General features: G+C 41.3%; 1 protein-coding gene across 1 annotated transcript; it reads right to left on the bottom strand.

Moving 5' to 3' along the window:
- Window positions 1-57881: 57881 nt before the first annotated feature.
- On the bottom strand, window positions 57882-71800 carry GATM (glycine amidinotransferase). The gene is made up of 9 exons (XM_054388013.1): window positions 71732-71800; window positions 71196-71411; window positions 65819-66014; window positions 64421-64611; window positions 62996-63133; window positions 62483-62647; window positions 60219-60282; window positions 60001-60117; window positions 57882-57994 (listed from the first exon to the last, which is right to left on the bottom strand). Exons 1-9 carry the CDS (start codon window positions 71798-71800, stop codon window positions 57882-57884), a joined length of 1269 nt encoding a protein of 422 aa, XP_054243988.1.
- Window positions 71801-72089: the final 289 nt, after the last annotated feature.

The raw sequence follows: 72089 nt of genomic DNA, 5'->3' as shown, positions 1-72089 counted from the left end.
AACTAAATTACTTCTAATTGCACATGTAACTCTCACACTTTCCTTATGCATAAACACAAATAAATTTGTGTCTTTTAAAAAAGTGGATGTCCTCCTGCCCTCCCCAGCAACACATGCACAAGAATATGTTACCCGAGTCAAACATACTGAACTTACAAGTACAGCCAGTCACTCCTGAGCATGAGCAATGACATCTGAAATCCTCAAGCTATTAGAATGGGAAACAGTTTTCAGCTATTTTATATATATTTTTAATATATATTTTTTTTTGTTTGGTTGGTTATTTTTTTTTTGTTCCCAAATATCACATTGTTTAAGCCTTTGATTAACACAGAGCTTCAAAAAAAACAGGTATCAATTGTATCGAGAAAGAAACAACTGAACACACAGAAAAATAAATAACCATAGCTCCAGCCACAACCAAGTGTAGTCCTTGCACCACAGTTGCTTATCTATCACAACGCAGACAAGCTACACAATGGCCTTGACTAAACATTATACATCATTCAAAGTTAACATTTTTCTATTTGACCATCTTATCTTCCTGCCTGAGCAATGAAACCCACCAGTCACTAAGTAAAACATAATTCTATATCCCAAAAGTCTTTGCCAAGGTACAATGTGATCAGTCTCAAGGATTTTTAAAAGAGGAATCTAGTGGTTGTAAAATGATTGCTGAAAACACTGAGGGCCTTTCCCAGACTACTCTCTTAGTTTATCTAGGCTATAAATGCTGTTGCTGTCTAAGTTTCTTCTGAGTAATTTGTAATTCTATGATGCTAGCCTTTGCTTGGAAAGGAGCTGTAAAGTTTCAAAATACCTACTTATTAATCCTAAAAAGCAGCTATTTTACTAAAAATACTTCTCTAAAAAGAGAAGTATTTTCTAAAAGCAAGGAAGTGCTGACCCAAAAATGTACTCCAAGTGTGACACTACATCATGTGAGTGACATAAAAACAGGCTGGGGACTCCTGATCCCAGAGCACATGAGGACGGAGGATAGCACAGAGACTGAGCTTGCTTAGTTTCTGGTCTGAGGGTGTTTACCTTGCAAAAGCCAGCAAATTCGCAATCTATGGAACAACATTGTCATGAGCTTCAAACACTGAACAGCCTAATGTTTATAGAGGGCAAGACATTTTGGAAAGATCTATAAAAAAGGCAAAGGAAAATTAAAGAACAAAAAATAAAATATGCGCAATAATTAGAATTTAGGTTTATTTCCCGTAGCTGTATGTATAGCATGTATGTATAGCATGAAGTATAAAAGAAAGACTGTTGAGATTCCATCAAGAGCTGAGATTCAATAAAGAGGTTCCTTACAATATACAAACCTATCTCCAGCACAGACAAAAACACTGTACCAGTACATACTAGCACATTTTTGTGCTAAACCTAACCTGACAGACTTTTTCATGGCAATGTTACCAACTTACACAAATACTTAATTTTATTACATATTTTGGGTCATTTCTGCAGTTTGGCTGCGTAGCATACCAACAATGACCATTACCATACCAGCCACTGACACGTACTTGACTTCAAATAGGCTACGAAGCTCTGTTTGGCACTGAGTCACACAGCTGTGCTCTACCATACACACCTGCTGGAGCTCTAGCAAGACCTCAGCAAAAGTGGGTACAAACCACCCTCCAGTTTTTGGTAGTGATATATCAGGCTGAAAAAAAAGTAGCCCAAAACAGCTAATAACACCTCTAAGAAAACCAGATGTTCTATTAACTCTACAGGCTTGAAGCATCTGTTCAGCTCCAGAACATGGGTACAAAGACAGAAGCAAAAAGGGCTTCATCTCTGAGTCCAGCACATAGTTCTGGTTAAACAAAACTTCATCCCAGCCTCAATACAATCAAGATGAGAATCAGGCCCTCAGTCTATTGACACTGCTCTGAAGAAATCCAAAAGGAATAGGTGGTGGCCCAAAACCAGACTGCAGAGTGGGGAGTTACTGGATGCAGCTCAATAAGCAAGGTGGCACTTATGGACCACTTTTCAGTCACCTCTGTAATCGTCACTGACTCTGCAAGTACAAAAGAGAATGGGAAGCTCTGAAGGTTATTGAATCATACAATCACAGACAAAATTAACACAACTCTAAAAAAAAATTAAATTAGGGTAGCTGCTGGTAATGTGTCTGGAGGAAAAAGCAAGTTTCTTCCACTCAATCCTTGTCAAAAAGAAAGCTGTCATAAAACTAGCTTAAGCTTCAATATTTTGGGAAGGCATTTCAAGATCCCTAGTAAGAGAGAAAAGCTATTTCTATTTCACATCAAAGTTCAGTTCGATCACAACTATTTGTTCATGTATTCCCTTTTTACAGCACGTATCTGAACTGACATAATTACAGAACTAAATGGAGAATGTCTAATGTTTGTTATGAAATTGTGCCAGCACCTGCTGAATCATACAAAACTAGGACTCCACGCATAATGCCATTTATGATAGTCTCTATTTATATTTAAATAAATAAAATTCACATAGACAAACTGCAATTAATTTATACATTAACTAGTTATTTATGTTTTGTGCTATGAAAACCAAAACTATTTTCCCCCACTTCTTTCGGTTAAGCAACTACAATTTAAAATGTCAGTGAAGAAAACATTTTGAGCACAGAACAGCATTGCAAATTTGAAAGCTGATGGGAAAAAATTCTAATATGACAGATTAGAAATGGGTTACTGCATTTTATCTGAATTCAGAGAAAAAAAAATATCGTTTATTTGAGTTTGTGTACACATCTATAAAAATATTCCTCTAATATCAGACTGATAGATAATAATGGTATTTTAAGGGCTACTGACCTTGGTGCAAATGATTAAGAGTACACTGTGTGTACTAAATAAAGATTTTCAGATAAAGATCTGTTACTAGCTATGCTTCTTTGTAAACAAAAAAAGATTCTGCCATTTCTAGAATAGTGTTATATGCTAGTGGGTGGGAAGAAGCTAGACCTTCCTCAAAGACCTTCACCCAACCCAAGTATTTTATTTTAAAAAATACAACAAAGTACAAAGTGAGAGGAGCTGTTGTGAATTTCATCAGTGAGAGGATATATACAGTTCGTGATTTTTAAAAAAATTAAAGCAAAATGTGCAGCATTTAGCATTAGAAACATGAAAATAGCAGTCAAAGGGAGAACATAAGGCAAAAAGAAGAAAGGGGCTGCAGGAATAAACATCTCCTGTGTGTAACTGAAACAGTTAAAGAAAAACTACAAACTGCCCTGGATGCCAAAGCAACAAGGTCAAGCAGATAGAGGCAGTAAAATGACACTTCTGCTGTAGAAGTATCATATGTCACCTTTTTGCATTATCATCAAATTATCACCAGATCACACCTGATAATTCAGGTAAAATAATCATTTGTCCCATACTCAAATGAAAAAAAAAATCTAGAATAGTTTCATGAGATAATTATTAACATTAAATCAGTTCTGAACAATGCAATTAATTGAGAGTTCAGCTTTTCCTTAATAACCTTACCTTGCAGAATGCAGGGCCACACACTTACAGCTCATTTTGAAGAGCAGTGTCCTACAGCAAAAGGCACACAAACAGCAACAGAGGACAAAGGCCACTAACAATCACTTATTTGTTCTAATTCAAGGACTGTGCCCCTCTGTTTTTTCTACTGCCTGGTCTAGCCTACCAAAGCCTTGCTGACAAAAAATGCCTTTACTTAGCAAAGGTTTGCATGTTATGATTTCATACCTTGGCCAAACTATTTCCTGTTAAATCTACCTGTCAAAAGAGAAAATATTCCAAAAGAGCACCAGCCATCATGGCAGCACTCAGAGTGCTGGCAGAGTTCCCTGGAGCTGTCACTGCTACAAAGTCTTGCTGCAATGGCATCATCAGCTGCCAGAAACTGTCACAGTCCAAGAGCTCAGTAAGAAAGAAAACAGCACCAGGTGCTCACCCTGGACCAGGTTCCATTGCACTTCCACAATCCTTAGAATGGCCCATAGGTATAGCGCAAGCCTCCTAGGAAGCTTTCTCATTGTAAATGAAGCTAACATGAGCAAAACTGGTTTTGCTACTGTACTTCATACCAGTTCCTCAAATGAAACAAGATAATAATAACAAAAAAAAAATCTTCTTCCTCATCCTATCATTATAACAGAGATTTTTGTAGTATAAAATATTATTAAGAATCCAAATCCCTCACTGACATTTCCAGGTGCGGTAACATTCCTCATAGAGTCCTGTCCCTGACTTTGCCTAAATTAGAAATGTGTCTTAAGTATAACTCCACAAGTCAAGAAATACAAGAAAACTTTATATTGCGGAAGAAGTGGCCATGGTGCTGTTAGGTTGGCAGTTGGACTTGATGATCTTGGAGGTCTTTTCCACCCAGAACAACTCTACGATTCTATGAAGTTATGCCATTGTATTTCTACTCTCAGATGACATAACCTCTGTTGTCACAAGCAGGGTTTTATTAGTACCACTGTGATTAGAGAGCAGGGTTTTGCCCTAGCCATATCAGTAAGAAATCACCAACGTCAAGAATGGAAAGAGACTCTTGCAATTCTAACATATGAGGTGAGAGGAGGATGCCTCATCACCTAAGATGCTAAGACACTTGTTTCTGTAGTGTGATGAGATTTTTCAGGGTTATGGGCAGCAGAAGTTTGCAGACTTCTGTGAAACAGTATTTACTCTTTTTCCAAGGCTAAGTTGAAGAAATCCAGCAGGTCTTTTAACAGCTCTCAGAGAAACTAAATTTTCTACACTATCAGGAGAGAAACAGGGGAAAGACAAAGCACAAAACCAAACCAATTAACTCATAAAGAAACAGATAACAATGAACTATTATCTATTTTTAAGCAAGCTGAGTAACAAAGAACTACATACGTATGACCTTTTTCTTTTCTAAAATTAAAGAATTACTGTAGATCTCCAATCAGTATCATAAAGGAGCTGCAATTCATGCAACTCAGCCACAAGCACTTTTCCTCACCTCTGCACCACTGTCAGGTTGGCAGCATACATAACATGCAAAGAGGTATCTGCACTAGGCAGCGAACTATGTAGTACTGTACTACAGATCAAAGTATTTTCAGTATCTGTTAAAGGAGGCTTTAACTGGTTTTAAAAGAAGCAGGACTGCAGTAATAAATCTGATTTCTTGAAGTACAATTTGGAAGTTGAACCCTCCTGTCAGCAGGTTCACTGTATGATGTATTGTGAAGCCTTGGCTGCAAAGCAGCTGTAGCCTGCAGTTAATGAGCTGTTCACAGTAGCTGTGAAATTGTCAACTTAATTAAGCCACGTTTAATTAACATTCACCTTTGAAAATTTTTGTGTGAAGAAATAGGCTCTGGAAGTGCCCAGCTATGCACTATAGGAAAGTGTTACGTACTTTTCTGAACCAAGAAATTAAGACCTCATGGGATAAGAGATATTGCTATTTTATTAAGTTTTAAGAAAGCCCCTTGGATGTCCCAGCATGTCGGGGAGCTTCATAATTTTTCTATTTTTAGAGAGTTTTAAGAAACACAAGCAACTGAGAGCAGTCAGTGATGGTTTAAGATGGTCTGACCTCTAGAAAGACATGGATTACTCGGAGAGAAGACAACAACCCTCCTGAAAAAACCTTGTGAAAGTTCAAGCTCTGACTATGCCGTACTGAGTTCTTCAGACAGGTGCACTGACATGGCACCCATGATGAGAAGTCTGTTCCACTCAGATGAAGGCAGGCAACTTCAGAGAGCATTAGGAAGACCAAGCCACTCTATAATCCCTAAATATATTTCCGTCCTTGTTCATGGCTTTGAATGAAGCACTTCAACAGGTACTGCCATCTTTGTTATACCTTAATCAGGTTAGCATGTGTTAAAGACCCTGTCCAAGCTAGATTTAAAAACAAACAAACAAAAAGACATTAGGGTATATGAAGTATGGGATTTGTATTCTATTTAAATTAACTGCAAGCTAATTGGCAAACATCCTGTACATACGTATTTCTCTGGACAGTTCTGCTCATGCCTGTTCTGGGACAAAACTATCTGTAGCCAAAATGAGTTATAGCAATCAGTTAATATGGTATTAAGATCTTATGTTTAAGCAAAACATTACTACTGGCCTCAGCTCATTCCTCAGTACAGATGTCAAGGTTTTCCAAACCTAGCTCAGATTCTTAAGGATATATAAAGACCTCTTGCAGTACCCAGCAACAGCAGACAGAGCGCTGTTAGGCATAATCCCTTCATGCTGCCAATCCTGTCATGCATTTTCCTCTATATAAAGGTTTTGCTGGTTTACCTTAAAAATCATTAAACGGTTTTGGAACATGCTGTCGAGACCCCTCCTTTAGGAGAATCTCCTAGAAATTCTACCTGCTGGCTTAGGACCTCCTGATACTGGGAAAGATGATGAAAAAGTGCCAAGCCCTTCACTCACACCCACCTCTGAAAAACAGAGTTAAAAAGCCAACAAGGTACTTTACAGGTCCTTGTAACTCTTACAAAGCAGCACCATGAAGCTAATAGTAGTCAAGCACGGAAAGATTTCCAGGTAATATCTCACATGTATATTTACAATTACTGATTGTTACAGGGGAAACTAGACCCTAAAATAGGGGAGCATAACTCTGCTTTCAGATATGCTCAACAGAACACACTTCCTTGGTACCTTTATCCTGAAATGGAATTGCACTGGCACAGCAAATCTGAACAAGTGGATGCAACTGAGTACTTCTCTGATCAGTCAGCTGGAATGCCAGTCAGCTGGGGAAAAAACCTAAGGGGCCATTGACCAAAAGTATCAGGTTTCCTGAGGGGGGAAGATAGCTCTTCTTGGCAGGTCAGCCGTGGAGAAAGAGCAAGAGACCACACGGCCTCACTGCTAAACACACTTTAGGAAAAAGTGACTGAGGGACACAGTGTCCTTATTCTGGATGCTGGAAAAATTTAGGAGGTTTCTCAACCGTTTAGGACAAATCACTCTTCCAAAAGTAGGTAAAGATCCCTGCGGAGACAATTGAAACTGCTGCAACCTACAAGCAAAACCATTCCTCACAGTGACCTCAGAGTCAAGCACTAGACCCCACCACGTAAACTCTACGCTGGCCTCTAGTCTTGACCTCGTGATTAAATTTAGTTGTGCAATGTATCATGGAGGAACCTCCTAATCCACATAACTCCTGTGCATAGAATAAGGTGTTTAACATCACAGCTACTTCCTAGCACCACCAGCCCACACTTCCTCACACAGCCCAAAGGCTCACAGAAGAAACAAAAGAATTAGATAATTCACTAAGGAAAAATGTATCATCGCTAGGGTTAGGGGCTGTGACTGACAGCACTGCCAATGAATTCAGCCTGACTGTTCTCTCAACAGATCTCAGCTCTATGGCATTAACTAGCAAGGAACAAGACTCATCATTTCCAGAACTGAGGACATACAATAACATAACTAACTGACTGTATAAGCAGAACAATCTTTTCATGTGAAATTCTGTGGAAAGCGGACCACTTCCATGGCAAAAGAAAAAAGAAAATAAATACTAAGTACATGAAAAGTTACAGCAGAATCAATGGAAGAATGAAGCAGTGTCTGGGTTCACAGGAGTTACTCTTCCTCTCAGTGCAGATGTTAACAAAACAAAAGCTGTTTGGGTTTGCAAAACCCTCTTTGCTTGGCTTTGAAATATTTCATTCCTGTAAAATATCAACATTACCCTCAGCTTTTTTTAATCTGCCGGATACTCTGCTTATGTATGAAAAAAAAAAGAACTAACTTCTCTGGTCTTGAAGTCCTCTTCAAAAATGCAAATCCATATTTGATAACAATTCATTCCCTTTGCTTTCTTTCAAACACTTCCACCAGTTGTTCCTGGTCCATGCAACAATATTTGCAGAAACAAATAAGCCACCCACACTGAAAGTATTTCAGTGCTAAGTATGTGCTACTAACACTGGTTTGAAAACTAATCCTCCATTCAAAAATTCCATCAAAGAGTATAGATTTATTATTGCATTTGTCCATTTAGCAAACAAGCTTTAAGGAGATAAAACTAAAATACCATTATCATATTAAATGCCAGAACTGGGGAAAATGAGAAGTAAATCACTATGTTCAGACTAAAGGCAGAAGAGGAACACGAAAAACTCTTCTCATTTCTGTACCTTTAAATAGATTCCTTGCATCTTTCTCTAAAGCACTCTGCTGACTGCTGTTAGAGACAACACCCAGTGTAACATGGACACAGACTGACCTGAGAGCAGCTCCTACGTTCTTTGGTGTATGACAGCCCTGATCCTGCACGACACATAATGAAGCTGAAGCATGCAAGTGGAAGCATACAGCAAGTTGGCCAAAGAGCCACACATTAACCAGTGGCATTCTGGTTCTTCTGATTTCAGTCCAGTATCTCTAGCCTTGGCCTCATCATTGCATCATTACTTACAGAATCATCACCTGCAACCACAAAGCACCAGGCAACATCCCACCATGTTTCAGATGCAAGCGGAGAACTACACAGGTACAAGCACATAGAAAAAGTACTTCTGAATGCCTAGAAATTCACTTTTAACTTTCAGAGTCATCACTCTCGAGAACAGCAACAGACTTGCAGATTCCATTAATGACCTGAAGACATAGCAAGTCATATTCTTTACATGTCTACTGCTTGAGAACAGCCCCCACTACTATATGAAGCTGAGGAAAAAAAATACATAGGGAAAAAAAAATCCCAGTACTCCCATCATTAGGCAGTTAATAGTATCAGTTATTTGTAGCTTTTTACATTAGTTATGGGTTATGCAATCACAAAACTTGGGATCCAGCCCTAAGGGCTGATACTGTAGTTGCACTTCAGAGAAGCCTGTTCGGTTTTGCTTACAAAGATAAAATTCTGGCTGTTCTGAAAAGTGTTAAGAACTTTGCCACTAGTTTCAGTACAGCCAGAAACTTGCCCACTGGAGCTATACTGATGTCTTTCTGGAATTATATAAAATAACTTAGCCATTAATAAAAATATTATTACCACGAATTTTACTTTCAAGTCATGTATCCAACAGGCAGCTGCTGTAAGCCCCATAGTCCAAGTTCTGCTTCAGGTACATCTCTTGAGACCACAGATTCTAATGGGGTTGAAGAACTATCATTTTCAGAAGAACCTGGGCCATAGATAAATGTGTTCAGTATTCAGAAGTAATTCTTTCATTTGTTTTGAAAAATACAATCCAGCAACGCCAGCAATCCCAGTGCCATCCACACTTCAGTGTGTGGCAGCTCTAGACTCCAGTACTTGTAGACTTACATCCTATTATCTGTCTTACACCAAGATATTTATCACTGAATTTCAGCTCATGGAAAAGTGCAATTTCACCGGGCAGTTAAACTGCAGCAGTGTACAGAGCAAGACTCTTCTGTTTCAAAGAGTAGGTGTGGTTGTCCTTAACTATTTGTGGAATTTCTCACCAAACTTTTATGGGGGGAAAAAAAACCAACAAACCAACAAAAAAAAACTTAAAAACTGAAAGAAACGGCAGTCAGTATTCAAAAAAAACAAGAAATACACGTCTGCAAACTCAGTCATCATGACAAAATACTGATTTTGACCTATCTACCTATTACACATATAATGTTTGTGCATTTAAAAATTTGGAATTAAAACCATTACACATGGTTTTTACACATCTCTTCAGCATCAGAAGAGATGAAATCCTGATAATTCAGTATGAACACAGAACATCATCTATCGGATGTGCAAAAGTGCAGATATTCCTAAATACTGGAAGACTATTCTGTGTGGACTGAGGTTTTTTTATTGTGCTTTAAACACCAGCATAGCTTTTTCAAATAAGATCCTTATAAAGAAGGTTTACTTTGCTGACCAGTTACTGAGGTTATTTGTCCGATTAAATTTTATTAGAGATAACAGAACCTCAAACTGAGATAGAGAGTAATGGTAAATGTGTAACTTTAAAAATACATTGTCTTCCAGTGACAAGTAAGATGGGGCCTCATAAAGTTTCCACTGCATCCCAGTAGGGAGCTAAAGGTCATTGCTAACTCAAAGTTAAAAACAATGGGAAATAGAGGATGTAATTCTTTCATATGTCCCCAGTCATTCTGTGTTTTCTTTGTATGCATTTACTTAGGAAACTAGGAAATCTAAAAAACAATAACAAGATTTCAAGGTTAACATTTTTTCCTTAACAGGATCAGAAATCTGTTCATGTCACTAGTAAAATGTTTGATTTACAAAGGAAAATATTTCTTACTTGAGGTATATAAAATATTTGAAGTTTCCTGTGCAACTTTCAAATTAGTATGCAAAATAAGCCTGCTTTTGCAAAAGACTGAATTCTCATTTCCAATAAAGAACCAGACACACTTTTTTAAAAAAGTAATTGTTTAACAGACTCATTTATTCCCTTATCTACTAAAAAAAACTTGTAATATTTTCCTTGAAATAGCATCTGTTTAGTTCACTCAGGAAATAAAGAAATACTTACCCAAAAAGGAGATTGTCTTTACATCCAGAAAAATACGTCATCCTGATTTCTAGAGATCCAGTGCTCAAAAATTCCCTATACTGTAATAAAATAGCAAACCCCAAAGCAGTATTTATTCCTTTTCCAAGGAATGATGGGAATCCTAACTTCCATCCCTCATACAGGAATCAATCCTTTCCATTAGAAACTATTTTTTATTCCCCAAACTGATTTTAAATCTTGAATATTCCTTTTTCATTCCAAGTTCTCTTGCTTGCAGAGCCATTACCTCTCTACATACATATGCAGACTACTTTTAAACATTTAAAACACTATCAAAAACCATCTCAAATTACCTTGTTGACCATGCACTAATGCACATCAACACATGTCCATGTCAAAAAATAGGTTCTGGTCCTTGTCCTCCTGAAACAAAACCATACATGTAGGAGCTGTTTCACAGAATGCTACGCTTTTCACTGTATGTACAGGCACAGACTTACGAGCTTTTACAAGGAGGAGAAGAAAATGGTCTGGGAACTTAATTTGAGCCCAAGAGTTTAACCCATACTAAAAGAGGATTGTCTTCAAGAATGCTTAAATGACAGACTCCGATATTTAATTTCACAGTGTGAAACATTATTTATTGCACTTTGGCCAGGGATTTTAAGAAAGAATCTAAAAGTGGCTAGATGCTGAAATCTTTTTGAAAAGCAGAGGGCTTTAACAACATCACTTCCTTGGTGCCTTAGAAAACTCAAAAAATTTGACTCTAGGCAGCAAATTTGTTTAGTACGTCATGCACATTAAAGCTATCAAATTTGTATCTTGTTGTCCTGTGCAAATTTAAATTATGGTTAGATTCACAGATTGCATTGGGTTGAAGATACCTGATTGTTTTACCCAATAGACAGATCACAATGTGTACAGTGTCACAGGGCCAAGCAAATCCCTAGTGAACCTCTACTAGACATATGGGTCTGACATACAAAACACTGCAATTCACCCAGAAAACTGCACTCTGCCATGAAATCATGCTCTGTATGCAATCTCGGAAGCACTGCTAACAATGCTTTAACTCTATCCAGGGCTGGTACAGCAGTTTACAATGTAGGTATATTATAGCCATACACAACACCAACATAGAACACAATGCTAAATTGTTCTCCTATATGTGCAGGTGCTTCTGAGGTCCCCTGACAAAAATGACATCTTGCGTAAAGCTTGTACTGGAACAATTTCACCTTAGGGCAAATCTGTGCATTACTGTATTTGCTTTAGGTTTTTTCACTTTTTGCTGAGAGCTACTAAGAGCTTTAGCTGTCCATATCTCTAAATATTTATTTCCTCTTTGAGGACTCATTTTAAAGTCAGTTGGCATTCCAACTGCTCAAAAAAGTGGAGTATTTTCAGTGTATTGTCACTACTGCTTAAGAGAAGAGTTCTGGAGTCCCTTCTCAAAGTGATGGCCAAGAGGGGTGAACAAAAGTTCATGTAATAACTGAAGTAGAACAGCAATTGGTCGCTGTTGGTAGTGGCAACTGTTGGACACAACAATTTCAGTGGACGTTAAAAATAATTCTCATTCAAATAGCTCTCAGACGTTTACTTGAATGTGAAGAACAGATATTAAACCATGCATTAAGGGAAGCAAAACAATCACCAAACAGTATTTTTTTAAGTTTCAAATGACCTATGAACAACCTTCTTAATGAGACATTCTTCTGATTCACATAGATTGTAAGCATCTTCTGATCTAAAATGTTGATACGTCATGTCCAATACAAGTGGTTGCAATCATTTCATATATTTAATTTACATTTAGACTAAGGATCTTGGATGCAAAATCTTAACTGCTGGCACCTTAAATATCAAAGCAATCCTGATACCTTGCACTGGAATTTTACACACACTGGAAATGGTACAAACAGAGGGAGAGCTAGTAAGTGTATCACTTCCAGCTCTTTTGCTTGGCCTATAAGTACATTCTACAACCAGGAAATTTCTCACTGAGGATGTACCTATATTTCAGTCTGAGATATACAATTAAAAATACAAAGGGTACAACAGTAAGATAAATATCTTGAACTGTAGCAATAAAAGCCTGGTTTTAGTATTTCCTCTATTGACACATTCAGGTGGCAGAAAATGAAAAGCTTAGACGTTAACTGCCTAAAATGGTCAGGCAAGAGATGCAAAGCAACTGAAGAACAATGCAAAGGGCAGGAAGAAGTCAATGTTTTATGTCTAGCAGACGAATTTACAACTGAAAGGAGTTTCAGTAAAATTCTTAACAACAGTAAGCACTCCAAAAACTCAGGGTCTAACCTCGCTCATCTCAGTCACACAAGAAATTGCCCTCAGATGCAGTGACACACCTTGCATGAATGGGTTTGTATAACCAGAGGAGGTACCAATAACGCGTTTAAAATTGGGAAAACAGCTTCTGCTATCTTAGTAGTGCAACAATCTATATGCTGTAAGCAATTTACAATTGGGTTTTATCCAGTTTACGCTACAAGCAACAGAAAATTAAAAGGTAAAGATAAAAAAGAGATTTAAATATGAACCCAGTTCACATGTTAGTATACCATTTTGCTTCACACCACTTGAAAATTAGACTCCCATACTCTGGAGAAAAAGGTTCATGCCTTGCAACAACAGCATAAAAAAACATCAGAAAAAGTCTGGAGCCATCAAGATCGAGAAAAGTTCGTGTATCTCAGCGTGGGAAGGATCCTCTCAGTGGGAGCAAGGATCTCTGTACAGGGGGGCTGACGTCAGTGCAAGTGGGAGGGAAATGGTGATGGGAGGTTTGTAGGGAAAATGACTGAGGACAGTTTCAGTGGGAACAGGGAGGAATCAAGGGAGGGCTGATGGCCTCAGTGGAATCATGAACAGTTCGTGTGGGAGTTTCAAAGGGAGGGAGAGCTTATGTGTTCCAAAGAGAAGGAATTACCAGACAGGAAAAGAGCAGACAGCTTAACGGACTAAATAACGTGCTATTAAGTGCTGAAATGAGATCCACTTCATACAGCCTCCTATATGCAGAATTATGCAACCACAGGTTTGCAGTGACTGTAAAATTCTCATGCTGTTTCACAGGGTTTGAATGAAGAAAACTCAGTGGCTGTAGTGCCATGGATTTAAACTGCCTCTTCCACATCAGCTGATAAATCAAAAGGCTATTTCATACTTAGTCCTGCTGGCTTAGGACTACTTTTAATGTAAAATAGAGGAAGCTTGGATTTACTCTCTGATCCCCTTGCACACAAACACACATCTCTATGTTAAATATACACACAGGGAGAGTTACACAAGAGGAAAGAAAGGAAATCTCACCTACATAAAAGAATTACAAGGGCAAACTAAATGTGCAGTGTATGTGCTACGTTGCACATTAGTGCACTACAGAAGAGTGATACACACATGACACAGCATATGCATACAAATATCCAAGTAACTTACAAATAAATGCCCATGAAGTCCTTACACCATTCCAGCATTTCCTACACTTATTCTATTGATTAACAGAGGTATTAGATATTTAAGCAGATTTCTGCCTTTACCATAAATTCAACAACACAAATGTCTGAAGGAGAAAACCATAACTAATATATATGAAAAAGGCAGAGTATCACAACTTTGAAAGCACTTTCTTACAACTTTTAGAGCTAAAAAAAAATACTAAAAAATCATCTGGAAAACTTTCCTTTGCAACAGTACTGGATAAGTGTCACTTGATATTCTTAATGTAGCAATAGATATTCAAACCTCAGTCACTGTTACGGTACCCAAGTCTTACATGTCTTTCTCTGGGAAAAGTCCAGATTTTAATCTGGATACACAGAAAATTAATGGAAGGGTTTTCACAGCTAGTTTGCTTTTTAGATACTGCATTCATTTCAAGTTGCTAAAAATTACAAACTAAGGAGGAAGATACAGATGCCATGACCAAAAATAGGATTTCTTCATCTCTCATAGAACCATATACCAGAAATAGGTATTATAGTATTTTATCTCTGCACATACACACACTTTCAGGACTGCTCTACAAACCTGCTAAAGAAAAACTTGGGAGTTTCCATATTATTAAAGAACAGGCTACTTTTTCAGCTACAGTTAACAAATTGATGCAAATCACAAAATACAGCATGTTCACACCACACATCCAGAAAATGATCTTCTGCTATTTAACCAGAGAAAGATATAGTAAGACAGAAACGTATAGCCAGAATAAGTCAGGGGGCTGATTATCAATATATATGTCATTTTACAGTTAGCATAGATAATTTCTTTCAATGACACTTTCTAACTTGAAAAACGTACACTATAGCTAACAAATTGATTCAATAAAAGTTATTGCACCACCTATTATGCGTACTTTAATAAACTTAATGCTAAAGCCAGCCAAAGTGAAAATATGAGATTTACACGTGGGCCAAGGGGGAGGGAGGGTTGTTTGCTTGTTTTTAGTTTAGCTCTCACACAGAACTTTCTTGGCTTTAATCTGTGCATATACAATAAAAAGAACATGAATGTATTTCAATTAAAGCACCCTGAAACCAAGTGAAAATGCCATTCAGGCAGGTTACTGGCTATTGACACCACCATTAGCCAAAACACAAAAGGTTTATAGCATACTTAGAAGAATAGCAGAATTTCCTGGTAGCACACTAATTCATACCGTTCTTCCTCAAATCAAATATCCTTTTAACTCCAAAACAGCACAAAATCCTGCCCAATGCTCCTTTCAGCTTCAGGAATTTCAGGGTTCTGTCTCTTATCTTCAGTGTTCTCACACTTTCAAACAACTTCACTGTACTGTGAAAACTGTTCTCCAGTGACAGTATAGACCACTTTCCAGCACAATCTCTGAGATAATGCAGGCATCTAGCACATGAACAATCTGATCATACTACACACATTATGATAGAAGCAGAGAATGAAATATCATGCTGCTTTATAGCTCTGAAGATTATTATAGGATTTTGCACATGGAAATCATACGGATGTGATGTGTCCAACAGATTGTGTATTCAACTGATCGCAACCAAAATTCCATTTTCATTTCTTAAAACCCATCTTTTCATAGCAGTGTGTTTAGAACAATGACAGGGGCAGAAACTATGACTGAGTGATAAAAATCAGAATGACTGCCAAAGAGATTACAGTATGCATATGAATCAACATCAACCATATAGCATCTGGCTGAATTATCCAAACCTAGTAACAAGAAATTTTACACAATTCTTGAAATAGAACCACACAATTTAGCAAAACTAAGACTGCTTCCCATGCAAGCTTCTGAAAACAGGTTTTGGAATTGTTTTTTATCCCCATATGCAGCATAATAAAAACAAATTCACAGAATACAAACTTTACAAAATCTAACCCAAAAACATTCTTAATGTGCAATTATAATCACAATTAAAAATTCAGGTAGCAAAATAATTGTCAGGATTCTGACGACAACTTTTAAGTTCCCTCACTGTGGTTACCGTGGTTAAATATGCCATAGGCATGTCTATCGTGTGTGAGCAGGACAGTAAAGTTTAGTTTCCTGTACAGTGCCATTGCACAAAAATTGAGTTTAGTACAACAACATTCAGCTTTGTGTTCTGCCGTAGGTATTGTTAATTCCAACACATTACTTAAAGTGTCTTCTCATTTCTAGACCTTTTTTTCCAAACCGCTGTGACCTGAGATTACTAAATCTGGAGGAAAACAATTGAAGAAAATCACCCACAGTACCAAAGAAAATTGTTCTGGGTCAATACTCTAGAAACCGCTTTAATGAGCATGTAAAAATCCTAATAAAACTACGAATCATTAGAGTTTCTGCAAGTCTGCAAAACACTTGACATTTAGCCAGTTCCTGCCTGCCTCTCAAGCCTGTACCTTGTATTCACGGCATGTGTCCCTCAGCTCTTATCACCATAACCGAGAGCTGATCAGACATGTTACATAATATTCCCCGGGCTCCTACAATTATCAGGTTTTTACTTTTTTTTTCACATTTGCATTTACTTACTTTTACAAAATAGAGACAGCTCACACACACAAAGAAACAAATCGTGGAATAATCAAAACCTACAGGATTAGGAGCTAAAGTACAACCCATAAACACACAGGCCATCAATAGAAAGTAAATAGACAAGCAAGCACTCTGCACCACTGTCTCAAATAAATCACAAATTATAATTTTTTTCACTATACGTCTGACAACGCCATACAGCCTTGTGTTGTATCTTTACACAAAAGTATCCACGCTAACATACATGCAAAAACGCTCCAAAAATATCCGATTTGCAGCGACAAGATCAACAAGTTGTTCATGTAAATCAGCACCCAGAGCAAAACCCGCTGTCTCCTTTCAACTTTCTGAATGGAAGAGATGTGCAAACTGATCAGCCTAGCTAGCAGATCACTTCAGACAGCGATTTGGCTCTGCTTCCAAACAAGACAAGCACAAATAGCCATGCTGGACAACCCAGCACAAACAAACATGTACAATACAGGAGTTTGTGGCAGTGCGGCCCCCATGCAGGGCACAGTCCCACCATGAGCACGGACCCACCATGAGCACGGACCAAGAGGCCCTCCGTGTTCAGAGGCTGTGTTCCTGGCTCTAACAACTGACAAGGACGATTACAAAGCTGTCCTCCCCATCATTAGGAAAACTCGCTTTGTGTAATGAAGAGGCTTAGGTACATCTATAAAGTCGTTTCATGAGGCTAATTAGTTCATAAATTAAAGCAATAGCTCAAGCCACAAAAACCTCCCCCACAACGATTCGCTTCGGCAGAGAGACTCCTTGGGTTAAACCGCTACAGCCAACTCCTGTTCTGAGAGAAACAGTGCTTTATGTTTAGCACCCTTTTTACCTTAACACTGGATCTGCTGGTCTGGGTCTCTGCCTCCATGTTCTGGCTGTTCTCCCTCTTGTCTTTCTTAGAGGAATTAGTCCTCACCTTATAAGTGGATGTGTTGGAGGATTTAATGAATAATCCTGGGACGGGGTTGCCTTGCTGCTGTTGAGACATGGTTGTGTTGGTCTGGTGAAGGGAATTGCACTCCTCAGACTCTTTGCTACTGTGATAAACCACTCTGCTGTCAGAGATGTGGATGCTTGGAGCACAGCCCATGCTTTGTGGCCACCTGGGGAAAACTTCTATATTGTATATATATATGTGTGTGTGTGTGTGTATGTATGTATCTCACTCTTTCCTTCCCGTTGGTATTTTCCCCCTGATTAATTCTTTGTTAACAGGTTGAATCTCTTCCCTGCGTCTCCGCTACACTGTGAAGCATTGCCATCGGTCCCCTCTACACCACCAAAAAAACGTGTCTGTTCTCCTTGTCCTCCCGGAAATGGGTCCTTTTATCTCAATCTCAGCAGTGTACTGGGGATCTGGAGGGGAAGGGGGGAAATCAAGAATCGGTCGACTTCATATTTTCACAGATTATTACTAATTTTTCTAGGCCATCTGACAATCTTGGTAGGGTTTTCTTTCTTTCTGGGTTAAAAAAAAAAAAAAGAAAAATCTAAAAAAGGGGGTGGGGAGGAAGCAAAAGAGCAAAAATAACCAAAAAAAAAAACCCCAAGCCCCAAACCACACGCACACACACCCCGCCGTCTTCTCGGCTCGGCGTTCAGAGCGGCCGTGGGCACTGCACCATCTCCTCCCTCCTAGTCCGGAGCACGGCGCATTTTCCACCTGGGTTTGCACAGCGTTACCGATTAACCCGGGAACGGGCCGGGGGGGCCGCTCTCCACCTCGTCTTCCGTGCTCCCCGCCGAGCAGCGCTTGCTCCTCGCGGTCCCGCTCGGCGCTACGCTGTGCCTGGGGGGTTTGCTTTGGGGTGTGCTTTGGGGTTGATCTGAGGGGCCCAAATGAATTTAAAAATAATAACGGAGCACTATCCCGTCGCCCCAGGGAACCAGCTGCGCCCTCACGCCGCGCTGGGCATGTCCCGCGCCGCCTCGGTCGCGGGCGGCCGCCACGGGGGTGGCATTCAGGTTCCCGCGGTGGGAAAGAGTCCCCGGTCAGGCGGCAGCGGGGCTGTCCGGCCGCCGCAGGGGCATCCCGCCCGGCGGGGCGCGGGCTCTCGGCTCAGCGCCACGGGCCGGGCCGCGGGGACCCCCGCTCAGCCACCGGGCCGGGGGCGGCCCCCGGAAAATCAGGGCACGGCCCGGAGGGCTTCCCAGAGCCGCGAGAGGAGGCGGCTCCACTGGTGAAGGCATCAAAGAGCCTCCATGTTGGCGTGGATTTTTTTGGTCAGAGAAAGGATGCAAAACGGCGAGGAGGGAAAAAAAAATGTTGTTTGGTTGTTGCTTGGGCTTTAAAAATTAAAAAAAGAGAGCAAGAAGTAGAAGGAGAACGATCCTAGCGTCCCATCCCGGCGGAAAGGGTTGCAGCGGCGAGTGCTCCAGTTCCCAGGGCCGTGGTGTCCGCGTTCGTTGCAGCAAGAGAAGTGCCTCTCTCCTCGCAGCCGCCTTCACTCACTCCGCGCTCACCTTGTTATTATTGATGTTCCTCAGCAGCAGCGGCGGCGGCTGCCCCCGCAGCCGCGCCGCGCCGCCCCGCCCCGCCCTCCTGGCCCGCCCAGCCCCCGCCGGCGCTTGACAGCGGCAGAGCCAATAAAAGCCACCGCTGGCGCTGACCTCCGGCCTGCGCTGGCGTCAATGCAAATGAGTCGCCGCGGGCCAATGGGGCGGCGCGGCACCGCCCAGGCCGTCCGGCACAACTGTAAACCACCGCGCCGCGTGTGCCGCCGCTGGGGGCGGGTTGGCAGCTTTGCTTGGGGTTCTGTTGCCGCCGACCCGCTTCTCTCGCCGCCCGGCAGCTTGCCAGGGTCAGCAGCGGCAGGGCAGGGAGCAGGCGAGTCAGCGGCGGCACACGCAGCCGAAAGCGATTATGCGTTGGCTACAGCGACTGGGCAGTTGCACCACCGTGGTGGAGCAGCTCCCTGCTTTCTCTTCATTTGAAAAAAGCCAAACACAACCAGCAAAATCCACCCGCAGAATTTATCAGGGAAGGGTTCTTCAGTGACAGTGGCTGATCGCTGGATCAGGCTTCCCAGGGAAGTGGCCACAGCAGTAAGCCTGACAGCATTCAAGGAGCATCTGGACAACGTCTCCTACTCATAGAAGCGTTTTGGGTGGAAAGGACTTTTAAGATCATCGAGTCCGACCATGGTCATACAGGGTTGAGTGCTAGGTAGTTGTGCGAGGAGCAGGGAGTTGGACTCAAAGATCCTTATGGGTCCTCTCCAACTTGACATGTTCTAGAATTGTTCTTAACCCTGCATCATTTGTGGGGTACAGAAACTTGTCTGTTCTGCAGATGTTCAGTACAAAGGGTAACCCCAGCAAGCCTGCCTAGGAGAGCCGGCAACTTGCTTTGGTGTAAGGATACACAGTTCTGTTCTTCAGGAACCAGAAAGCAGCCAGAACCCAGACACTGCTGTTGCCACCTGTCATCTTCCTTTTCAACTCTGGTCAAGCCGATTTTTTTGAGAATATCTTTGAAAGAAAAGGCTGAAAAAGAAGTATGGTGCTATGGGGGTAGAGCCAGACCCTGGGGCTTGGAAAATGCATGGCCAACAGACTTTTTCTGCTTTTTCCATAGCATGTAGATGTGTTATGAGACTAGAGATCTGCACGCTTCAAGAGAGAAAGAATATATAGAGGCCTTTAAAACACCATGCCCAGTGCAAGGCAAGATGTAGAAATTACGTGTTTCAGAAGTACCAGCTCAAGTGCAGCTCAGGTTCAAAAACAGACATATGCCACCTTATTTGACCACAGACCACACACAACCCAATGGGCTCACAAGAGCCCCGTTTGTGTTCCACGTGTGCCTTTCACTTCCCTCACTGTGTCAGTTGTAGCTCTGCCAACCTCTAATCTCAATGACTTGCAGCAGTGCTTCTCCAAGGTACAGCCTCTTGCAGCTCAGAGATTACATCAGTGTAGTGAAGGCCAGATCAAACTTTAGATTTGCAAGCATGAAGAAAATCAAATATCAGAGACATTACTTTTGTCAATAAGATAAGCTCCAGCCTCTGAGGTGGGAAAATGATGTATCACAGGAGGAAACTATTTGAATTACTCCAGATTTGTATTATGAAGGCTTTTGTGCTCCCATCTGAATCATACTGTTTTAGAAGCATCTTATTCACGAGCATTTCTGTGCACTTGAAAGTCAGCCTTCAAACAGCACCTTAAGTACTTGACAAATGCTATTAGGCTGCAATTAAAAGTAAAATATGCAGATAAGTGATGATTGTGACATGAAGAAGGGCAAAAAGATATGTGTTATAAGGTTAGAAGATGCAAAGCCTAAAGTCGGTATGTTTGAGAAATATGGGTTTTCAGTATAACCACAGTACTGCACTGTCAAAATGCCTTTATTTGCTCCTCATGATCACTAAAGTCTTTCCTTCCCTGATGTCTCTGCTATTGTGCATTTTCAAGTGTAAGCAGTAGTCACATAAACTTCATCCACCCTATTAATTTAGCTGATCTATACAGCCTGCTAGAACTAGAAAAAGACACTGTTTTTCTGTGCTCCCTCATCACTTTGGATGCCCACTTAAGGTAAACACCTAACAATAAATGAAGGGAAAGGCTTTATACACTGCTTTAAACACTGGGCACTGTTTGGAGAGGGATCTTGTCCTCATTCTTCCCTGTAGGGTAGAAATTGTTTACTAAATTCTATTAGAAAGAACACATTTAAGCATAGCTAGAAAGAGGCTGCATAAGAGAATGCTGCAATTCCTACTTATGCCATGAGCCACGAGTGTGGGCTTTCTTCTTCAGCCTTAATGTCAGCAAAACTGCTGACAGCACTTTATTTCTGGTGGCACTAGAGGAGTCAGAGACAGCAAAATTTCATTTCCAGAGCTCCACATTCAGTTTGTAGTACTGACACCTAGAGTTAAGGTTTCTACTTTGTAAAATAAATGTATTTGATTTACAGCTACACAAAGATGAAATGTACATTTCATGGTATCTTTTTTTTTTTAAATATCAATATTAAAAACATCTATGCTTTCCATTTTGGAGGCTAACAAATCCTTGTTCAACCAATACTCCAATTTATCTAAATGACAGAAAAATAAATACTGGGCAGGGAGAAATACTTTGTTCAACATTACATAGTAATAACATGACAAAACCACAAAGTGTACATGTGCATTAATTCTTTGTCCTTTTTCAAAAGTTTTTCCTTACTAACCCTAGACATATTATTTCAATCTACTGCCTAGCCTCAAACACAGAAAAAAAAGCTTCCATGTGCAAGTTTTTCACAGGAGAATTCACACTGCCTTGAATTGGAGGATGAGGTGAGCATAAAATGCCTGAATAATCCCTTAGCAGTTTATTAAAAGCCATTGAGAAATTGCTGTAGTTGCTATGCTGAGGAAAATCCAATTAAAGATGAAAAATTCTATTTGGACAAGACACTGGTAAAGACATTGGCTTGTTTCCCTTCAGTTTTAAACCATTGGTACTGTTTTTTATTATTTTTTCTAATACAAAAAATACAATTGAAATCAAAAAGAAAGGATGAAAACATCAAAATCATTCCTAGCAGTAGTCATTTATTACTACTCTGCATGAACTCTGTGGATAAAAAGGCTTGTTCAAGCTTATTTGAAGAAGTGCAACTCAGGAAATGGTGGGCCCTATTACTCAAAAATTTTAAAAATTAAGTAGTGCAAAAGAGCAAAGGAAGAATAGGGGTGCAGGCACTGGCAGATTGGGACTGTGGGGGGAAGTACAAGGTCAGTACAGAGTCAGTAAATGAGAGGTCAGAAAAGAACTAGCTTTAGGAGACAGCTGGGGAATGAGAAAGGTTATTTATGGAGAATGAGGCTGAATTTCATTCAAGACTGCAGAATAAGAAAGAAGGCTAGGAAAGAGCTTGGAGTTATTGTTATCAGCATGGTCTGTAGACAAGTGGGTGCCATGAAAGATCCAAGTATTTAGAGACTAAACACATTAGACTAAAATTATTAAAGGATTGAAAAACACAGTATTCAGCCGCTTCCCTGTCCATCTCCTAAACAAATCACATTGGATCCTGTATTTTGACAAAAGACTGAACAACACACTGCCTCCCAGATCTTCCCCTATGTCTTCTATCTCCCCGCAGATTTCCATAAATAAAAGCACTTCCTGTTTGTATCAGCTGTGTGCATCATTTTCACACAGCCCTTGACCACTTCCCATTACACATTTTAGGAATTTGTTCATAACACTGGACAATTGATTCCTGCCCAGGTACACAAAAATGCATATGAAGGCCCAGAGAAAAAGATTGGTGTCAAAACCTGATTCTTATAATATTTCAGTGCCCAAGACACTGACAAGGAAGAATTTTGCAGAAGGAATGATTGGTTGACACCTGCATGAACACATCAGTGTGCTTTGAAAAAATGCTTTTTTCAGCAATGGCAGAGCAAATGTTCCTGCAGTCCTGTGAGCACAAGGCAGTGGTCTTGTTAGGAGATTACTCTGTGTGTTTTTTATTGCTTCTTCCCCAAAGTATGCTGTATGTTCCAACCGGGTCTTCTGGCCTCCTGAAAAGTTAGGCAATCCTGCTGGTCTCTAGGCCAGCAGAGGCAGTGGGGGAGAGGAGGAGAAGGTTGTAGAACTGTGGAGAATGTGCCGGCACACGAACAGCTCAATGGACTCTACACTGCTAACTACTGACACATACAAGCTGTCATACAGAGCTTGTCTCTCCAGCCCCAAGATGTTCTAGAAAAGAAAACAGGGTCCATATTCTACCTTAACCACAAGCCAGTATCAGCGTCACACCTCACAAGCAGGCCAGCATAGATCTGCTTGTTTGTGTGTAAGTGGCAGGTATCCTGGAACTGCACAATTTCAGGTAACTCAAGACAAGCATAAAATTTGTCATGAGACAGTTCATCCCCAGCTCCTGGAATGTACAGAAGTACAAGGGGGTTGTTTTCTGCATTGCTTTCCCGATGTCCTGAAAAACCCTAAAGCAATCAACAGATGCAGCACTTCGAAGGGCTAGCAGGCTGTCTGCCTTGCTGCTGTTGCATAATTGCAGTTGCAAACCTAGACAGCTGTCTGTACTGCTTGGAAATCAGGGCCTTCAAGACATTCTAAGTCAGCAACTTTTTCAATCCTAGCACCAAAGACATGCAAGTCTAAAGCTCAGATGCTTTCATGTATATATAAGATTTATTGTCATAACTGGTGACAAAATGACCTTTTGAGCTGTAGTTTACACATCACACTCAGTGATCAGCAGGACAGACACACAGTTTCCGGGAGAAATATGTATCCCCACTTCTCAACTGTACCACTTTACCATTTTCACAATTGTCCATCTGTCCAACACTTCTCAATTATTCTCTAGCATTATGATTATAGCTTCTCTACTTTGTTCTTCTGTATGCTTTCTACTTTGTCGGGTTTTGTTTGGTTTGGGGTTTTTCTTTGCTATGCTTTCCCCAAACCACCCAAAAGTAGCACCTGCTTGCATAGCAGATGCAGATGGTGACCTCTCTGCCACCCAATTTTAATGACTGAACATGGGGCTTCTAATGCTGCTGGCTGACAGCAGGCTTAGCTTCAGCTCCTGGCTTCAGAAGGAAGGCATATAAAGGGGGAAGGGGCAAGACCACAACCTCCTCTGCCCCAAAGGAAGCTGGCTTTGGCTCTAGGGGCAGCTGAGACTGACATATAGCATTGCTGATCTCTCTAGGCACTGTGGGTATAGATCCCTGAACTGATCTGGGCCCAGAGCAGATTACAGAGCCTTTACCACTATCTTCAACTCTCACAGGTTTACCTCTCCATCCCAGTCCTCTCTTCCCAGGTGTGAAGTCATCACCTAGAGAAAACCATCATCTAAGCATTATCTTTCTAGTCCCTGAGCCTGGGAGCCCTACACAGCCCAGGGAATGCAGCACACACAGGAGGCAGGAGGCTGCACTGTTACACCCAGCTGGTGGTGCCAACCCCAGAGCTCAGTGGGAAGGAGGAGTGCTTTGGAAGCTGCTGCTGCCAAAGCAGCCTCCACCAGCTCCCACTGCCTGGCCTCATCTCAAATCAGCCAAAACTTTGTGGGGAAGGGAGGAACAAAGCACTGTCGCCTCCACCCACTCCCCTATAATTATCCTACACTTCACGAGCAGGATTACCTATGTGAATACAGTGCCATGCAGCCAGCTGTGACCGTAGAGAATTATTTGTTGGAGAATTTTGCCTTCTCTCTTCTTAAGTATTTTTGATCTAACTTAATTTGGTATGTTATTTTGTGATTTAATAATCTGAGATTGAAAACTGGTGCTTCTGCTAGAAAACTGATCCTTCTTAGGTGGAACAGTGCACCCATTTCTTATACCCTACAGGCCTTGCTACCTGCTGTCCCTTTGCTTCTCCAGGGTATTAGATTCCTCCTTTTAGCAAGCCAGCCTCTGGCCCAGCTCAAGAGTGACTCTAGCCTCAAGACCCTTTATACACATAAATCAGTTCCTGATGCCATAACACCAATATCATACTGTGGCCTGTCAGGATCCAGCAAGAGAGAGTAAAAGAGACAAGCAATCTGTCTCCTCCATGAGCAGGTCAGTTTTCTTTGGTCACCAAAGCTAGGAGGTCTTAGTCTTTGTCAGCCTACCCCCAGCAGCAGGATCAGTTCAGGCTAACACAAGAAGACTCACTCAAGACAAGCTTTAAAAACTACAGACTTTCTCTCCCTGATTCCACACACAGTGCCCATTTTCCCCTCTCCCAGGTCCCCACTGCCTGCTGCCCAGCTTTCTTACTTTCTCCTGGTTAACCATCAGTGCTGGGTCTAGCAACCTTCCTTTTTGCACCAGCATCCTTAACCCTTCCCAGAGATAGATGGAGTAAGAGTGGCAATGAGAACAATAAAATACAGAATGAGAAACATATTCTTGCAGTATGGCAGCAGCAGGAGCTAAAAAACTCTCTGAAATTACTTTTTGAGACAGGCTGTACAGCTGCAAAAGACAGCTTTCACAATCCGTCATCTGTAGTCATACAGAGCAGTAATTTATGGCATAGTCACTGTAGCAAAAAATAAATCCCATGTATGAGCTGAGAGATTTATGTTCCTAGATCACTCAAACATCTGAAAAATTAATCCTACAGACACATCTGAATATAAGACAGGGAACTGGCCCTCATCTGAATGCTTAACTGTTAATTGTATTCTCAAGTACCTTTCTTTTCCTTGGGCCAAATCAATACCTTTAAGTACATACATGACTATGTGCAATCTTTCCCTGACGTGAGTTCTTTCTATGGAGCAAGGCAATATCGTCACATTTGCAAGGAGCTGAACCCTTAAGCAACCAAGAGAATCATACCCTACCATCAGACAGATAACCTAGAGATGCTTGCACAATTTATTATTCTCTCCAAAATGTACCCCTTTTTCCAGGAATGCTTCACATCCAGTTCTTAACATTGCAATCAGACTCTGTGAGGATTCATGATTCACACTGTTTTTCCAACTATATTCTTGTTTCTGTAAGATCCCATCAGGGAAGCAATGTTCCCTGCCACTTGCCTGCATGCAGGTCTGCGTGCAGACAGCTGTAAGGAGGAATGTACAAGAATCTGACCTCTGTGGTGCCATGGCACAGCTCTTGTAGATCATGAGTCTTGTAAACTCCGTTTTACAGCTGCCTGTACATGCAACTGAGCAGCAGGAAAAGCAACACCACAAGAATTGCAAGAGGAGATTACAACTTTGGGGAGAGAGAAGGAGAAACCACACTGAGGGCAGGTGGAGAAACCAGACCATTTAAGTTTTCTGAGGATAGCTACTAAAGAGGGGAGGGGAAGGGGGGGAAGAGACAGACTCAGGATGTGTAGGGGAGATAAATCTTGAGTTTTTGAAAAGGGGAAGGCAGCCCTTGCAGGGCTCACCACAGCCCTAACAAACATAAATCTTACCCACATGGGCACCATCCTTCCCAACACACTCACCAGGGCTGGCTGTAGCACAGCTATCACAGACAGATCTGTCATATTAAGCAGAACAGTGCTTGGCAGTTTCTGTGAATTAGGGCTACAGCCAGCACAGCTGGGTGCTGCAGATGGGTTGGGGGGTGATCTGACAAACTGAGGGAGGCTGATCTCATGGTTTGTATCTGTCTTGGCAGCACCTCCTAAGTCTGCACTTACTGTGCCTGTGTTGGTAGGTTCTTCATGCTTAGTGAGAGGCTTTTAAATCTCCTCTCACTTGAGAGGAGCTGTGGTGCCATTTCTTTGTCTCCCTGAAACACCTCCAGGGCATTGTTCTCTACTTCCTACCCCTTTGCAGAAATGAGACAAGAAACCAAAAGCAATGACACTCCTTCCCTTATCTCTCACATATCCTAAGTGCTAAACATGCCTTTACCCACAGTCCTGACTTGGTTTTGGGAACTCTCAGGAGTTCATCAGGGAAGTGTTGGAGTCATTTGAGAAGGTCAGGATCGTATCATGCACAAGACATCCCTTTTAGAAGGAAACTAAGGTAGTAACTGTCCATTTCACAGATTCACATGAGAAAAACCACATGGACTTTTGAGAGAAAGGGGTAATGTGAGGAGGCAGAAGAAAGTATCTCTCCATAAGATGTTTACTAAAATGCTTGAAATAGCTTTTGTAGCGAGGTTTTCTCCAAACACAGTCGTTGTTTTCAGCAGGAACAGCAAATCCCAGCAAAATCAACCAAGGAGAAACGCAGATATTCGAGAAGAGTACTACAAAGATAACAGTCTAAATTCAGCTTACTCTCAGCAGGTTGAGAGTACACATGGATTTGTGCTGCACAGGGGCAGGCAGCAGCTGCAGCTGTGTGATACTCAGTGACTCATGTATGGTTAGCAGGGGCATTACTCTCTGCTTGCTGCACCCAGAGTTGCCATCTTACTTGGATACTTTTCACTCAGTGCCCCAAATACCCAAGACATCATGAGACTCTGCCCCAGCTCACTCTTCTCCATTCAGGGGGGATTTATAGGAAGCTCTAGGAGAGGGATGTTGGGAAAGGCTCCATTTTCTTGCAGGTTCTTGCAGCATATTAGCCTGAACTTTTACCTGCCACTGTCTAAGCAAGACACCATTCAACTCTGTACCAAGTTCCCCATGGAGATGGAGACACGTAACAGATCTCTTACACCCACAATTAATTTAATGTCTAAGCAGGTCCAAATTTTCCTCCAGTGCAGAACCAGGTCCCATTCCCATTTCACTTCTGATCTTTAAACTACTTGCTCATTTACCAAAAAAATCTGGAGGCATCTTACTACTGAAGTTAGGCATCCCACTGCAAGGTATTTCACTGATTATGTAAAAGGTGATCAAAAAGAAAAACAAATCAAACAAGACAAAAGCGATATAGCTAATTCCATTCCTTACAGCATTTTCATTCCAGTTTTTCTTACTATTTTAAGCTAAATAACAGGAAAAAGTTAATATACAAGGGCTGTTTGGAAAGTGCTGTGCAAGAGACCGTAGGTGTACCTAGTAAGTATAGCACACCTTTGTCTTTCATGCAGATATTGTTTTTACAAAACAAACCAGAGAAATGCAAACTTCACCCAACCAGCAGCTCAAGTTGTTGCACATTTAAGAATGGCAAAAAGGCACTAACCTATAGTAATAGAAATATCCATCACTGCACAAGTTACCTGCAGTGTTAGACACTCATAAATCACTGACATAGTCATTTAGGTTAGAGGGAGCAGATCCTTGGATTACATGTTCTTTGTGAAACAAGCTCTTTATTCCCATGCTGGCTGCTTCTTAAAGTGGGGAAGAAAGAAATGAAGTATCACCAGGAGATGACCCCCTGGGATAGAAAGGACCCTGTGAAACGACCATCTGTGCCTTGCAGCAGGCCAGGGCTGCTGGGGCACTCTGGGCAAGGTGGGCAACTAGGCCAGGAGGAGCTACAATAGCAGCACCATAGCTTCATTTCACTGCAGATCTTAATAGCTTGTTGATTCAAGCCTCAGTCCCAGACTTTTAGTGCTGGTCAAACAGAAGGGTACCTTTTTTTACCACAAGATTGTTTTCCTAGAAAACCCAGATTTTTTCATACCTGCTGATGTTGTATCTCCAATGTAGTGAGGTTAGTACCCAGAATCCCTCTTAAAGGTCTCCTTCATGGTCACAACACAGCACTTAGGCAAACTAAGGTAATTTTAAATCACATTTGCTTTTCTTTATTTGGCTGTTTATTCTAGTGTTGCATTTTCATTAATACAGGGAAGTCCATTAGAAAATCCACCTTCACTTTTTCTCTCAGCCTTTACTTCCAGTTTCTTGTATGTTAGCACAATGCTCATCTTACACAATGTTACCCATGTTTTAAAAAGCTTCCTGTTAGTCCTAAAAATGCTGCCCATTAGAGGAAGAAATAGATGTGCTGAAAATCCCAGAATTGTTTATAACGATCTTCTAGGGGTACAGTCTTGGAAATTATACTTCAATGTCATTGCAGATGATAATGTAGTTTATCTATTTCTAAGCAACCAGGCTGCCTTTAGATGTGTGGACATCATTACAATCTCCAGCCCACACCAGAAGCATTCTTTGAATTCTTCTTTTTCTTTCTCAAATAGTAATAATTTCTGCTTTATATTAGACCTTATGTGGATTCTACTAATTCATATTCAACAGTTGATTGCAGCAGGAGCCAGTCGGGCTGCATGACCAAGCAGTAGAGATTGCATGCTCTCACAGCAAATTGGGGGTGCCTGAACACACCAAGATATTCCAAAGCATGCCAAGTAACTCCTCCTCTTGTATCTCAGAAGTAATAGGCTATTTATCAAAAATATTTTGTAAGCACTTTCCCACGTGTACCTAAATACTGACCTATATGGGGAATATACGAACACCCAACAATGAGGACTGATGGTTTTCTCCTTTTTTAGGATTTCTCCTTTTATCTTGTTTTGGTTTGGTTTTTAGCTTTTCTCACTATTTTGTCACAATACAACTTTTTTTGTTACCTTAATGTAGCAACCTATTGAGAACATCACATTAAGAATTACAAATATACTTTCCTGCCTGAGGCATTTATCTGATGCTGCTATTTGAGCTGACCTAATTAGGGCAGATTAATCCCACTTCCATTCTAGTATAGTCTTTTATGCTAGATCATAGTACTTGCACAGGGTTGTGCTGGCAGCACCTGTGCTCCCCAGGGTTGCCCAGAGGCTCTGGGGACAAAATATATCAACCTTTCAATTGGATTTTCTGAATTTGCTGTGCCTGCTCCCATGCAGTGGACATAACAAAGAACTGAAGCAGAGATAAGACTGTGAAAATTTTAAGATGAAGAGAACAAATTAAGCAGGGACCTTTCTAGACAAAGGCTGAAGCAGGAATAAAAATGTTTGTAGTTCTGTAGATTTCAAACAAAACCTAAATACCCAGGCCAGCTTCCTGTCAGAGTATAAACTGCGTGTACTTTGGCCATTTTCTCATCAGTTTAAAGCCAGCATCGTATTTGTTACAATGACAGCATATTTACTGATGAAAGCACTCTGAAAGACACTTTGGGAACAGAAACAGAGTTTAACCAGACAAAATTTATATTGCATAAACACTGTTCTTTAAATACAGTTGTCTGTGTCTCATGTATCGTTGAAATAAATCTGACATAGCTCCCAATCTACATCTTAAATAAGGCAGGAACTGGCCAGCTCATCCTCCACTTGAGGAGAATGTGAACTTCTGATAAAAAGTTTACTTCTGTTGCTCTGCCAAGTGCTAGGCTTAGAACTTGGGAGGATTAGTAACAGGAACGGGATGGAGACACGTGGTTTAGCTAGCCTTGTTTGCAGTCCGGCTCCTTAGCAAGGTACAGCCTGACCTTAGGTGACTGTGGCTAAATGGAACAATTACGGAGCTCAGCAGTGGAAAAAAAAAAAAAAGTAAAACAAAAACAGACAGAAGGGAGCCATATAACTAAAAGAATTTAAAGTGTTCAGCTAAATTATGCACATTAGAATATGCTACATCCAAGCTTTGTTAACCGCTTCAGTGGAAAAAGAACCTCAGCAACCTTGGATTTCTTCTAAAACATTTGCTGTACTGCTTTCTTTTTTCTCTTGGGCAGCAGAGAGAAGTAGACTTTCACTATGTAAAGTTATATGGCCCTATCACAGACATACTGGGGAGTAACATCAATATTGGTTGATGTATGATTCTAATCCCTTAGAGACAAGAAAGCATAAATTGAGTGACTTGTCCTATGTCACTTAGGAAGTACTGAAAATGAGGCTGTAATCTGACTCCCTTCACCACAGCACCCACCTTTTGAAACTTCAGTGGTTTCTGGGAAATTGTACATTTAGGATAGTTAATATAGCCAAGCAAAATTCTGTATTTTTAAAGGATAACAGACTAGCATAACCTATGATTCTGCGGTAAAGCTCTGCCTCTCCTAGAGTTAGCACGTCTTGGTCAGCACCAGCAAAAAATTGCTTGGGGTGAGAACCGCAGGCTTGAGCTGTCTAATGATCTTCTAAAAGGCTTCTAACACCACAAGTTTCTGAAACTTATTTAAGACTGCACTTCTCCAAAGGTCACTATATCATGAAAATGCTAGTAAGGGTCGATGAAGTGAGATGGGATTTATATAGCTGGTTTGCCCTTGGAAAGGAGTCTCTCTGAGCCTTTTTATGAACAGGAACCACTGCAGAACAAGGAGCTGGTACACTGGGGACACATGTGCCCTGGGATTACTCAGTTTCTGATTTGTATGTGGGAAGTGACATGGCACTTTTGAGGAGGCTCAGATACCAACAGAGGACTTCTCCATGGCTGTACAAGGATACAGTTCTCATCGCCATCTATTTTCCTAACTCTGCTGATTTAAAAGTTTTCCTAATTCTTGTTGGAACACGGAACTGTTGGCATTTTCTGCATGACAGCTGGATTCCTGTTCAAGAGCTGCACTTCTGATAAGATGAGAAGCAAGCACAGAGGTGTGCTGGCATGCTCTCTCCCAGCCTCCTTATGGCTGTCAGCAGCCAAATCACCTGGAGTGCTTGGGTGCTGGTACCCAGGCAAGGAGCTCTAGAATCACAACCACTTGCATATGGCTTTGGTCCTCTGTGTGGTATCTTTCAACTGTTGTTTGTGGGCACAGAACATAGGCCTGCCACCTGCTGATCTGCTTTGGAGAAAATTACCAGGGTTGAGGGAATTTATTTTATGCTGTACTTCAAGGGCCTTCTATAGCCAGACAGATGGGATGGTTGCAGCTGGAGTGTTCTTACTCTTTCCTGGTGCAGAGTGGAGCCAGGAGGGCCAAGTGTGGCTCTCCAGTCCTGGGATGACTCTGGACAAGTTGTTCAAGGGGACAATCCCCAGGCCACTCCAGCCAGTCAGAGAACTGGAGGGTGGCATCCACATCCACTAACCTCCCTTAATTCTTCCCACTTAAAGCAGCTATTTAGTTCTCTTCTAATGTGCATTTCCTGAGTATTAAGTTGTCTGAATTTAAAATTGGGCTTGGCTAGCCAGGGTGGATGGACCCTGACAAAGAGCTTTTAAGCCTCCTCTGTGTTAATACCTGGTATTTTAGAGGAACATGTTAGAACATGACAATACCTCCTTGGACTAGTACAAAAGGTTACTGACTGTAATTCTCAACAAAGACAGTAGATTAATGTAACCATGGAATCCAACACGTTTACAAGAAGATTCAGTGTTACTGACAAAGACAAGACAACGCTCTGCATTAGCTGGGGTAGGAACCTGGTTACACTGGTGCATGGCTTACTCATCACATGACTGCCTGTGGTGCAGGTCAGCTCATCCTCTCGGGTATCCACACTGTCTCAGTCAGACAAGCAAGTACTATGACCTGATCCAACCCATCAAGCACTGATGCCAAACAGGAGCTACAAAGCAAAAGGCTTCCATATAAGGGGGAAAAAAAGAGGCAGGAGAGTTTAAAAGTACAAGAAGGATCAAAAGGAAAAGTTTGGAGTGCCATTCAGCTCTCATCAACACAGTCTACACAGTGCCACCACCTTTGGCCCATTATTCAATAGCATAAGAACAAAGCGAGATCCAACAAGCCAACTAAAATCTGGACAGGACATCTCTTCTTCTGACTGAACTTTGGAATCCATAATAATCTATCATTGAGGTAAAAAGCACAGTGAGACCCTAAGAACGTTCACATGGAACAGCAGTAGCCTTTGGCAGATGGACTGGCTACAGGAAAGCATTCAAGCTACGTACAATAGGTGATCAGTGTCTGGACATTATTGGGGTTTTTCATTGTATGTTGTACCTTAAACAAGAAGGAAAATCTTATTGAGGTGATGCTTGAGTGCCCATTGGAGTATGCTCTGAGACAGCTCTGTGAACCATGCAATGAAGGAATCACGACAGTTAGTCCAGTTTTAGGGAGTCCATTAGTAAACTGGAACAAGCAAGTTTATGGAACAGAATAGTTGACAAGCTTGGGATCTCTTAGTAGAAAACATGAGCCCTTTTTTACTGTAAATAGTGTGATGCTTGTCTGAGCTGTGGCTTACTGCAAAGCACCGTCTTGTTAGCTCACCTCTGGGCATAACAGGTAGTTGTCAGTTGCACAGGAAAGAAAACAGAAGTTAGTGCACTAATTAATTCACTCAGCGTTTATCAATCCCTCCTTCCTATGCCTCCCTGCCCATGACTCCTAAGTAAACTTATGCAGAAAGCAGACTGATTCCTCTGTGTTTCTGACTTCAAGTATCTACACAGTGCTTCCTCTTCATACAGTTATCTTTGATGTAAAACCACTTTGTGCTGGTGACTAACTTTACCTGAATCCATTATAGGCACCTTTTGTATAATATGCACCTTGCTTTAGCAAGCAAAACATTTGGTTCCCAAAAACATGATAGGATGGCTAGAGTAACCACTAACCAGACATACTGGAATGCCTGAAAGTGTCCAAGATTAGTCATTTGGCAGCAATCCTGGGGAAATGTAGCTTTACGTATCCCACTCTGGACAAAAAGACTTAGTGCTTGGAGCCTACCAGCAGGCCTGACCCTGACTCCTTCCCCTGCAGCGTGCTGCATAGCCTGGTTCGGCCATGACTAGGACAGCTAGAGTTGAGATGCAATTGCCACGGAAAGCTGGATCATTCCCTTTGTCAAATTGGTCTCAGCATATTCTTTTCTTCACCAAAAAAGAAAGAAAACTAAACCAAAACAAACTCTTGGCCTCGATATTTGCTTTTTTCTGGATAATTTCAGCTTCTGTGTTTGACAGCTGGAAGAAAAATTCATGTATCACATACACATCGATCAGCGGTCTGGTGGGTGTTTGTATATTATACAAGAGATCAAAGGTTGGAGACATTTCATTCTAATATGAGGGCAACAGAAACAAGGTTACTGAAGAGCAGCATGCGTGCGCTCCTCAGCTATGCAAATCAAGGCAAATGCAAGATTGCATTTAGGTGCTACAGAACTGACAGGACTGAGAAGCAGTAACACTTCTTTGGTCAATGAAACTCAAGGCAGGACTTGCATGGGCACATCTTAAGAAGCTCTGGCACCTTCATCTCCCTGTGCTTTGAACAGGGGATCCAGCTGCCTACATATAAAGTAATGCAACCTATTTCATATGCCACATTCACACCAGGCAAGAGAGCACAGCACAGAGCCTGTGCCATTGCTTTGAGCAAGCCAGCACATCCAAGCCAGCAGCCAAGCACTGCAAAGAGATGGCTCAAAAATAACTCACAAGCAGCACAGCCAGAGCAGCGGCCTGGTTCCTAGGCTCAGTTTGCCTCACTCTCAAAAGGACCAATTTGTGGGAGCTTGATGCTGAGCTTAGACAGAATTAGTCCCACTGGTTCAGGAGCTGACATGCTCACCATGAGACCATGGACCTGAGTATCACTATTTTGTGGGGCTGCCATGGCCTCAGAGTATGTGCTCAGAGCTGCAGGAAATAAACCAGTTAAAACATGCAGAAACTGGCAGCTGTCTTTGTGGTTTTGTGTATTAAGCTGCAGAACTGGTGCCAAGTACTCCTGCAACTCAGGACTGCACAGATGATATTGCTCCTTCAATGTATGACATTCATGTAGCAATCCAACGGTGAAAGAAACCAGCACAACCAAATGGATGAATGGAAAAATGAATTGCTTCAAGTTGATTTAAAGGAGATATTTAGTCATGCATGGGAAGGAAAAAAAAAAAAAAAAAGAGAATAGGTGACCAAAATAGAATGAAGCAATTGGAAACAGCTGATGTTTGATGAAAAGAAAGATATTTTCTGGGGTGAGAAATTTAAAAGCCTTGAGTATTTTGAAAGGGCAAATTATACATGACTTTTTAATCCTTTAAATGGTGCCAGGTTATTCAGAATCCATTCCAGAAATGTTTCCGAAAGAGTTTATTCTAGAACTAAGCCAAAGCCTTCAGCCAACTGTGGAAAAATCTCATTTAGAGTCAGACTAACATTTTGTGAGCTCATGTCAATGTTGGAAAATTGCTCCAGCTGAAAGCATGAGGGAATAGTTTTGCAAAGGAACCCCTGAGTTTTAGCCTGGTTTTATGATTTGTGTTAAGAAAAGATACAAAAGGAAACTAAAATCCTTGACAGAAGGAAACAAAAATAGAAGGGCTGAGTTGCAATTTCTGACAGAGCTATTTCATGATGAACAAGTTTTATGCTGTACTGGAAGCAAACACAGGGGTTTCCTCTACATGGTTCTTATATTCTCGTACTTAGAATACAGACACAGAAGATCTCAGTTCTCCCCACAGCTCCTCATGACTACAAATGTGACAAAATCAATTTTATTGCTCTGGTCAGTGTCCAGATCACACCAAACACCATTAAAAATTCCTGTCAAAATGGCAGCTTAGATGGTGCAGTCACTCCCAACTACTAAGAATTCAGGTGTCAAACACCACAGGGCACACAGGTAACACTGTTGTGGGAACCAGCAAATTACTTTCCCAGTGCACCTTTTAATAGGCTTTGTGTAAGCTTTTGGTCACAACCAAGTCTGAGGCATCCTAGTCATTCAAGTTTCTGGGTCACCAGCTGACCTTTATGTGCTATTAGTCTATTTTATTTTTTTTTTTAAACTTAGGGAAAAAATAGTGGATAAGTGGCACATATTACTTTGTCCCCTTAGTAAATCACTGGCAGACATGGACCAGCATTTTGAGATGTATGGACACAGGTAGGAAGTCAACCAGACAGTATATTACTAGTTTTCGTAACAAGTACTGATGTTTTGGTTCCATAAGTGTCCACATCTTCTGTGGACACAAAGTCACAAATAAGAAGTGTGCTGTAATAAGCAAACATAAAGTCAGACACTTGTGGCTGTATAAAGCTGTATGGAATATAGCTATGTGAAATCCTTGACATCTAGGAAAAGCTTTGTACAAGTCTAAAAACTGTGTACATTGTCAGTCTGGCAAAGAGGACATAGATATCCCAAACAGAAGCCTAAGAAAATAGAAAAATCGGTAAGTATTAAGTTGACCCCCAAAATAGAGTTTGGGAGGGGGACTGGAGCTGTTTGGAAATTCAAGACAAATTTGGGAAATGAGTGTGAACACAGACAAAAATTAAAACCAGAAATGTGTAGCATATTCAAATATGTTTTGAGCAGAGGGGTTGGACTAGATGATCTCCAGAGGTCTCTTCCAACCTCAACTATTCTATGATTCTGTGAAATGTTTTACTTTGGTGTTTTCTAAATGAAATGGTTTGGGTTTCATTTTTTTCTTTTCCAAAATGAAAGGGGACAAAAATAAACAGCTTATAAAGCAACACCAGGCATTCAGTTTGGGATTAAATAAGAACAGTTTGCAAAATGTAAGACTTTCTCCTAACTCCCTTCAATTTTCTCCAAAGGAACCTCTGATTTTAGTTTCATTAGGCCTGTGTTTATTTTTCATGTTTCGTGGGGAGGAGTCTTAGAGCAAACCAAAAATGTCAAATTCATCCAGCTCTGACCCCAACCCCTCTTTTCTTATTCACAGAGGAAAAACTGCAGAGATGATAGAATCATAGAATCACTTAGATTGGAAAAGACCTTTAACATCATTGAGTCTAACCATTATCTAACGCTACCAAGTCTGGTGCTAAACCATGTCACTCAGCACCACATTTACACAGCTTTGAAACATCTCCAGGGATGGTGATTCAACCACCTCCCTGGAGAGCCTGTTCCAGTGTTTCATAACCCTTTCACAGTAAGGAAAGGTCTTCTAATATCCAATCTAAATCTCCCCTGATACAACCATTCCTCTCATCCTAGTACTTGTTACTAGGGAGAAAAGACCAAACCCCACCACCTACAACCTCCTTTCAGGGAGTTGTAGAGAGCCAGAAGGTCTTCCCTCAGCTTTCTTTTCTCCAGACTGAACAACCTCAGTTCCCTCAGCCACTCCTCATAAGACTTGTTCTCCTGACCCTCCAATGGCTTTGTTGCCCTTCCCTGGACATGCTGCAGCACCTCAATGTCTTTCTTGCAGTGAGGGCCCCAAAACTGAACACAGTACTCAAGGTGCAGCCTCATCAGTGCTGAGTACAGGGGAACAATCACTCCTCTGGTGCTGTTTGTCACACTGTTCCTTATACCGACCAGGATGCTTTTAGTCTTTTTGGCCACCTGAGCACACTGCTATCTCATGTTCAGCCAGCTGTTGATCAACACCCCTGGGTCTTTCTCTACAGGGCAGCCTTCTAACTGCTCTTCCTCAAGCCTGTAGCATTGCTTGGGGTGGTTGTGACCAAAGTGCAAGGCCCAGCACAACAAACCCTTTCAGATGCACCCCAGTTTCTTCAAAGCAAGTGTTTCTGTAGCCAAATAAACACTAATACCAGCCATGGTGCCCCAGAGACCTCCTCTTTCATCCACGTTCCTTCCCTCCAAAGCCACCTTGTCACTGTCTCCAAGACTGGGGGAAAAGGGACAGTTCAGATACACCCATTTCCCAACAGATTTTGTTCTTAAGGGGGAAACAAAACAAAACAAAAAAGTGTTTCTCCTCTTTCGTTCTTTCCCAACCTTTCTTTTTTTCTCTGGGTCTATTTACCCATCCATGTAGTTACTGGTAGAGGAGAAATTACTGGGTTAGAGAGCAGAAGGAAGTGCCACAGGGAGCACCATTGCACAATCAGCAGTCACCAAGATCAAGCTAGTGTCCCCAGGGCTATACAGGCAAAGCAGAGCAGTATTTTTCTATAAACACTAAAACCACTTGCAGCTAAGCCTTATGTTGGGATAGTGTGAGAGTATGTGGCACTGACAGATCACCTACAACAGAAACCGACTCACGTCCATTTGGAGTAGACAACAGCTTCAGCTGCCCACATGGTCAGGGTCAGCACTGCAAAAGGTGATACAGAAGTTGTTGGGACTGACAAGAGACTAGAGGGGCATCCTCTGGAACTGAGGGAAGAGGGGTCTGAGCACATGCAGGCTTTGTGGCATCTGGGTATCTTCTCCATAACGTGCCCATCTGTGTCTCAGGCACATTTGCTAGTACAGAGCACCCTAATTTTGCCTGGGACCCTGGCACGGTGACCCTACAATGCACAGCAGACTTGCTCCACTATAAAACAGCTTTTGCCAAGGTAGGCAGGGCCCAGGAGACCATTTACCTGTTTTAATACTAAGGGTCTTGGAGTCATCAGCTAAACATCTGGCTCCTCTTAGTATTCCAGTCTCTGACAGATCTGGTCAAAATGTTTCCATCCCGCAAACTTTTTCTGAAGAAAAATTAAGGGGGTTACTACTCTTATTAAGAGATTTTCCATCCTGCCAATGGAAAGAAAAAAAAAAGAAAAAGATATTTTTTAAAAATAAAATTCTTGTTGGTTTTGGTTGGTTGCAATGTTGGGGGTTTTTCTTCTCTTCACCATCCCAGTTTCATCACCTTCCCTTTGCTACTGCCAGGAACAAAAAAACAAAAGCAAGTGTATGGAAAAGGAAGCAGCGCTAACAAAGTCACTTGTACCTAAAACAAGCTGATCTGGCACTGCAGCACATTACTGTGCCACTAGAGAGAAGCTGTTTTGCTGTACATTCTGCCAGAGAGCCTTATTCTACAATCAAAAATACAATTCCTACATGCAGGAATTAGTCCGTTCAACTCTGAGGCTATGATCATTAGTTTCTTTCTGGCTCATCTAGTCCACAAAGAAAAGCAAGCCAGTGTCTTTCTGTGTGCCCTGAGAAATCTGGAGAACTACTTTCACTTGACTGCATGGTCAGCTCAAATCCTCCATGTGCCCTATTTATTTTAAGGAATAAAAGATTAGGCCTGTGATAAGTACCTGCCACAAAACTATGGGAGCTGATCTGAATCCTGATTCTCAGGACAGGGCTTCTGCATGTATCAGGGAAAAATGTCAAACCCCCATCACACACCTGCTGCTGGCAAAGTACCACTGCCATGCATTTGTGCAATAGCACAGTTTCTTCTCTTGTAGTAAAAAAAATTCTCAGACCTCTACTGCAAACATGAAGGAGCTTCACCACCAGGATTGGTACAACTAGAGGAAAAGGCAAGGAGTGAGAAAAATGCCAGCCTTAGGGAGGGGAGGCAGTAGAGCTCAGCTCATCATATTAGCACTTGTTTGCTCATGCAGCCACACTTCAACACAAAGAAAACCAAACCTCCATCATAATCTCACTTTTTTTGACTAGTCTCCTATGTATTAATTCCTCTTTATTGACATATGCAACAGCACACTTTCATCACCTTCTTAATCGGGTATTCTTGCAGCAATATATGATGCAGTCTAAATAAGACATCTTAAGTCCTTGTGTACACAAGGAAGCCATTATAAGAAAAGGCAATGATGTAACTACTTTGTGCAAGAAGTAACCAGAGATTGGGTGCCCTATATGCTTTGGAAATTTTCACTTTATTTATATAATTTTTTATTACTTTCTGCTCAGCCTCACAAGATGTTGTCCTACCAGCCATTACCAGTTTGGCTTGAAAGTCAAGATTTGCAAGTGAAACTAGTGAAAATGCCTGAGGCTCTAAACTTGCAGGGAGCTAATTTTGAGGGATCGTCTCCTTTATATAGTGTGTATTTGCCATTCAAAATACTGACGACCCTTGAGACCTGTTGTTTAGATGCACAGCAGTTCTTGGCAAACGGCACTGCTGGGTGACTGTGGTCCTGTACCATGCTTCAGGGAAAAAGATCCCTCTTCCCCAAGGCACCAAAGGAAGAGACTCCACTGCCATGGAGGAAGAGCACTGGTACCAAACAAGGCTGCCTAGGCACAGATAGGCATCTCACTGCATGGCTGACCCTGTTGCCCAGCCTCACAACAGAATTACATTTGCTAAAGCAATCTGATTTAGTGAAATACTGATCAGTCCCAGCTTCTACCGGTATCAGCAGGGACTACAAGCACCGGGATACTGAAAAAAATCAGAGCAGTATCACCAGCCTGTGCCGCTCTCCCTGTTTTACTCCCGTGGCTCTTAGGGACCACAGGTAAGTGTTTATGAAGCCCTTGGATGGGCTCACTACAAAACAAAGCTAAGAACAAACACGCACGATTATACCAGGACAATAACCTAAGCTTAACAATGACTTCCTGTGATTGTCTGAGGCAGCCTGTAGAATTGTCTCATGATAAATCCTCATGTGTCATTTACCATCATTAATCTATACTGCCAGAATGAATTAGGTGCAGAGGAGCATGTTAATTACAACGCAGATGACACTCTTAGCTTTAATTGTCGTGGCCTTAAAGTAAACAGTGCCAGTGAATTGACCTCAATCACCATAAATGGTTGTTGGAGGAAAGCACTGTTCAGCAGACAGCACTGACGTCCACCTTGCAGGATCGGCAGTCACAAGGCTGGCATTATATTGTTACTTTTCCAAAATACTCTATTTCTATCCACATTAGTCAGGTCTATGGGACACTTTTTCCACTGCCTATGACAAGACTTAAATTAGGGGTGACCAATTTTGTCAATATGTAGCAACCTAGCTTTATTTTTAGATTAAACAGCAAAAGCTCCAACCATCCTTTTATGCCTTTTCATTTTGCATTTAACAGCTACTTATTCATTTTACTTACCAACTAGACCTATGTTTTTATAGTTTGTGGTTCCCATTTCAATATTATTTTATGCCATTTTCTGGAGGGCAAGGGTTATGGAATAAACCTAAACACTTGGACAGTTTGCAACTCACAGCGACAGCAGCTAGTAAGGTTGCAAAGGCCTCCAGATCTCATTAGACAGATGTAACCCTTTTGTGATTGTAGGACCTGAGATAAAAACTCTCAAACCCCATCAGATTCCACCAGAGATTCCCCATGTGAAACCCAGCAGGCAAGCTGAACGCTCGTTCTGGCTGTTATCAGCATTAGCCTCGTGTGGAGGAGAACAGATGAAGTTCTCCGTATCTCCTGCAGACAGGACAAGATGAGGAGGGCTCACACAACATAGAGATATAATGGGAGGAAGAAACACTAACGCTAAAGCTGTAACAGTGTTGGAGTGGGCTGCCCAATGTGGCTGTGGGCTCCCCAGTAGCAGAGGCTTTAAAAACCTAGGGAATCCACTGCAGAGCCTAGGGCTCACATAGTGTCTGGAATGCGGGCTGTCACTCCAGGGTATTTCCTGCTGCTTCATGCACCTCATGAAAAAAAACACACTCAATGTTCCCTAAAATTGCTGTGCAAAACGCGAAAGCTTGAGAAGATACAAGTGGCCTGTGAAACATCCTGCTTTGCTTTCTCCAAGAGAGCAAACCAAGGAAATAGGGAGCTACATAAATAAACCAATAAAGTAAAATTAAGCTGGGGAATTTAATCACTCAGGAGACAGAAAATCCAAGGCTGTGGTACCCATGGCAACTACTATTTGTCCACAGTGTATGGAACATTAACCTTAACTCCATATGCAGAAACAGGGGGAAAAAAAATATGGGACATATCACGTATGAATGCATATTTCATGCAGAGGGTACTCTGTGAGGGCTACTGTGGAAGCAATAATTAAATTTCCTGGCTGCAAAGCGGGTAGGTTCATGCACAAGCAGCTCTTCTGAGACACGAGCTAATATCACCAGGCAGACCTCCCAACTCATCACAGTTTAGGCTGGAAAGATTCAAGGTCTTGGTTTGGCCATAGTATCACATCCTGCCTTATAAGATTCTGGCTGCTCTTCAGATTTTGTTTTGAAAATTGCCATCTGTTGATTTAAGGAATGCTGTGATGTTTCTTTCAGTCATTGGGTCAAGAAGAATTCTCCATTTCTTGTATGTTTTCCTTTTAAGCAACTAAAGCAAGATTCATCATTCAACAAGGCACAAGTCCAGTTCCTGCTGGGTAATTTGTTTATTAGAATGTGAGAACCAAATCATTGCTGAGTTAGACAACAAATAAGTTATCAAAGCCTGATAGAATTTTGCATTTGTCTTGACCTGAATTTTAACCCCAGGCTGGGTGAGGAATTGGATTATTTACAGAAAGAGCAAAATATGAAAGCCAGCCAGATAGATAGTAACATTGTGGATGGAATTTTTGTCTTTAATGCTTAAATTTTTACATTATCTTGGACATTTGCTGACTGGGTATCTATTTGTGCTAAATTCTGGCAGACAGGCATCACAGAATGTTAGGATTTGGAAGGGACCTCTAGAGATCATCCAGTCCAATCCCCTGCCAAAGCAGCATCTTAGGGCAGACTGCATGGGAACACATCCAGGCAGCTTTTGAAAGTCTTCAGAGGAGACTCCACAACCTCTCAGGGCAGCCTGTTCCAGGGCTCCATCAACTTCACTGTAAAGAAGTGTCTCCTCATGTTGAGCTAGAGTGTCTCCTCCTGTGTTCTAGCTTGTACCCATTTTTCTATGCCCTAGCACTGGGTACCTTCATTTTGACACCCCACCCTCAGATATTTATAGGCTTTGATAAGATCCCCTCTCAGCCTTTTCCTCTCAAGACTAAACAGCCCCAGCTCTCTCAGTCTTTCTTCATAGGAGAGATATTCATGTCCCATGATTGTTTTCATAGTCTCTATTGGACTCTCTCCAGCAGATTCCTGTCTCTCTTGAACTGGGGAGTCCAAAACTGGACACCATAGTCCAGGTATGGTCTCACCAGGGCAGAGTAGAGCTGTTGGAATTTATGAGTACAGAAACCAACGGCAGAAATATAACAGCTGAGACTAACTGAATTTGTGGGGGTGGCTATTTAAGGAAGAACAAGTTTAATAAAAATTACTTCTGTTTTTTGTCACTGCCAGGGAAAACTGTAGCAAGCAGTCTGTTTTGTTATGACCTCTCTCCCAGTCTGGATTTGGAGGTGCCACGTGCTATCTCCTCCAAGCACTTAGAGGCAGGTTGAGGAGAGGCAGAGAGCTCTCTTGAGTGGAGAGGGGAGACCTTGTCGCACTCTACAACTCCCTGAAGGGAGGCTGGAGAGAGGAAGGGGCCAGCCTCTTCTCCTTGATGACAAGCAATAGAACTAGAGGAAATGGTTACAAGCTGTATTACGAGTGGCTTAGCCTGGATATTAGGAAATACTTCTTCACTGAAAGGGTTATCAGACATTGGAATGGTCTGCCCAGCGCAGTGGTGGAGCCACTGTCCCTGGGGGTGTTCAAGTGCCCTGGCATTTAGGGATGTGGTTTAGTATTGACCCTTCAGTGCTGGGTCAAGGGTTGGACTGGATGATCTTTGAGGTCTCTTCCAACCAGATATATTCTGTGATTCTGTGACAGCCCACAAAGGAAGGAGGTGTCTCTCTGCTGGGGCTTCAGTATTCCCCACACAGCCCTGCCGCACACATTTCCTGGGTGAAGACACTTGGCTTTGGGCAGAAATGGGCCTTAGAAAAAACTTGTGTCAAAAGAAGCATGCCAGGTATCAGTGGTTGCAGGGAGCCAACCTGCCTGCAATCCAGTGCCCATCATCCCCCACATCAAATTTTTCAGCAGCAGCAGGGCCAGGCTCTAACCCAGCCCATCACTTTGTAAGATTTTTTTTTTTTAACCCACCCACAGTACCAGCCAGCATAGCTCAGGTCTGAGCTCCACCACCACTTTCTGATAGGATGAGCCCCAAAATCCAGCCATGCACACAGAGGGGCTGATGTAGTCAGAGCCATAGCACACTTGTGTTGTGGGGTGGTGGGTGCCTTTGCAGGCTCCTCACTCCAGCTAAGTACATTTGAGCAGGGCTGTGCAAACGGAGCTGGGGGCTGTTTGGTTAGATGGAGCTCCCTGCAGAGGCAAGGAGAGGAGCAGTATGACACACAAACTTCTCTTCCCAGAGCAGCAGTGTCCTCCTGCAGTACTGTGCCAGAGGGCTTCCATCCCATGGACATGTTTTACCTAGTCAAGGCCACATTTATCTAGCAGCAATGCAAAGTGACAAGATCTCCTGCTGTGGAGGCTGGTGTTTCTTTCACCTGCACTTCAAATTAAGAGTGCTCATATGAACTCCCTCTGCCAGAAGACCATCCCTGGGCTGTTCCACACCACAGCCAACGAGCAAAGCCAAGGTACAGCTTAGACACACAGCCCAAGTACACTGTGAGCAGCCTGCTTCAAACCTGTAACATGGAGATGCAGTGAGCAGAAAGCAGTGGTACCTCCCCATAGATGACTTAGAGGTCAAGCTTGCCCAGGGTTCTCACACTATGCCCTGTGGGCCACCCACCCCTCAGACATGCTAGTCCACATTCTTCCCACCCTCCTTACTGAAGTCTTTGAAAATCAAGAAGTCAGCTCCAAAACAGAAGCCAATGGTCCCTCTCCAGCAAGTCAGTTCACAGGCTTGAAACTGTCTGCAGGACAATAAAAGCCAGAAAGAAATAATTTCACACGAAACAAAAAAGCATGAGGTAGGCTTCTTACACTGAGGATGTCCGAGTCAGACCAGTGATTGAGAGCCATGCCATAACACCAGCATCCTTCACAGGACACTCTGCTCCAGGGAATGGGAGGACACCAAACATCAGTGCTGCCCTTTGCTACATGAGACACAGGCACTCTCCTCCAGCAGGGTTTGCCATTGCTAGTGCAAACCTCAGACAAGGCTCACAAGGGCTGAGCTGAAATTACCAATCTCATTTCCAGAGAGCTGTTAGTAACCTTGGACTCCTCTCACTGTAAGAGTCTTAAATATGAGCTATTTCTCATCAGGGAGAAATCAGGATTCGATACTGCACGGTGATGAACAGCTGAACAAGCCAAATCTTGAAAAACAGTTTTGCATATGTTTTCACAGAAGTCATGGCAGGCCCAGGAATTAATCTGGCCAGATACTAACGCAACATCTGCACGTTAATATGAGTTAAAGCAGGTTTGAACACTGCTGAAAAATCCCATCCTCCAAATGATTTCCATTTCTGAATATCTGACCTGCTCTTTATGGAGAGGGGGAGAAGTGCAATGATGAGGTAAATGTGTTTATGAATGCATTACTGTTACCCTTCTACTCTAACAGCTTACAGTAATGACTTTACCACCCATATTTATTGCTAATCAAGATCAGCACTGAGGGAGGAGGAGGGATCGTTTCTACCACAAAGCTTGTACAAAGTCAAGATGGGTTTTCCTCACCACATGAAAGCCATAGCCCAGGCAGACTTATTTGCAGCCCATTCATGACTAGAAGTATCCCTTTCTTAGGAGTCTGATCTTATTTCTTACAAGCACTCACATTTTTCTTGGCACCTCTTCTATAGAGCAGCAAGCACAAGCCTGAGCTGCAACAGAGCAGCAAAGTCAAAGTGTTCAGCAAGCTCCACTGAGCTCAGGTTAGAGGAGTTTCCTCAAAAGCAGCACAAGCTATTTCTCCAGCTAATCTTTCCAGCCTGCAGCCACAGAGCAAAGCTTAGCTGTGGACCTGTGTCAAAGGTACATTTGTTAACACATTTCCCCCGGAGTGCTCATTAACATTTACATCAAGTACTATGAGAGTGAAAAAGTTTCAACACAAACACACTGCAGGGAAACGCAAGGAGCAAATCCCCTCTCCCCCTAGATGCAGTGTACTGTTTGCCCTTCAGGAGCTGGTGAAAATCCAGTTTGTTTTGTAATCGTCTGTTCTTTAAAATCAGATATTTCTGCAAGTTAATAACTAACCAGCTTCTTTGTACTTAAAAGCCTACAAGTGCATTTAAAATTCTATGAAAGCAAGGCCCTGCTGGCACTGGCGCGAGCCAGACCGCATGCACATCGCGGTGCCGAGTCACAGCGGAGGCACTCCCCAGCCTCACTGCAGAAAATGACAATATTTTATGATTTTATAATAAACATAAATAAAAGAACATCAACACACTCTCACCTCCATCTTGAAACAAGCTTGAAGTCTCTTAAACACTAAGATAGGGAACACAAACACAAATATTTGTAGTTGGATCTCCAATTGCCACATTTTGCCACGCCGACAAAGGGGCTCTAATGAGGAACATTTGTACCCACAATACGATGCAGACAAAGTTATTTGAAAACACAAATTTGCACTTGAAAAAAAGTGGGAAGGCAGTAGCTGAATGGCTGGTTAATGAGCTATTCTAAATATTATTTCTCAATACTTCTAGAGAAAAATGTGCTATCACATAGAACTATAATTTTTAAGACTGTAAAATTCCTCTAGATTTTCTCAGGGGAAAAAAACAACCGAAAAAACCAACCAAAAAACCCAATAACTTTTTTCCATTTTTTAAAAGGGAAACCAAGAAGATCCCAGGTTTACAAAAGGAAAAATCATATTCTGTGAACCATGAAGCAGTAGTATATATAAAACCTCACCTATGCTGTGAGCTTTTAGGCCATGAGGGAGTACACATACATTATTACTCAATATATTTTCTCCTGCTACAACCATGCTACTTCCAGAAATCAGTTTCTAACTCCACCTCCACAGAAACTGGGATCTGAGATAAATAATATATGCTATGAAAACACAGCCAGTTTGATTCCAAACTCGTCTAGAGTTCTATGAACATATTTTGTTATTGTTGCTCACTTGCCAAATATTTGGGGTGAGTAATTTTCAGCCTCAGTGTTTACAAACTGCTGTCATTGTTTCATCCCAGTTTTGGGTGGGTTTTTGGTTTGGGTTTGTGTTTGGGGTTTTGGTTTTGTTTTGGTTTTTTTTTGAGTGTTGCTTATTGCTGCTTTTTGACTGGATAAACAAGAAAATAAAAACAGTGAACAGAAAATGCAGCAGTGATGCTTGCTGTTTTTTGTTTGGGGGGGGTGTTGTGGTTTTTGGTTGGTGTTTGTTTCTGGGGTTTTTTTGTTGTTGTTGTTTGAGAGACTCAAGTGAAGGATCCGAAGTTCTAATAAGAACAACTGTCTGGGCAGTACTGTGGGAGATGCACAAAGCAGTCAATGCCATGCAGGTGTTCCAACAGGACATTGTGTCTGTGATTGTGTTTCTCTTCCTTTGACCAGTTTTTGAAACCAAACATATTTTCATTAGATACATACATTTCTGTATTCACTAAGAATATTTTTTAAACAGGTAGCAAACACTTAGCTATTTTGCAGCTTGACAGTTTCCTAAGTTCCCTGTCTTAACTTCCAGTAACTCCTACCAAGAAAAGGCAGCTCTGAGCTAAAATCTAAACTGGCACATTCCTAATGTGATCTCCCAGAGACTTTTTCCCCAAAGCACGAATGTCTGGACTGAAAACCTGGCCTCAACACAGGCAATAGCAAAACTTCTATCAGCCCCCTCCACAATTTGTGAAGGCAAAAATCCCCAGTGTTTGTGAGGAAACCAAAATGGAGGTAGAATCCCTAGCTCCAAGAATGTTAATAATTTAATTTCATGTAACAGAATGAGATTAATTATAAACATGCTGACCTCTCCAGATTGGAAATCTTTCAAACTTCAAGCACAGGAAACAAGTTTGTTTTTTTTTTTTCAGACAGGATGTCAGAGTTACCACTGTGATTATATGTGAGCTGAGGACAATGTTGTTACATGAGATCAAATTACAAACACAAGCAAACAGAAAACAATCTCTGAACATTGCTCTTTGGGATTTGACATGAAGCACATCTGACTCATTAGGACAGTTACATGCTCCTGAGTGAGTTCTGGGAGAACATGAGAAGCTTGCTGCTGAACATCAAGTTCCATGTAGCTAAATTGTCAATTTGTTTGCCCAAGGTTAATGCTTATCTTACCCTATGCTTGCCGCCGTTTTACTAAACATGCTTGACCTGCAAATCTTAAAGCAGTGGCTTTGCTAAAATTATAAGAAGTTTCTGGATTTTCCAAGCACCTAAGAAAACTATTTTGGTAGTTTCCACAGCACAGAAACCTGTAGTTAGTCAGATATTTGATACTTGCAGGGAGGTGGATGACAGTCGCTTAACCACACATATTACCATTTAATTTCTATTTCTAATGTGTTAGCACAACCTTGCTATAAGGAATTTCTGAAGTTGTTTACAAAAGCTTATGCAGAGGTTGTGTTCCGTCTGATCCAAGGGCAATGGTTTACTGAAGTCTCTTGTAAACAATAAAAAGAGATAATACTTTCTGTAACTGGGGGAAAATAAAAAGTCCTCACCTTGCACCAAGGACCATTAGAGACAGGGCTGGCTTCCAAAATATCTGCTGCTTCATTTTCTTCCATGTCTGATTAGTTGCAAAACTTTGGTTTCAAATGCAAAACATTGAATCACTCTCTGGGCAAAACCAAACCATGGAGGCTCTAGTATCCCAGTTTGCAAAAACCCTGCAGTAAGCCACACGTCCGTTTTATGGTCACTGGTCTAATCCTAGGTTGCAGATTCCGGTTCCTCGCCGGATTTCAGAGAGCTTAGCTCTTGTCAAGCATTTACCTCTCTCAGACCTTCCTTGTGGATTCAGGTTTTCACACAACAAATGGAAAACATTTACTGCTTCCCACAAACCATAGGAGAACTGACACTGAACCTCTGATCATCTCAGAAGCCTGACAACAGAGTGCAATACGTGGCCACACCTCTCTGCTGCCAGAGCTGGCCTAGACCATAAAATCAGAAGCAAGGTCACCCAGCAACCAACCACTCCACGTCACTACAGTAATAAACCCAACTCACATTCAGCTTATTGCTTGGGTGGATAAATATTTTTACTAGATGAAAAAACCCCAGAGAAGATGGCAGGAGGCTGACTGTTCTCAGCTGAGATACATTCATTTTGATTAATGCAAAGCTCTCAGCAGACATGCATGGGCCACATATTAACCCACAAAGCTCTGTTTGCAAATGCTGTTGGGGCCAAACGCCTGAACAGGTCTGCCTAAATCCTTAGGAAGACTTGTGTGCCCCAGCAGGCTGTGTGGATAACCCCTGCAAGGTCCCTTCCACAGAGGCCATGAGCCCCCAGCCAGGTGCTGGAAAGACTTCCATCAGTGACATGGTCAGCTTGAAATATTTCCACTTTTAAAAGTCTGTATAAAATAGGGATGAATTTATAAAACAGCCCTCGGCCCCCTGCCAGAGTCCATACAAATCAGGCTATACCATGAGGCTGCCTAAGGGAGTTTCCTCAAGCAAAAGATTTTTTTCTTCATGGTGTGGAGCTCTCACCTATGTAATGGACTACATTCAATCTAGAAAGTGACATTTCCCCCCAAACACACCATGCGTGTTATAGAGAGGGGCTACAATAAATATAAATAAAAGTAGGCAACAAAAGATTGATCCTCTATGTTCTGTTTACACTGTGTATCAGGCAGTGCCACTGCAAATAGCTGGTGCCCTAAAATTTCAAAACTGATTGTGATCTCTCTCATCTGTTTAAAGACACACATGGCTTCATTTTCAGTGCAGCACCTGGCCCACTTGGGAAAGGTCTCTCGTTAGGAATCCCCAAAACGGGAATCCTGGTCCCTAGCTATCTTGGAAAACTGGGTTTCTGTCTCTAATATGCAACCTGTCTTGCTGAACAATTATTAATAAAGATCTATATGGCAGGAGATGACTTCTCTCTCTCTCTTTTTGTTTTGTTATGGCAACTGCATAGAACGATTGAAGTTAATGTCAAAATATAAAATGTTTTAATCAAATGTTCAGATTGGCAGCATCATTAAAAGATTAGTGGTATGGAGATCTGATTTTTAGACCTCTTTCTGCCACTGAGGCACAAATCATGTAAGTCATTTACTCAAGATCACATGCTTGATTATATACACCCCTCTTTTTATTCATCAAATTGGATTTCATGAGGTATTTCTCTTTAAGGAGTTTGAGATGTCACTTTACCAAATTTTTAGTAACTACAAGCGTCTGTCTAGGTTAGGAAAGGTATAATCACAGGCCATCAAGCACTGTAAGTAGTGTATGTCTAACTGTGAATCAGGTGTACACATTGTTGATTACTTACTTTAAAGAAATAAAGTCAAATGTGAGAAATAGATAAGAAGTCTCTTTATGGAGAGACAGCAAAGGATTAGAGTGCAGATTTAGAAGCTAGCGACCTAGATCGTCTGCCATTGATTCTTTGATCTTTGAGAGGTAAATCAAAAGCTCTCTTCCTCAGTTTACCCATCTGTGCTCTGAGACTAGCAATACCCAGCACTACTATTTCACATGAACTATGCACTGAAGATACTTAATGTCTTATCAAACTTGTATCTCTCTCTACTGACACATAGGTAACCCTTCTAGTGGCATACTAGCTATGCCCAAGAGCAGGCAAAACTACCTTCCTGAAGTTTGCTTCCATTAAATAGCAAGCCAAAGTCTGTATCCCATTATCCATGTAGGTGTCCATGGTACATTTTCTGCTTTGATGACATTGTGGTAGTAATTTTCACAGGTTTGTTTCATCTTGAATTGGCCATTTCCTAATTTAAAACATAGCACTCAAAGGAAACAGTTTCCCCAGACGCAGCATAACGTAAGAGAAACTTCCCAATGGTTGCTGTGGAGAAGCAAATTCACAACTTTTTCAGCTTCAACCTTTACTGAAAGCTAGACATGTGTTCTGAGTTGAGTTAGATCACAGGAAGGACAGCCCACAGCTTGGTTTACTCCAGGCTAATTTAGGAAATCAGGACTCTCCCCATGGATTAGTCACTAACTTGTAGGGCAGTGACAGGCCAGACGTTTGTCTCTGCAGCTCAGCATTTTTCCCCTGTAAAACAGGAGTGACAGCTCCTCCTCGTGTCAGAAGGTGCCTTACAGCTGGAAGATCTATCCCCCATACCACGCCAGAAAGTAAACCTTTCAGCTCATTTGCACATCTGCAGCACTGATGGCAATGTCCATCAGGAAAGGAAAGAAGAGGAAAAAGAAAAGGGAAAGTGCAGATGGGTCTAAAGATGACTTTGAAGTATAGCCCAGGAGTGGAGATCAGAAAGTGAGAGTTGTCTTTGCAGCTAGGTAACAGTTTCCTTTTTTGTTTCAGATCCCACATAATGGTACCATTTCTTTCCTTCAGAAGCAGGCAGGAGCAACAATCACCTATACACGGTAACAGAAGGGACTGCTAAAGGAGAGGGGCCACAGAGGCAAAACAGCTTTCTGCATTTCTAATGCAGAAGCAAGTAGAAGGCATCATGAACATGTCTGAAATTGCTGTTATTTCTTCAGGGCCAGCAGGGAAAGCTACAAACCTTTTCCCATTTTTTTCCTAAGGAAATTGCACCGTATTACTTGCAGGCTCTGCTCGCATTCCCTGCAATAAGGAGCTTCAAGAAAACTCTATGGATAGATACCAAGCTCAGAAAAACAGCTAATCCAGCAGATGGAAGAGGTCCTGCAAAGACTACAGAGCAAAAGACTCTCAGCCAAGCTTATGCCATTGAGAAGACCCATGCGAGAGAGCACACCAGAGGGAAGCTGCCAGTGCTACAGAGATGGCACATTTGCTTTCAGTCTATGGGCAGGTTTATTCCAAGCTGTCCCAAACCTGTCAATGCTGGGCCATTAGCAACACCTCAACACTGTTCATAACTCACCAACCAGGACATTCAGCCAAAACCACAGTGTGTGCAAGCATAAAATCAGACCTCAGACCCTACAGTCTTTTGCCTTGGGCCGTAGTAAGGCTACCCACCACAGATGCTGCAATAGCAAGCTGCTGCTGCAAACATGCCAGAATAGGTTAAATTACCCTCTGTGGTAACTTTAACATGACTACTCAAAATTAAGCAAAGGTTTAAATTTTTTATCTTTCACAAGATCAGCTGCAAAGCAGCGATCAGGGCTGGTGTGAGAAACCATGTGAAATAAACCTGTTTGTTCCAGTTAGAAAAGATTTGTGAGCTGAACTCTGGGGCCAAGTTATGACAGATATGACTGCATCTTGAAAAACACTGCAAAGGGTTTAGTTTTTGTTGTTTACTAGGCATACCTTGAGTGTTTGGGCCATTGTAAAACTGTTCTCATTTAGGAGAGAAATCTCATTTTGCTTCATACAGTCCTTATCTTTCAGCAAAAACGGGGGCAGGATCTGAATAGTTGGTGTTTGCAGACAGCAGTTGTGCAGTACAGCCTGTCTCTTAGCTTCACAATGAAGAAAATGAACTACAATTGTGAAATCATTGCCCAACAATTGATAAGGACAACCACTGCAATCCTCTTCCCTGCCTCTTCTTGACCAGTGTCCTATTTACCACACATTACTAAACACATAGAAAAGATAATGGCAACGCGGCTGAAGTACAGGACACACAGAAAAGACAGATTATTTACCGCCATGTCTCATCTGATTTCCTTTTCCACCATGGTCGAGTTAACCCAGTTTTTGCAACTTCTTTTTTTTTTCTCCTTTTTTCCTCTCCTTTTTGTGACTACATTCACTCTCAGACAGCACTAGAGCTTCTCCCAGGGAACACGGCTTTTTAAATAGGACTGGGGAGAAGCAGCTGGAGAGACCCATCCCTTCAAAACAAATTAGAGTCAGGTGCTGCAGGAGAGTCTTTTAGCAGGCCTTTGCTTTATATAAGAATGAGTTTTCTTCTTACCTTCTTTTTCAAATCAAGACAGCCATCCCCATTTCACTTCTTTTCAGGAACACCCTCTGGCACCTTGCAACATTAGACACCAGCTCCTGATGTCAGCCATCCCAAGAAAAGTCCAGCCCACCACAATAACAAAGACATTTGGTTCAGACTTTCTTGCCCAGAAAGGAAGGGCAGATGTATAAAATTCCTTGCTCTTCAGAATTCATAACTCTTGAGAACAGTAAGTCCACACACTCAGAAAAACACCCCACTGTTTTCACCATCATAATGACCACTTTTTCCCCATGAGAGGAAAGCCTGTGCTAAAGCAAATACTATCAAATATTAGATAAATACTGACGTTACAAAGTGTTAAGTAATGGTACTTACAACAATTATTATTTTATTTTTTGAAAAAGTGATTTTACTACCTGGATGTCACACACTCAGTGGCAATCATACTGTTCACGAGTCAACTGCATGAAAAAAAATAACAGTTCTGGTAACATTTTTATGTGAGCTGTGTAACAGAGCCTGGCTCACTGAACTGTAGTTCTCTTGGACACAGTTCAGTATGACAGCAAGCTAGGGCCAAACTCTACCCAGCATCCCCATAAACGTCAAGCAGGTCACTTAGTTATTTCAAGTGCTTTGCTGACTCAGAAGTAATATAAAGAAAAAAGAGGACAGATTGTGTTTGAATTTAAATTTGTGTTCAGAAGTGCATCACTGATGTACTAAAAGATGAGATTGCAGTTTGCAGAAGAAATAATGTGCAATTCACAAGCCATTGCTGCTTCTAGAGGAACTTAAATTGTATTTTATCCTAATGACTTGGAATTTCTTAAGAATAATGTGAATAGCTTCTAGTTCATCTTAACTCTTAGCTCTTCCAAATACATTTTGTATTTCTAAGAGCAAGCAGTATATTTTCATTAACAGAGGGAAATATTCTGAAAAGTAATCTGAGTGAACAGGAACTGCTGAAATAAACCACATCATTCACAGAAATCTCACCTGCACTGCAGCTAAATGAAATGCCAACATTTGCTCTTAGGTTCCTGTAGAGGGTGAGAAATAACTGAACCCCTAGGACAGAGCTAAAGTGAATGACCCCATGGCTTTTGGGCCATAGTTTTAGAATTCCCTGCATCAATATACTTTTTGTGGAGCTCAGCCCATGTGAAGGAAGCTTCACAAGGCAGAGATCAATCCTCATTTGGCCTAAATGTAGTTTCTGACACCCTCTGCAAGCCTAAATGATACAGCCAGCACGTAAGGAAATGTCTGACAGTGTCCTTGCACCCCACAGAAATTTCTTTCACATCTATACATACTTTTTGATGCTGAGAAACAGTACTTTATGTGTGATCAAACAAACAACACCTACAGCTGAAAAACATTTTGAGGTGTTTTCACTGACTTTGATCAAAACGTCAACAAGAACAAGATGAATAAACAAAAATTGTTCAAAAACATCCCTTAGGATAAACTGGAGGAAAGCTACTGGCATCACAGCAGCACCCTCTAGCGCTGCTGTCATTGGGATTTCCCAGCACTGCCTGGATAAGTGTGACGTTGTTCTCAGGGTGCAATTTCGCTTGTCCTGGATGGGACTGTTCCTGAGGTCTCAACACTGTCCAAAATCTAACACACGGGACCTTAACTCCATGGGCTGAAGGGAACCAGGCCCTGGCATGAGTGGAAATCACTGCAGACCAACAAGTGGGCATTAGTCCCCCTTAGGAGAGCAATAAAGATGGTGAGAGGTTTGCAGGGCATGTCATACGAGGAGCAGCTGAGGGAGCTGGGGTTTAGCCTGGAGAAGGCTGAAGGGAGTTCTTATAGCTCTCTGCAACTACCTGAAAGGAGGTTGCAGTGAGGCTGGTGTTGGTCTATTCTCCCAAGCAACTAGCGGTAGGCTAAGAGGAAATGGGTTTCTGTTGTAGATTGGATATTAGAAAATACTTCTTTACTGAGAGAGTGGTGAGGCATTGGAACAGGCTGCCCAAGGAGCTGGTGGAGCTGCTATCCCTGGAGGAGTTCAAGAAGCAGGTAGATGGGGTGCTTCAGGATATAGTTTAGTGGTCATGGTAGTTGAGTTACGGTTGGACATGATGAGATTAAAGATCTTTTCCAGCCTTAGTGATTCTGTGATTACTCTGTGCAAACTGCCAAACAGGCTTTCAAGCTCACTGCAGTACTTTGGTTTTGGGAAGAGCTTTCCATGAGTCATTCCCTTTCCAGCACCTCCCTTACTTCATGGGGATAAGGTTTGTTCTGTAAATGTCTCACACAGGCAGTGCTAAAGGTTATCTAATGGTGAGCTCCTTGCAGGGTGTGTGCCCCCCACAGTCTTTTGCTGCAGGATCCCATACGGTTCCTAAATAGTCTTCAGCACTTTTGCAGGCTGGAGCAGTTTCCAGGCACTTATTGTTTAACCATCACTATACCTGTGGCAGGTATAACAGCCTTGACAAACACAAAAAGTTTGCAAAAGGCCAAGGCTTGCCAGGCGCTCACAGATATTAATTTGTGCCTCTGAGTCCAGAAACTTTTGTGTTGCTTGGAGGACTCAGATCTCCAACTAATTAAGAAATGGACTACAGTGCACCTTTGACAGGGTATAAATGGAGTCCCTCTATGGAGACATTCAAGAGAATTGGTCTCCACACAGCAAGCAGCCTGGAAGTCAGACCCTATCCCCTTAGACTGGGACCTTGTCTAAGGAGTCCTCACGCCCCCTTTGGTGTCTATATTTTGGGTACCCGTGGGAGACTTTCCCTTTCTGAGTGACTGGGTGCAGATTTTGGTTCACCTCTCCCTAGCTAGCTTAACTGGTTGTGCAGTGGTGTACTCCCGACTGAACACCCAGACCTGTGATTTTAACGTGTCAGGAGTGCAGAGTAATTACAAGAAATCCACATTGCTGTTGCTGTCTGTTTTGTGGGTGCCTCCCTAACAATACCTCATGGAGTACCTAAGTGTGGTTCCCTTTTAACTTACATGGCAACAGATTGGCTAACTCAGCAATTTAAGGTCAGTGAAGGAGTCAGGTCTGAGAAGGTCTCAAAAGTATTAACACCACCAGATCCTCTGTCCCAAGATGGCAGTAATAACACTTCCTCATGGCAGTGCATTTCTGCTACCATGTCTCTCCCATCTGTATTCTGACACTACTACTGAAATTGAACAGAAAGCATCTGCTCCTGTAGAACAGCTCCCCTGCCTGAAGGAATGATGACTTAAGAGACAAGACTATTCTCAAACCAGTTGAAACCTCTGTGGATTAGGTAAAAGAACTTGTATTACTTGAAAACAAACCAACCCCAAAAAACCCCAACAAACCCACTGAGGACTTCAGAAGCATACCATTGGTTTTCAGGCTGAAAGACTTAGTACTGTATGCACAGTTCAAGTTAAAGAAAAGAAAAAAGAAAGGAATTTGCATCCATTTTGTAAGGGATAAGTAAAAAAAAAAAAAAAATTTTTTAAAAGCTGGGAAAAGGCTGATATGTTTATAAAGCCAGACTTTTGGCAGCTAAATCTGGTGCTGAATAATATCCTTTTCTAAATGGAATCTCTTGTATGGATGGAAAAGAACATTTATGATCCTTTGAGACTATACCCAGAATTTTTTAAACAGAATTCAGTTTGCCTACACAGGCACAGAAAGGGGTGAATTCCAGTTAATCTGTGTATTAACTTCACCTAAGTAAAAACAACAAAATTCCTAGTTAGGAAAGTGACACTGATTCTTGAAGCTGCTCTTCAAATGAGTATTACAAATACATTAGAAACTCCGAAATCCACTTTTCTGTCATGATTTAAATAGGAAAGTATATTAATAACATTGAGTTTCTAATGGTTTCAGCTGTACCTTGTGATACCTCATGCCAAGCACCAACATTTAGACATCATTTCAGCACTACAGCATGCAGAACAATAGGAAAGATGACTTGCTTTCCATGTCCCTGTACATAACTGTCCAGCTCCATTGCCAATATTGGAAAGCAAAGCTGGGTTACAGGAAGAAAATTTTCATTTTCTGAAGAGCTTGATTTTAAAGAGAAAAGAGTGAGCATCCTTAAGTGCTGGCAGCCTCCTCATTAGCTCTTTCAGTTTGGCATATCTTAAAGCATTCTAGATTGCTAACATACAACTTAAGTCCTACCCAACATATATGGCTACATGTCTTATACACAAGTATGCTATGCCTGACATCTTTTCTGTCAAGGATTGTCTGACTTAAGAGATTCCTCCATGCTCTGGTAAGAAACACCCATTAGTGTTACTTTCCCTCACCAGCCATAATTCTGTGCAAAACAGAAGCAGAAATATACTCAATGAGCAATATAGTACAAGGGGTTTCTGCATTGTAGAAGTGCCTAAGATGCGGCACACTTCACATTTAAAAAAAGGCAATAAAATCTATGTGTATTTGGTATTTCCATCTATATTCCACAAACACATACCCATCCAACCATTTCACGTTTACTTATTTTCAGAAAGACAAATTGAGAATGCAAAACCACTTTATTAGCATAAAAAGTACATATTCAGTAATCAGTACTCAAATTCCTTCAGAGCATCCGGCATGTTTGATACATCTTTCTGTATCTGCTACAGCTGGAGGAAGAAGCAGTGGTAAGATACCAGAGGGTTAGAGGGAGGTTGTTGGTGTTGGGGTTTTTGTGCTTTCTTTAAAAAGTTAATGTAAACAATTCAGAGTGAAACCTGTACAAGCTGAATATTAGCTATCATTTGTACACTTCAAAGTTAAATAAAAACAAAACCAAAAACAGTTTCAGCAATACAAAAAGCAATAAAAAAGTATTCAGGTGCATGATATGTGTCAGAGGAAAAGGTAGAAGGGACACAACAAGTAAGTGAACACATCTTAAAAGTCAGATCATGCTGGAAATCCTCTGTAAATATCTGTATGGCTCAACATGAAAAACATCATAAAATTACTTGGTTCCATAAGAGATCTGTACAGATGCTTCTATTTTAACTTCATTCAATGCAAACATAGTAGAACCATAGACTGATTAAAAGGAATAAGAAAAGGTTTACTCAAGTTTAAAGTTTCAAGCTGCCTATTTGATAGCGTAACTAGACAGAGGTAGATGTCCAATATTAGTGGCCAAGCTATTCTAGCAAGACCTTTTAGCTATCTTGTCAAGTTTTTACATTCAAAGCCAATATAAATAGTGTCATAGATGAGGGATGTCTTTTGGAAAGCCAGCTGGAAAATCTGTATTGTGGGTGGAAGTAGTTTTGTTCATACTGCTGTACGAACAACTTATTCACCAGACCACTGTAAGGACATCACTGATCAAGCACTAGAGCTCATGCAGTCGTTTTAACGGAAGTCAAATTAATTTCATAATTTGCTATGCTTATTTTAGAAGCTGAACTGTTGCTATCTGGTTTGTAACTAGTCAAAATAAGATTGCAAGGTACCACGGCGGCGAATATCACACGTCCAGCAATGGAAACCACCTCCCAGTGAATTGGCGTGGCGAATACTCACTTTAATTGTAGAAATGCCTGCAAGAAAGGTACATTGCATACTTTAAAATTAAAATCTCAACTTCATCTTGTCACCTTTGATCAGAACATTAGATAATGCTTTATGAGATCAAACAGCAAGATGCAAGTACAGAAAGCATTTCCTACTCATTTGTTAAGAATTTATTTTCTCAAATTCTAGGCAGAGAACAAGCTTTGAACATATCTGGCTTGTTTAGTCCAGTGATAGCCTCAGAAATACACAGCGCCTGAAGCACAACTGGTGTTTGATGTCTTATAATGTGCCAGTAACAAAATCAAACCAAACCAAACCAAAAATTAAAAGGTTTTGCAGTATGTGAAGAATTAGCTGAAATGCTGCAACACATTTCTGTGAGCATTTATGGTTCAAAGACACTTAATGTGCTCCTTCAAGTGCCTTTCCAGAAAAGAAGCAAAGTACAGAGGTCTGAGTCCCTCTTTCTCTGAAAGAGGAGAGATGCTGTTATACTTACTACCTAGGTTAAACTTTCTCTCACTTCTTTTCAGCTCTCATGTATCATCTGTGGCTCAGCTTACACAAAGTCCTGACAGAAGGACTAGGATCAGAAGACTTTTCTCTTATGAAGTCTCCCTTTTTGCTTCTTGGTACTTCCAGGAGCTCAGGAGGAGCTCTGTAGAATCCATCATCAAGGTCAACAATAGGTTTGTTCCCAGCAGACCCATCTCCATCCTAGAAACTTATCGACTTCAGGAGTTTATTTAGAGTTCACACAGACTGTGATGTTCAAGTGTGAAAGATGTGTCATGATTACCATTAATAGCTTAATTTTCTAAGTACTTCAAAGCATTTATAAATCCTCATCTTCTTGGTCATGCAGAGAATTAAATCAACCTAAGGCTGAAAAGCTAAGGGACTCACAAAGGTTGTATAGCCAGTCTTTAAAAGCAGATTAAAACGTAAGATCGCATGGTTCTCACCAGCAATCATCTCACATTTGAGGGAAGATTCAATAAGTGCACTCACATTCAAGGCACAAATCCTTCTAGGTTCACAGTTGCTATCATCCACCTTTGGATCATTCTCTCCTCCCCATCATTCTCCTCCCTTTAAAGAATCTTCTGCTGCTGGGGAGTATTATCTCGTACTCTGCAACACAATGACCCCTCACTTCCCTTGACTTCTCATCTACCCACTAGTCTTCTTTCTACCCTGTCAGCTTTTGCATCAACATGTACTTATCTCCTTCAGCAATAGCCAGAGAGCTGTAGCACCAAGCAATCTTGCTACCCTCTCACTAACCAATTATGAGTCATGAGTAGATCTATCTACATCTTTCCTTCCCAGTATGATGGAAACAGATGAATTAACTGCATGACCTTAGATTTTTAAGTCGGTATTATTTGCCTTTGCAGTGAGCTGTGCATAACAAGACTTTCAGGTTTTTATGTTCAGTTACAGTTATCCCACCAGTGCACATCTAAAGGAATTCCACTCTTTCATGAGGTTATCTCTCACAGGATTCAGATTGTTCATAAATTAGTAGAAACACCTGAGTTAGGTGATCTTAATTTGACAAAGTATAAGGAGTTTAAAACTAGTAATATACAAAAGCATTTTGGCAGTGAGGAATAGGCAGCTCTAAATCACTCAGCAAGATGCACACTCGACCTCTCTTAAGACAGATTTTGACCTCCAAACTGAACAGTTTCATATTTAAAAAGGTCATTCAAAAGCATGCTAGCAGTAACTTTACCTGCTATTCATACCTTTATTTGCTGTAAGCTGTAAGTGGCACAAGACACAAGAAGCCCATAGGGTATAAGGCCACAAGATATAAGAAGGCCACTCAGTCATACGGATATATGACTGAAGTTATTTGGGAGATAAATCAGTGAATGATTCTTACTTACTAATGCAACTCTTTGAGTAAGTTTTCCAGTCCTGGCTGCTTTGATTACTTTACCTCCAATCATCCTGATGTGTATAGCTGCTGTCAGGATCATTTTGTTTTAAGTATATGTTGAAAAATGTTAGGACATACCCAGATTTTCAAACATCTTCTGAATTGATGTCTCATTGGCATCCACCATCACACGTTTCTCATCCAGCATTAGCACATTCATGGACAGCCATTTAGAAGACATCCAGAGGGGGTGATCTAAACACATGAGAATGAACCTTCTGCTGTACCCGTGCTGCCTCATATTAATACTCTTAACAATATTCTTGGCATTCTTAGAGAAGAAAGAGTGAATATACCATCTGGGATGAGCGGCACTGGGGGACGAATCACAGTCCAGCCTGCTTTCTTGAAGAGCTCAATCTGAAAGATAAATTCAATTATACTCTAAACAGGGTTCTTAAAGTATCTCATTATGTGCTCCAACATATGCTACACTTCCTCAGACTACTTCAGTATACATGACATGTACTTCCTTCTGTTCACTGCTTTCACCCTCATTCAAGTTCCAACTACAAACCTGGTTTTCATAGAAGCATTTTTGAAAGGCTTTTCGAACTTTGGATACCACTAGCATTTGTTTCTACTATTTTTATCTATGCTAGGTATACTAAGACACGTTAAAGACAAAAGGTAACACGTGCAGTTTGAAGCCTGTGAGGTAAAGATATTAGTAAAAGCACAAAAGTTTGTTGTTTGTTTGTTTGGGTTTTTTTGGGGGTGGGGTGTTATTTCTTCCAATATGACTGTAAAAGCCATTTGTATGAGTTAGTCTGCCATTTACACAACCACCCACCCCCAAAAAATACCACATAAAACTATGTCTGCATTTTGCTTCATAAGAAACTTGATATGCAGCTTATTTAACAAAGGGAACAAAGTAAAGACATCCTAGGGAATAACATTTGTGTCGCTAAGGAATACACAATTAAATACGAGGAGGATAATTTGGCAAAGGGGAATCTCGACTTTTTAACTTCCTTGCGTGAGTACTTGGAAGAACATTAGGATGCCACCACGAGGTGGAGCTCCTTTCTGAAAACGCTATAACCAGCCTGGCCTGCCAGGGTTTTAGAGAGAAACTCCCTTTCACCCGCATTTCCTCCCCCCACCCCCACATTTCCAAGTCATCTGGAACTGCCAAATCAGTTTTTATGAAAAGAAACCTGCATCTATCTTTTCCATCTACACAGACAGCAGTTTTCCGTGAGAAAATCCCAGTATGAGGATTTAACACAAGACCAAGAGCCTCCTCTTGCAAGTAAGATTATGAAAAACAGGGGAAGTGAAAATGGGAGGAAAATGCTATAATTGTTTTTTAAATTGTTGTCTCCTAATGGATATTACAAGAGGCAATAATTCAATGGAGCCACGTGCACTGAAGCCATTTGCTGAGAAAAGACCAACATTGCTTCTAAGAGCTACGCTGTGCGCTTGCTTCCATAACCTCTCGCTGCTACAGTGACTGAGTTTTGGTTCAGCTATTCCCACACGGTCGTACAGCTTCTGAAATCATGAAGATCTGCACAAAAATCCTCAGACACTGACAGAGCAGGTAGCATGTCCCTACAGGAAAGCTGGTGGGGGACTTTTTAGGGTGTCAGGTAAAGATAGGACTAGGGGGAATGGAAAAAAATAGAAATGTGTAGATTCAGATTGGATGTCAGGAAGAAATTCTTCACCATGAGGGTGGCGAGACACTGGAACAGGTTGCCCAGGGAGATGATAGAAGCCCCATCCCTGGAGGTTTTTAAGGCCAGGCTGGATGTGGCTCTGGGCAACCTGATCTAGTGTGAGGTGTCCCTGCCCATGGCAGGGGGGTTGGAACTAGATGGTCCTTGAGGTCCCTTCCAATCCTAACAATTCTACGATTCTCACTCTCTGGCAGGCTTTCTGATCTGATTGCAGTCTTTAGCAGTATTAGCTTTTCCTCAGAGTGAAGTAGTAGGTTTTACATACTGAACCACCATCTCTCTCATCTTTCCTACCTGTCAGAAAGTATTTCGCACTCAGTTATTCAAAGCCTAATGCCTGAGCTTACCAGCCTCCTGCCCTTGGTATAGTTAATGATATGAAAGGAGAGGCTTCCAAAACAGGGTTAAAAAGGGAGATTACTCATCTGAGCAGCAGCAGACCATCCATTTCTCCTTGGATACAATTAATATATTGAAGTAGTGGAAGTGTTCAGAGAAGTACAACATTCTATGTACTTGTTTTGATACTACATTACTACAAAATAGATTGCTTCCCTCATATTTAAACCATGTACATTGGGAAGAAACACACAACACATCTGCTTAGCTTTGCAATAAAAAAGCACAAAGAACAGTAGCAAGAAAACTGGGAGAGAACAGTGGTCATTGCACTGCTGAGAAAGTTCCACAGTCAAGGTGCAAATACATTTATAAGTTCCTGAACAACTGTCTGAGCACTGTTTGAACTAATTTAATATTATTCAAGTGTATACAAAATAAACTTGTGCATTAGCAATTATCCAATAGGAACCTAACCCAGACAAATAATTTTTAAGCATAAAACACTTTCCCCTCTGCTACACTTTTACCTGATGGCAGGGACGGTCTGGATTAGAGAGCACAAGACCAGGCCCAATGATATTAAAAGTGGCATCAATGTGCATCGGGTTAGGATCCTTAAAAGATATTATATGCACTCTATAGTCTGGTGCAAGATGTCGCCTCATCCATTCAATGCCCATGTAATTTGTAACCTGAAAACAAGACAAAGTAAGTGCCACTAGGCTGGAATATAGCTGCATCAAAGATTAGTTTGTCCAGGGGGTTATTCAAATAAATATTTAAAGCCAAAATATGTTTGTGTCTTTAGATAATCCCTTAGCTGTAAGACAGTCTCACTCTGTCACAGAATGACACAGAATGTCCTCCTGTGACATTCTATGAATAGCAATTTCTTTTGTCAACACAATAATGCTGTTAAGGACTGAAAAAACAATAGCAACAACAACAACAGACAAAACAAACAAACCCCAACCAAACACAAATACGAGTATCATTTATTAAGATAGATATCAAAACTGCTGGAAGAAAAGTTTGTTTACCTGGCTCCTTTGTACAAAGATATCTCTTCCAGCTCTAATGAAGTCAGCAGCATCAAAGCATGGCTCAAATTCAGTAGTGACAAATTTTCCCTGAGCAGCCAGTTTATGCCTGTCTTCAACAGAGCGGATCGGATAATCCTAGTTATAGAAAAAGGAATAACTGCTGTAGGTTGGAGATGGTGAGGGAGACTTTTCCAACTATTTGCTATTGAAGAGAATTTTGAAATTACAAAAATGTTTACATCATTAATTAGTATCCTCTTTAGATGTGGTTTACTTCTTATGCTTTCTGTTTTTCTTCTAATAAATATGGATGTTTCAGTGAATGGGATTAGGTACATTCAAGAATAGGTGAGATAAGAGCCAATAGTTACACCAAGAAGTTAATCTCTCTTCAAAGCTGTTCTCTTTGTAATATTCTAACTTCTGAATCAAAAGTGGAGTTTAACTATCAGTCCAAGAAATCATTGCACAGAGACAGAAACACTAGCACACAAGCTATTTCCTAACAAAGCTGTACTCCCTTCTTTTTCCACATTTTAGAATAGTGCACTACTTCAAAGCAGATTTTCAGGAATTTAAGTAGATTATAGAATGAAACAATGCAATTAAGAACAGATGACGTTTAAAAAAAAATCCCCAAACAGCACAAACATAAACTATTGGGTAAGTAGTTCCCATGCTTTAAAACAGGCTCTGGAAGCTTTCTAGTACTGACAGATTACTCTGAGGTAGTTTTGTTTAGGAAAGACTTCTCTGCATAATTGATGTCAGTGTTTCCAGAAAGTTATAATCATTCCACAACCAGTTTTACTGTAGTTATTGCAGATGCACTTACTAAGGTCCTAATGTATTTGGGGGCCTACAGGAGACTACCAAAACTGTCTGAGTCAAAATTATTACAGGAGAAAAAACAATTAAGAAAATACTCACTTAAATATTTGGAGGGTAAATACTCACAGCCCTATTTCTTTTATGTAGCTTTCAAAATGCTAATTATCATGCAAAACAAGGATCTTAAGGGTTTTTCTCTGTGACAAAATGTATATTCTTTGCCACTTTCCCGATACACTCAGGACATACGGACATTCTCAGAGGATCTTAATTCTTCAAAGTAATCTTTTTGATGTCTTTTGAGCATTCCTTTCTCTTTAGTAATGCTAAATTACAGCCAGTAATCAAAACAATTCAAAGCAGACTTGAATTCAATAGACACAACTTCCTGTTTCGTATTCCCTAATTGCACACAGTCAGTTTCAGCTGGAAAATCTGCAGAATATTTGCACAAATATTCCAGAGTTGTTTTGTGTTGTCTGTCCATCCATCCTCCCCCAGATTTGTGAAACCTAGATAACAGGTTGAAACAATCAACAGAATTCTGTATAACTAAAACTGAAGTTCTGAAGCAAAAAAAAAAGAGAATACCTGATCATAGAGTTCATCTGCCATTGTGGGCTTAGGGGCAGTTGTCCACTTGGCACCACAGTTGAAATAATCTTTGATTATTCGTCTGTATGCTCGGTACTCAAAGAACCGAGCACGCCAAGCCATAGGCGCTTCAATAATTTCATTTCCCACCACCAGCAGGATGTCCCTTGGCATGGCAGCATACATACCTGAAAGGAAAGAGGCCATTAACCTCTGAGACTTTGCCCTTCTCAGCTCATTCAGTTTATTCACTCTGTGTACTCCTTTTTACCATTACTGCTTTCAAAACAAATAGCAAAAAGCACCTCACAAAGCCAAGACACCACTGCATACTTGGAGGTCCTTACACTCTTGAGTAAGTTTTTGAAGTGACATTGGTTTCGTTCAAAATACATCCAAAGCTTACATATATACAAAGCTTCACTCCTAAGTTCATGATGAGATGAAAGCCATCCACGATCTACATGCCACCACTTCAGAAATTTGTTAACAGAAATTAACTAGGCAAATGCTTATGAATCACTCAGACAACTTTAAAAGGTGATGATGGGCAGCAAGTTTTCCAAGTGAACCTCGTTTCTTTATGTGCCACTCTTCTGAAAAGTAACAGCATAGAGGAGGCATTTGATGGAACAGAGAACTAGTGCAGGAAGTAGTCCCAATAGACTTTTTGTTAACATTGTCTGTTCCCTGATGAAGTTGAATTCCACTAGAACACCTTAAGAACACATTTGACATGAAGGGAGCCTGGAGACTATGCTTAATGCAAAGCTGAGTATGAGCCAGCATGCTCTCACTGCAAATAACTGAAGTCATATGGTGCTATGCAAGGAGGAATGTGGCCAGTAGGTAAAGAAACATTCACGTTTCATTGACACCAGAGGGGTCCTCTTAGAAAATAATTTCCAGTTTTGGCATGCAAATGCCAAGATGGATCCAAGAAAGGACTATGAAGACAGTCAGGGGACATGGGAAGCAGCACATGACCTGGGAAAAGTCCTCAGCTTATTTCATGCAACAAGTAGGGAACAAGGCAGTAACAGCTTATGGCAACTCTCAGAGCCATTAAACACAACAGATGAACACTTCTTGGTAGTGACAGTGACAACATAGCAAGGAAATATGGCAACAGATTCTGGTGTGGAAGTTCAGGTTAGGTACTAGGAAAACATCTTTCACTAGAAAATCCATTCAGCACTGAAACAAGTCACCAACCACGTGGCAGAATCTCCATTCCTGGAGATTTTCCAAGTCATAACTAAACAAAGCTATCACTGACCACATCTAGCACTGACAACAATCCTGCTCCAAGCGAGAAGGTAGACTAGATGACATCCAAAATGTCTCAGTCAGGAGCTAAATAGACAAGGCCTTCAACAATGGAGGAACATTTACCTGTAGACTCAAAATCAGGTGTTTTGTACTTCACAGACCAGTCAATTGGATCAGGTCTCTTGACAATTACACCTTCTCTTTTCAAAATATTGCACATCTCTTCAATTTCAGCAATAGCTTTTTTTAAATGATCTTTGGGGAAGCTCTGGCCTCCAAATTTCTCATAAAATCCCCAATATTTTTCATATGTGTTGGCCTAAAACAAAAGGACAGATAAGTGACAAAGAATAAGCACTTTGATGGCGTGAAATAGATGCATAAGACAATTACTAATATTCAAAGTTTCTTGTTCTTCTTTTCACTGACTTTCTACTGTTTTGTATATGCTACAACCATAACACGTGACAGTGTGCCTGCAATATTTTGAAGAGTTGCTAGGAAATGTCCTGCTGATTTTTCTAAAATAAAGGGGTGAGAGAAGAGGGAAAGAAAAAAAAGAAAAAGAAAAAAAAAAAAGAAAAAAAAAGAAAATAAAAATAAAGAGATAAGCATCAATGTTTCAGATAAATGTGGTGGGTTGGGTTTTTTTGGTTTGTTGTGGTTTGTTTTTTTGGGGGGGTTGTTTTATTTTGTTTTTTGGGGTTTGGGTTTTTTTTGGATAATCTCTATCCTGGTTCTTTACTTTTTGTCTTTACTACTTCTATCTGTGCACACCATTGGCAAGGTTTCACTCAGATGTTTTATGATGTTTCTGTGTTCAGTCATTAAAGTGATGTAAGTGCATGTAGCAGACTGGTTTGGAATGGCTGATGTCTTCACAAATACATATAGCAAAAAGTTAAATTTCAGTTGCAGATTCTAACCAGCCTCATTGAGCTAGCAGATCACTTTAGTACTGCTAATAGACTGTACACGTGGCATGATGCTCAAGAAAAAAAGTTTTCTGAGGAACGGCAAGAAAAAAGGGAAAGCTATTTTGGAATGTGGAGAAGTCAGACCTCATTTCATTCCCACTTGCAAATTTAGTTTGACTTTTACACAGGATTTTCAGGATATTTCATTTCCTCGTATCTTTGAATACAGATGGATCAGTAGCTTATATTGCTTGTTTCTGCAGATGAAAATACTATTACAAATAATGTAATAAGTATTTCTAGAAGTCTCTTCCCCTCTTTAGCTATGGCTCTACAGAAATCAGAGATGAAACCCAAGAGACTACATTACATTTCAGTTCATATTTAGTGGCTGGTATTGCCATGTAGCCATGCAAGATTTCATCTTTATTACACTAGACCTGTACAGACATGCCAAGTGCTATAGACTCTGATATTTAATAAGGGTAGCTGACATGGTTTCAAATGAAAAAAACTCAAGCTCATCTCCAAAATGCATACATCTGTAGTCACCTTCTTAAAACCTCATTTTGGTGCTGTCACAGTGGTGACATCAGGAATTCTAAAGCCATACCAAGTACAAGTAATATGTTGGCTAGAATGAGCCATGCTTCAGGCACAGCAACAGTCTAGAAAATGCAAGTGATACTAAATCTGCCTGTCAGGGGGTTGGATTAAAGCACACACAGCATTTATAGGCCTAAATCCTCTGCTCCTGAAATCCTGTGATATGACTCAATCACTAATAATCAAATTAAAAAGTAATACAAAATAATGTCCTAGTTCTCATGGTTAAGAAAATCCAGACATATAATTAAAACAAATGATGATGCTTCATTCCATTGTACTTTGAAAGTACTTCATTTAGATTTATAAGCTGTGAAGCCAGCAGTTTTGATGGGTCCCAGCTAGCACTAACATGACAGGAACAAGTGTGCATGGAGCCCTTCTTGAACAGCAGGAGGGGTCAGAAACAGGCAAGCAAGTGGCCAGGCCTTCTTTCTACCAGAGTACTGCTCATGCAGGCAGCACAAATTACAGCAATGGGATGCAGAACCTGTCCTTCCATACATGTGGGCATCTCCTGACACTGCAATCCTGAGTACCTCCCAGAAAGCAAAGTCCTGGACAAAAACAATGCAATGATATTCCTTCTGTGCTAGTACTGTCAGTGAGCAGGCAAGGCCATTCATCTAAAGGCATGCTTGATCTCCTGTAGCAAACCAGATTATCCTTGCTATTCTCTACTATTTCTGGTTATTTGCCCTCATGCTAGAGAACTAAGACAAAAGCAAGAGAAAACCTTTCAGGCACCCTTAACATTTATATAAAGAGCCAAGGCAAAGGTCTCAGTGTGGCCATTCCTGTTCCTCCAGTACCGAAGCTTCTTCCCATCCTTCCTGAAGAAGGTCTTGGTTAATTTGATCATCTCAGATTTGCCAGCTGTTCAGAAGTCACATGCAGATCATATGAAGTGCCTAGTATTCCTATGCAAACCTATTAATGGGACAAATTTATCCTAAGGAATAAAACGTCCATGATGTATTTGAGTATCACCAGTTCCTAAGAGGTGCAGCTTCCCCCTTCACCAGGTGTCCTCTAGTACTGCTCTTTTTCAAACCTGAGAAATGACAGTTGTGCTGTACTACTATGATGGCATAGTGTCGAGGTTACAGCAGAGTAAGGGTTAACACTGTAACACCACTCATATTCCCTACCTTCTGAATAACTGGGGAAAGGGTGTGTGACTAGGACATCTATTTATACCACTGACCATTTGATCATACACACACAACTCATGTCAGATTGTTCAAAAAGTACCATGGCCAGGACACAGCAGAGAGCTTCAAATAATCTCCTCAACGTAACCTACCTCCTGTCTGAGAGCACCTGATAAACTAGCAGCATTTAATAGAAACTATTTCTTTCAGAAAGAAAATTAAAGAGTGTGCTGTAAGGAAAAAATTGCCTTTAAGAAACAGCAGAATTACTCCCTATAGCTGCTATATATTTTAAACATTTGTTGTGAAAAATAATTATCAATATTTATGTTCTCAAGATGCACTTCAAAACAAGTAATGACAGTTATTAAAGTTAGTACATTGAAAGAGAAATTCAGAGCAAAATGCTTTTTTCCTAATTTGATGCTAAACACTCTCCCACCCCAGCTTCTCACTCAAGATATCATGATCTGTGATAATGCTAAACACTTTCCCACCACAGCTTCTCGCTCAAGATATAATGATCTGTGATAATAATACCCCTTCACCAAAAAAAAAAAGAAACCAACAACAAAACCCAACCAAACAAAAAGCATTATTATTCACAAAACATACTGAAAAACATTGAAGCGTACAAAGCTATAAAGCTGAACTGTCTGACTAGGTATCAACTGCTTCAGAAAATTAAATTTGAACCTTGAGATTTTTGACCAAAGGGCTAATTCAAAAAAGGGTTTCTTCCCAATTAATGTAGTTGATAACCTCCTAGTTAAGATTTCCCATGTTTCCCAATAGTGCATTTACTTCTACACAACCTACATAATGCACTTCAAGCTCACAAAAGGATATGCAATAATGTGCCAGCTCATTAATATTCATCAGATATATAGGGATCCCTATTCAATTAATTCCTTCCTCCTCCTTATGCCAAGCACATCATTCCCACATCACAGCAAAAAGACCTGTGTATACCATAAAGCACACCTCAAAGTACAAGAGTGCTGAAAGGAGACATACTTCCTGCACTTCAATATTTTGTAAACACACATGCACATAATCTTAAAACACAACTTAGAAGTACCTAAAAGCATGTATTTACCAAACTATTGTAATTTGAGATGTGTTTTTTTTTAAAGCTTCCCAAAGCCTCCATTTTCCCATATATAACTCAAATTCACGTATTTTAAGCTAGTTTATAAGAACTGCAATGACCCTCATTCATACTTGGCAGGAGGCATGTGATAGACACCAACCCTCACAGAGACAGTAACAGGGATTTCTGTCTGTTGTGTTACACTGGGGCAACACGGACATGCACACCTTACCTTTCAGTGACAGATTTGAGCCATAAATGTCTCTATTAATATCTTTTCCATATTGGCAAGGTAGGATTAGACTGCTCTTTGGGTTATTCCACAGCACCCCCAAGTAAAGTTACTGTTACAGTTTCTACAGCAAAATTTAAGACAAAAAGCAGAAAAAAAAATAGAGGAAACCACTGGCACATTCTATTACTGTTACCTGTATGGCAAAGGTATCCTCTAGACTTGGCACTTGACATAAAGCAAAGCTAAAGCTTGCTCTAACCCCAGATTGCAGGAATTTGAATTGCAGAGGTAATCCTACGTTCTGACGCTCCTCACTGAGGTTTTAATATTGCATGAAACAGAAAGTGAAGTTCTGACCTCATTTAGTTAGTTATGGCTTAATAGGCAGCAAAACCAGGCTAGCTGTATAGCTAGCATGTCACACTTCAGCAAGGTAGCCATTTGAAAGAGAAGATTTTCTGGCATTAAAGCAAGCCCTTGGCCACTATTTGAGAGCAGAATTTTGCCTCATTTAATCTTGCAATGTAAAAAAGTTGGACATGATTTTTTTTCACCACTTTTTCTGTACCTTCATTATAGCAATTTTAAGAACATAAATACACATAACATACACTTCTATGTTAAATGCCAATGCTCAGCAGCTTTTTCTGAAGCTGCTAGAGCATCTTTGGAGTGTCTGAAACAGGACTCCAGAGACTGGTAAATGAGCTTCAGCTTTCGAGGAGTAAACACAAGTTATAGCAAAGTCAGTGGCAAAGTTTTCATTGCCATCACCGGGGCCAAGGTACCATCTCAAATGTCCCAATGAAAGTCAAATGATTACTCTTCTGTCTGGGGATCAGAACTGCCAAGCTGCAGTAGTTTGTTCTGCCCAGATTCTAAAGCAAAGTACACAAACATAAAAAGGGCTAGAAGAGAAGCCTTCTCCAGAAGTACATCTCAAGTTTCCTCTAAACTACCACCTCCAGTACTTTAAACATATTTTCAGCATCTTTTTTTGCCATTCCTTCAAAGTCAGATCAGAAGAATTCCTTTTATTTCTTAACTGAGGTTTTCTGGCTAATTTTGTTAAGATATCCTTTAAAATTTTACTATGGTCTTCTCAGCAGTAGTAGTGTGGCAACTCATTTATTATATGATAGCCATCAATTACATGCTGCCTTGGAGGTAGTACTGGTTTGTGACACTCAACGATCATAAGATTGTCCCCACAAATGCAGGTAGCAACACATACTTTACAATTCAGGTGAAGTACACAATAAAAACCTGGAACAAGTCCATTGATTGCATGTTCATGCTCTATAATACATATCAGAGAAGAAAGATATATGGATTTATTTAGGTTTCTGTTGCAGTTTCAGGCACAGAAAACAATTACATTGAAAGAAGAATCCTTGGGAGTAAAAGCCATACCTTGTGCACTGTAAAGCAAATTGTATGTATAAACCCAACATTACGTCCTAATTAAAGTTGTTTGGGTTTCCTTATTCTTTACCTTAACCTCCACAGAAAAAGGTGGGACACAAGCATTTTCAGCTCTTCCTACAATGACCTCTTCCAGTGGGTCCCATTCATTGTATGAGCAAACAGGACAGTCCTTAGGCACAGGGCTGGTGGCCTTGTCATCGGCAGCACAGGTGTTCTGGGAGGCCGTGGCTGCCTGGGTGCTCTGAAAAGATCGCTGCACCCATCCTGTAAAGGCTCTTCCAAGCTTAAAATAAAAATGAAAATTACGTTTCCTTCACAAAAGTCTTAAAAATCAAGGTTTCATTCCACAAGTGTCTTACACCGCAATCCCAAAGCGTTACTTGGAGCACGTTGCCTGTCACAGCCATTCCCGTTCACCCGCATCCCACCAGATGCTCAATTTGCCTTTTCCAGTCCACCCGGGTTAGAAGGGCGGTGACAGCGGCGATGGGAATCACCGAACTCCGCGCTGCGGCAGAGCCAGCCTGGGGCAGCGCAGCCCGCACGCCCGGTCCGCTCACCGCCTCCCCCGCCCGACCACCCGCACCCCGGCCCCGCACCGACCCGCGAGCCGAGGTAATGCGCCGCTTCGGCCCCGCGGCTGCCCCCGCGCAAGCACCGCACTCGCAGCATCACTGCCAGCAGGACAGCTCCGCTCCGCACCGCTCCGCGCCCGGCCCGCCGACATTTATAGCAAGCCCGCACCGGCCACGGCCCCAGGGGCGGAGCGGAGCCCACACGGGGCAGCTGCGGCCGGACCCCCCTGCCCCCCTACGCTCTCAGTTTAGGGGCAGCTCGGAGAGATCCTGCCCTGGGATGTGCAGTGCAGCTGGATGAGGCAATCGGCCTCACCAGCACCCCCCTATCTCATTGCCCCGAGTACTCCTCAGCAGCAATCTGATGCTGAAGACTCGCAGTCAGG

The sequence above is a fragment of the Indicator indicator genome, chromosome 16, assembly GCF_027791375.1.
Source record: "Indicator indicator isolate 239-I01 chromosome 16, UM_Iind_1.1, whole genome shotgun sequence".
Classification (NCBI taxonomy): domain Eukaryota; kingdom Metazoa; phylum Chordata; class Aves; order Piciformes; family Indicatoridae; genus Indicator; species Indicator indicator.
The sequence above is the reverse complement of the archived record's forward strand: the minus strand, read 5'-3'. Positions and strand labels throughout refer to the sequence as shown.

Bases quoted from the DNA above. Each gene is read 5' to 3' on its own strand.
- GATM (XM_054388013.1), bottom strand. From the start codon at position 71,800: ATGCTGCGAGTGCGGTGCTTGCGCGGGGGCAGCCGCGGGGCCGAAGCG. The intron at 66,015-71,195 runs GTAAAGAATAAG...CTTTTGTTTTAG, and splicing joins CTTTTTCTGTGGAGGTTAAG to GCCAACACATATGAAAAATA. The intron at 62,648-62,995 runs GTAAACAAACTT...TCTTGTTTTCAG, and splicing joins TCTTTGTACAAAGGAGCCAG to GTTACAAATTACATGGGCAT.